The 64324-nt window shown below is 39.7% G+C and overlaps 1 protein-coding gene across 3 annotated transcripts; it reads right to left on the reverse strand.

Moving 5' to 3' along the window:
- Positions 1-29224: 29224 nt before the first annotated feature.
- Positions 29225-60375, reverse strand: msrb3 (methionine sulfoxide reductase B3). 3 transcript variants are annotated; one of them, XM_063006134.1, is made up of 7 exons: positions 60233-60340; positions 55605-55804; positions 47623-47731; positions 43371-43448; positions 40506-40534; positions 32622-32719; positions 29225-30050 (listed from the first exon to the last, which is right to left on the reverse strand). In XM_063006134.1, exons 2-7 carry the CDS (start codon positions 55711-55713, stop codon positions 29877-29879), a joined length of 597 nt encoding a protein of 198 aa, XP_062862204.1. In that variant the 5' UTR covers positions 55714-55804; positions 60233-60340; the 3' UTR covers positions 29225-29876. The 3 variants fall into 3 exon arrangements, with proteins under 3 accessions (XP_062862204.1, XP_062862213.1, XP_062862223.1); XM_063006143.1 differs by lacking the exon at positions 60233-60340 and adding an exon at positions 52119-52245 and having other exon boundaries at positions 55605-55658; XM_063006153.1 differs by lacking the exon at positions 55605-55804 and having other exon boundaries at positions 60233-60375.
- Between the last annotated feature and the right edge of the window lie 3949 nt (positions 60376-64324).

The following is a 64324-nucleotide window of genomic DNA, read 5'->3' on the forward strand; positions in this document are numbered from 1 at the left end:
GGTTTTGTAGAAAGTCTGTGTAATGAAAGCTTTACATTGCCATGAGCTTAGACACAGAAAGAAGCTTTCATGCCAGTGTTTGTTGGTTTGTTTATTAGGATTTTAACGTCATGTTTTACACTGATTACATTCATGACAGGAACGGTAGTTACTCATTACACAAGGTTTATAAGTTCACAAGGTTATATTGAACACAGTCTTGGACAATTTCATATCTTCAATTCACCTCACTTGCATGTCTTGGGACTGTGGGAGGAAACCAGAGCCCCCGGAGGAAACCCACACGGACACGGGGAGAACATGCAAACTCCACATAGAAAGGACCCGGACCGCCCCACCTTGGGATCAAACCCAGGACCTTCTTTCATGCCAGTGTAAAGCTTGGTTGACTATGCACAGAATCATCCATGTTCCAGCACCTTTTAGTTAACAGCAGCCATGATATTTGGTGGTTCTTGGATTATCATATGGCTATCAAGAAAAAATGCTCTCAGGTTGACCAACAGTTTGTGTTATATTTTTTTAGGCTTGTTAAAAAAAAAAAAACACTGTTCCATGTACAGTACAAACCCCATGTACAGAAAAGTTAGGACATTTTGTAAAAAAATTAAAAAAATAGAATCTGATTTACAATGTTTCCACTGATATTAACTTCATTATAGTTTGTAAACGCATTTGGGATTTGATGCCTGCAACACACTCCAGAAAGTTGGGACAGAGGCAAAATAAGAGTAAAAGGTCAGTCAACTGGTAACAGGTGAGAGAATCATGATTGGGTATGAAAGGAGGAACCACCAAAGTCTCAGTTTGTGTCTATTGAAAATGAACATTTCCTCAATGTCCGTCCGTTTTACCATCTAACTTACATAATATCGTGAAAGGATATAGAGAAGAGTGACTTCATAGACCCAGAGTACATGTGCTTGTCTGGTCCAGATCTATTTCTTCTCTTGAGCAGCTGAAGTTGTGTATCAAGCAAAAATAAAAGAAAAATTCCACTTGCAAAACTGTAACAATTAGTGTCCACAGTTCCCAAACCATTAAAAAGTGTCAATAAAAGGAAAGCTGATGGAACACAGTGCTAACACATGCCTCCATCCCAACATGTTTTTTGAGTGTGTTGCAGGCATTAAAATCTAAATGTGTTAACATTTTCAAAATACTATGAAGTTGATTCTGTTGGTCTTCCTTTTGCTGTCCCATACGCAACAAACTGCGATTCACTGTGTATTCTGACATCTTTCTATCCAAACCAGCATTAACTTCTTCAGCAATCTGAGCTTCAGTAGCTCATCTGTTGGATCGGACCACATGCGCCAGCCTTCGCTCCCCACGTACATCAATGAGCCTTGGCCGCCCATGACCCTGTCGCCGGTTTACCACTGTTCCTTACTTGGACCATTTTTGGTAGATACTGACCACTGCAGACTGGGAACACCCCACAAGAGCTGCAGTTTTGGAGATGCTCTGACCCAGTCGTCTAGCTATCACAATTTGGCCCTTGTCAGACTCGCTCAAATCCTTACACTTGCCCATTTTTCCTGCTTGTAACACATCAACTTACCCATATCCCACCCACTATCAGGTGCCGTGATGACGAGATAATCAGTGTTATTCACTTCACCTGTCAGTGGTCATAATATTATGCCTGGTCGGTGTAGATCAAGAGAAGTAACAAATCAGATGTTTTTACTTTATTTTACACAAAGTACCAGCTTTTCTTGAATATGGACACAGAAATCACCAGCTATAATCAAGCATAATCACTGAAAAAGCTGTAGTTGCAGAAATCATTGAAGAACTAATACTTTAATTGGCTAAAACAAATCTCACAAAAGCTTCTTTGACAGAATGGACATAAATAACAACAGACACATTGTTTGCACATGGCTTTGTAAAGGGATGTCCAACAAGCTGTTGGCTTTTCCACCATGCCGCTCTGACTGATTATACTTCTTCACCTGTTTGATTTTGTTAAAAGTCAACATTAGAAAAGTCTTCCAGAGTACCACCAAGAAGATCCTTTTTGTTCTTTAAGTCTACTTTTGCACACAGGTACGGTTTATAATTCCTACAGCCCATGCTTGTCTTTATCAAAAGATGTTTACATTTACACTAATGCACATTAACAGCACAGGGGTCAGCACTATCACTCACTTCAGTCTATTCACTATTACCTCTTCAGTCACTATTGTTACCAATGTATGTTTTGTCCTGTATGTCCTTACAGTGCAAGCACAGCAGAATGTGTGTCTTATGTAACTTTGTTAAGTACATTTACTTTAGCAGTCATCTGATTATTTATTTTAGCAGTAATCTGATTATTCAATGCCTCATGAAAAAAACAAGCTACAGCAAATATTTAACCTGTTTATTTCAGAGCATGTGTAACCTTCTCATGTAATCACAACAGAAGGAAATTGTTTTTACATTACTCACTAAGATTCCAGGAAAATAATGCACAAAATAATGAAGAATATACTCAAATACATAATCAATGCTCACTTGCATAAATTAAAGCCAACTTATAAGCAGAAATACCTGATAGATTAAAAATGTTTGTTTAATAAATGCAGGTCTATATAGTGTGTGTGTTAAAGAAATGTACCAAAACTCCATCAGCACTGCTGTGTCTTATTCACTCATACCAGCACAACACACACTAACACACCACCACCATGTTAGTGTTACTGCAGTGCTGAGAATGATCCACCACCCAAATAATACCTACTCTGTAGTGATCCTGGGAGAGTCCTGACCATTGAAGAACAGCATGAAAGGGGGCTAACAAAAGCATGCAGAGAAACAGATGGACTACAGTCAGTAAATGTAGAACTATAAAGTGCTACTATATGGTAAGTGGAGCTGATAAAATGGACAGTGTGTGTAGAAACAAGGAGGTGGTTTTAATATTATGGCTGATCAGTCTATATGGGACATTTTCTGCAGTTATCAGCATTGCACCACTACACGGTTAATACAAAGATAAAGTAATTATTAGCTACCTAATTGATATGTTATTGCCATGAAAGATAATAAAAACTCCACTTGTCACCACTTGTTGCCACACTATGGAATGAAAGTCTGATTACTTATAAGATCTTGTCTGATAAATTAGATACGATTTGGATTAAACATGTTGTTTTGCCTGTTTAAGGCAGTTATCTGATTCACACAATGGCTGTTCAAGGTTAAGAACAACAGACATAAGCAGACCAATAACAAGGTCTCTGATGGCTTCAAATGTAAATTTGACAAATGGTACTTTAACTAAATCTTGAAGTCAGGACTTTTGACTGAACGTTCTGTGCAGTTTGACTTGACATAACATTAAAACCACCTCCTTGTTTCTACACTCACTGTCCATTTTATTAGCTCCACTTACCATATAGAAGCACTTTGTAGTTCTACAATTACTGACTGTAGTCCATCTGTTTCTCTACATACTTTTTTAACCCTGCATTCACCCTCTTCTTCAATGGTCAGGACCCCCACAGGACCACCACAGAGCAGGTATTATTTAGGTGGTGGATGATTCTCAGCACTGCAGTGACAATGACATGGTGGTGGTGTGTTAGTGTGTGTTGTGCTGGTATGAGTGGATAAGACACAGCAATGCTGCTGGAGTTTTTAAATACCGTGTCCACTCACTGTCCACTCTATTAGACACTCCTACCTAGTTGGTCCACCTTGTAGATATAAAGTCGGAGATGATCGCTCATCTATTGCTGCTGTTTGAGTTGTTCATCTTCTAGACCTTCATCGGTGTTCACAGGACACTGCCCACGGGCCGCTGTTGACTAAAAGATGTTGCTCAATATTTTTGTACTTTATTTATGTGTTTTCCCTCAGCACAAATGCACTTAAAGAATAGATTTTACTTAAAAGGTCAGTGTAGAATTATGTGTCAATTTACCACATACATTTTACATTTCATGCTTCCAATGATGTATTGAATCAGTACTATGTATCATCTGACATCCAAACCGTCTACATGTGTGTTTTTGTGTTTGCCTTTCTATGTGCTATAATTATCATTTTTTGCATGTTTAAAAGGTAAAAATAAAAATGTTATTACCATAATTAATATTTTGCACTGTTAAAAGTATTAAGCAAGCAACAATTAATACAGTGAGTCTCATCAAGGTGGTAATTAAAGACCCTGTATTATATTGTTTATTTTATTTCCATAAAGTTTACTTCATTCACTATATTCACTAGTCACTGTTCCATCACATGGAAACAGCAAATCCCATCTTGCTAAGTCTACACACGTCGAATTTATGAATGGAGCGAGTTATGGTCAGAACAAAATGGCTGTTATTCTGGTGGCTGGGTCGAATGTAACAGTGTGCAGCAAACCACTGCTAGTTTTTCCTTAAAGCCAAACGGTTCTCCAGAACAGGAAGGCTTTTCAGAAGCACGGCATCTCTATCACCCTCACACACAAACAAACACACATGCACACATTTGCCCCATCTCTTTAACATGCACAGTCACATACCACACAGACACAGTAAAAAACGCCTCAGTGTAGTCCTGGTGAAATCTGTTCTGTTCTTCATTTAACTCACTCTCACTGACAAATTTATGGAACCTTGGCCTCAGAGACAGGAAGTGTTCAAAAGAGAGTGAATAGCCCACTAAACATTCCTGACCACCCCAAAACATCTTAAGTGAGTCCACCACTGTGAACTGCCACCGCGGTGAACTGACCCCAATCACAGAGAGAAAGAGGAATACCAGCAACAAACAGCGAGGTGTTTAATTTATCAAATTTAAATAAATTTTTAATCATTATAATATGCAAAGCACAGACACCCTATTCATAATACTATACTAACCCTATTCCAATAGATACAATGTAAATTGTAAATGAAAAAAATTTAAATAAATGAGCAAATCTTAAGGACAAATTATTTAATGTTATAATTATTTAACTTTATTGTCAATACATATTTTGGAAACGTTGAAAAAAAAACAGACTTTAACTTGATCCACTGAGAATTTGATACAATCAAAGGGATTTGGGACAGAAGCAGGTTGACCACTGTGTTACCTCACCTTTCTTAATAATTACATTTTTTATTTGTTGCAGTTTTGCAAGCTGAATCTTTGCCCATTTTTGTTTGGTACAGGACTTCAACTGCTCAACAGTCTGTGGTCACCACTGTCTGATTCTCCTTTCCATGATCCGCAATACTATTTCAATAGCAAACAGATATGGACTGCAAGCAGGTCAGTCAAGCACATGCACTCTCTGTCTACAAAGCCATAAAGAATAAGGCCTGGCATTTTTTTGCTAAAATAACCATGGATTTTTCTGGGAAAAAATGTCAGCTCTAAAATCTCAATATGGTACTTTCACTTTATGACATTATGATGGCATTTAAGGGTCAATGAATTTAAAATTTTTATATTTCACTTTAAAAAAAGTCTAAATAATTTGATAATAAAGTCAAAATATTATGGCCAAATGTGTTTTTTCCCATAAGGATGTATGGGAAACCTGTTAATGCATTCCATGTTTTTTATACACAGAAAATAATATAATAATAATACAAATATAATATAAAAACTCTGAAATAAAAGCTGTTTTTTGTTTTTTTTACAATTTTTTTAGAACCCTGAGCTATAACACAAGCTTAAAAGTCAAACTGGAAAATCCAGTTAAACACAGATACATGTGGAGCTTTCAGAGTGGATTTGATGGTTATTCCACACTAATGCAGATTTGTCTCATATGCACACTTTGATGACGTATTACCGCACCGCTCAAGCAGAGCGCTGAACAAAGCAACTGTTCGTTGTTAATTTGACATTCAATAAATACATTTTTTTTAAACAAACTGAACACATTGAGTTTAAGGGAAAGGTTGAGTTTAAGGGTACCAATTTCTCGACGAAGGGCGTTGAGTTTTAAAGATTTTGAGTTTAGGGGATGTTGAGTTACCAAGGTACCACTGTATCTGGTTGTGTCCCTCATATTTAACATCTGTCACCTCACAGCAAGAAGGTCCTGGGTTCGATCCCCAGGTGGGGCATGTTTGTACGTTCTCCCCGTGTCTGCGTGGGTTTCCTCCGGGTGCTACGGTTTCCTCCCACAGTCCAAAGACATGCAGGTGAGGTGAGTTGGAAAAGCTAAATTGTCCATGACTGTGTTCAATATTACCTTGTGAACTGATGAATCTTGTGTAACGAGTAACTACAGTTTCTGTCATGAATGTAATCAAAGAGTAAAACATGACGTTAAAATCCTAATAAACAAACAAAACAAACATATTTAACATCACAGTTTCCAATTTCAACTGTGTATTATTAGCAGACCAGGCTGCAGTCTTGCAGTAGATGAGACCAGGGACACTTTTTCAATGTTTATAGCAAAGCAGAACTAAGACATGCAAGTCAATAGCTCAAGGTATTGATTCCAAATAGTATTAGAGTTGCTTTAAACTTCTAAAATTACAACATCTTCATCAAGATGACATCTTTATCAGATGGCACAGATAAATACAGACATTAGTGCTCAGGACTGACAGCTTATGCTGATAAAACTGTTGCACATCTGTAATGTGCCGTCATCTGTATCTGTGTGATCTAGAAATGTCAGGTTCAAAGGTCAAACGCTGGGTCTTTGTTTAGTTGGTGGAAGGACAGAAGAGAGTTAAGACATGTCTCAATGAGGTTAACACTGGCAAATCCAGATGGAATGCCTGGAATGTGACAGGGTATTAAAGAACTGAAAGAAGGCATGGTCGGGTGCAGTGGGGTCACTACCTGCACGGCACCATAACTCACTTCAACCGCACACCTTGACAAATCAATAACTTTGTGTTTATGTGGAGCTGAGAATTTCCCTCAGTACATTAATGAGCAAGCTCAGGAAAGGGCAAAACAAGTAAACAAAATTTCTCTACAAAATTAGGTACTACTGTCATCCAGAGTTTTTTTTATTATTATTATTTAAATTATTTTTATCTTTGTAATTTTTGTGTAAATCAATTTAATTAATCTTGCAAAATCTGCATAATTTTTTTTAAATGAAATGTCAATCAACTCTTTTGTTGTCTCTTTACAAATGTTTAAAACTGGTTGGGTGATTTCATTAATTGTCTGATCCTGTATAATGTAAAATAAACTCCCTGTAAATGTCCTGGAAACATTATTTTTTCATTTCTAGGCTATTAGAAATGAACATTTTGGTAATAACCACATAATAACATAATATAGCTATAACATAGATGAGCTGATGATAAAAAGGATGCTTAAAATGGTAATAGTGCACCAGCATCTTGTGAAATGGTGGCTAGATTGTAGTCATGACAAGTTGTTACATGCCTAATTTTACATTTTATGCCAAATGTGGCCTAAAATTTTACATTTTATGCCAAATGTGCCTGTGTTGTGTCAGTACTAGGTGATGCTGTGTGTTCCACCCTGGTGGGAATCAGACGAGGCTGTGTGATACCGTCTGGCCCATAGTACCTGTGTTGTATCAGTACTAGGTGATGCTGTGTGTTCCACCTCGGTGGGAATCAGACGAGGCTGTGTGATACCGTCTGCCCCATAGTACTAGAAAAGGTGACGCTTTGTGTTCCACCTGACCCGTAGTTTAAGGATTAACAGTAAAGACGTCTGGGACGCCTGTCTATGTAAGACAGAGATATCACCATGGACGCTATATGAGCATCATTGTGTGGAAGTAGAACTGGAACACTGTACTATTGGTGACGACCGGTAGTATAAGTTACTTTGTCTGCTGTCAGTCTGTGGGATAGTCTTAGTATTTAGTACTGTAATTTCCCCATTAATATGTATAATTAATCCCTTATAATAACGTGTATCTCTCGTTTTAATTTCATATTCTCTAAATTGTAGGGTATATTTTACTATATTTTCTTTTAGTTTTTCATGTTCTTAATTTTTTATCGCTCTTGTTTAAATTTCATATTCTCTTAATTGTAACTAAATGTTTGCAAGAAGTCTTTTTGAGGTTCTAGATCTCAGGAATGTTTTAAGGCTTTTAATTAATTTTCCTTATGTGAAGCATTTGAATTGCCACTGTGTATGAAAGGTGCTATACAAATAAACTTGCCTTGCCTTGCCTTGCCTTGCCTTGCCTTGCCTTACTTGACAGCTCCAGCCACAGTGGGCGAGTCACTGAATTTAAAACGCCATCATGTGTACTGTGTGTTTCATGTGTGTAAGGGTGTAACCTGTTAAACTGCTGTGTAAAGACCACAAATTCGGGTGATTATTGTTAAGAGTAATTCGGTTTTTTACAGGGGGTTTTGGGTGCCAAAGGGGCTCAAGTTGGTAAAATAAATCCTACTGTATAGTTGCCTTCACTGGCTTGCAATAGAAACCAGTCATATGATTTGAAATGAGTCTTGATTGCATTACTAGCAACCAAATAGATACAAAATGCTGACTTTTAACATGACGTTTAATTAATTTTAAATTTAACATAATTGTAATAATTCCTGTCTTATTTGACATTTGTAGCATGTAATTAATAACTACTAATAAACTACTACTATTACACACATTAGTAGAATGGAAAAGTGCTACTCTAATAGTGCTAATACCAATGGTATTATAAAAAGTGTGCCCTTCCACCAAAGTAAGCACCTACTTACAGTACCACGGTGGCTCAGTGGGTAGAACTGTCACCTCACAGCAAAAAGGTCCTGGGTTCGATTCCCAGGTGGGGCGGTCTGGGTCCTTTCTGTGTGAAGTTTGCATGTTCTTTTCGTGTATGTGTGGGTTTCCTCTGGGAGCTCCGGTTTCCTCCCGCAGTCCAAAGACATGCAGTCATGGACAATGAATCTTGTGTAATGAGTAACTACCGTTTCTATCATGAATGTAACCAAAGTGTGTAAAACACGACGAAAATCCTAATAAATAAATAAAAACACCTACTTACAGTAGACTGGGTCTACACTCATGGTGCACAGTGTCTGGATACATTAGTTCAGTACTGAAGCTAAAACAAGATTAAAACTACATACATTGGTTGGAAAGTACAGAACACATTAATTCCCACACTTAGACATTTGTCTATTAGGCAAGTACAACATGAAACCTAGTAGTACACCATCTTGTCTCTGGTGCCCTGGCTAGTCATTTCAATCCTAAACTGCAAAACAAGTTCAAAATATCTGTTTAAAATTTCTTGTTTAAATGTTAGGAAAGTGCCCTGCAAGTGCATGTTTTATTCCAATTTAGAATCAGCATTTTATTTCCATTATTTATCTGTATTTGCTTTTAGCAAATAATTTTTGAAGTGGCTGCTAATCTATCCAACAAAATTACTGATGTATTTAATATAGGAGGAATACTCACTCTTTCAAAAATACTTTGACAAGGTTTTAAGTGTCATTGTCATGTCATGTCAACTGCACCGTCATCGCTTTGCAATGGTTGGCTGTCTAGTCCCTGATAATGCAATCTACCTCATTATGTTGTCAATCCAGCTTATTCTTGGTCTTCCTCAACAAGTCCTGTCATTAGACTGCCTCAGTGTTGTCATGTGGGTGCCTCATCACCTCCTTAAATTAACATAACTTGCAGGACTAATCACCCCGAAGACTTGTGTGATGATATTCTGTGTACTGATGAGTCAAAGGTGGAACCTTGTGGAAGACAAGGGTCCTGTTACATCTGGCATAAAGCTAACAATGCATTCCACCATAAGAATCATACCAACAGTCAAACATGGTGGTGTTGGTAGTGTGATCTGCTGGTCTGGGACTGCTTTGCTTCTGCAGCGCTATCAGAAAATCCTGAAGGAGAACGTCCGCCCAACCTAACCTGGTGATCCGAAGTACAAAAGCAAGACCACATCTAGATGGCTCAAAAGAAACAAAAAGGTTTTGTAGTGGCTGAGTCAAATACTGATTTGAATCCCACTGATGTGCTGTGGCAAGATGTTAAACAAGCAGTTTATGCTTGAAAACCTTGACTGCAGTTTTTACTTCCAAGGGTGCCACAACCAGTTAATATGTTTTTCTCGTGGGTGATATAGGTTTTGAATATATCTTTATTTTTAGTAAACGGAATGATCATTTAAAAGCTGCACTTGCGCTAAGGTGGCGCAGCTAGCACCCCAGTGCTGACATTTCGTCAGTTTGAAACTCAGCTCTGCCATCCGGCTGGGCTGGGCGGCTACATAAACAGCGATTGGCTTGTTGTTCATACAGGGGGGGAAGCCGGAGATGGAACTCGTAACTGATGCAATTTCGACCTCTGCTGGCTGATTGATCGCACCTGCACAGAGGCCACATGAACAACAATTGGCCTGTTGTTCGGATAGGGATGGGATATTAAAGCCGGATAGGGACTCTCTCATAACTAATGCAATTACGACCTCTGCTGGCTGATTTATCGTACCTGCACACAGTCGGTAAAAAATGCATTGATCAGGGTGCGGCTCTTCGTACACAAAGCTGATCTTCACACGTGTCGGAGGGGGCATGTAACAGTCCCTCTCTCTTCAATCTGTAGTGTTGATCAGCATCAGTAAAGAGGAAGCGTAATGCAATCGGGTAATTGGATACGAAAAATTCAAAAAATAAGAGCTGCACTTTGTGTTTACTTGTGTTGTCTTTATTTTTGATGTCTTAATTATTTGGAAAATCTGGAACATTGCAAATATGACAAATCATTAAAAATAGAATAAATCAGCTGAGGGGAGAATACTTTTTCAGAGTACTGTATCTGTATTTTGGCTGCTAGCATCTTAATTATTTATATAATATAATCTATTTATAAACAATCATTTTAGAAAGGGATAAATACATCTTTTTAAAAAAATATTTAGATATTGTTCTGCAATTTAAAGGGTTTTATTAAACAACATTGTTGCTATTTTTTCAACCACTTTAGGTACAAGATCACCCACTTTGTCACTCTATTTAATATTTAAATTAATTATTAAAATCAAAAATGAAAATTGATCTACTATTGCTTCTTCACATGTAATGCCATAGTATCCATATGCAAATGTGTACTTTTATTTGGTTTTATAATAAACTAATGACCTTTGTATATTTGAAGTTGCGTGTAGTGTGCTTTTCTGAGCAACCTTTGGCAGTAGTATATAGTGCTGGATTGCAGTATGCAGGGAGACCTAAAGAATGCTCTTTCTGTGGGATCGCTCCAAGGTTTGTTTTGAAAAGAAACCAGAGGAAAGTCTGGAAGGTTAAGTGGAAGCAACTGAGCAGCAGTGACATCCTCTCTTGTATAAATACGTATGTTTCTGATAGTCATTGAGTGATAGCATGTTTGTGCATGGCGTGTATCGAACAGATTGGAAACGTGATAGTAACGTGGCCACTTAAAACAGGGAAGTTGTACAGTGCTTTCACAGTGTGTCCACTGCCAAATGGTTTTTACTAATTACTTGATGAATGTACGTGGGTGCTTCAAAAAGTTTCTGCACTTTTTTAACTCTATTTATTAAGAATTTCAAAAACAAATGACATTACTTTTCTACACAGTCACCTTCTGATGCATTTTTCCCAGCGTTGTAACAACTTTTAAATGCCATCAGCATTTTTTTGTTTTTTGGTTGAGCGAGTAGCCACTGATGCACCGCTGCTTTCACATCATCACATGAAAATCTTCTTCCCCTTAAAGCTTCTTTGAGCATCCAAAAAGGTGAAAATCAGATGGAGCTAAATCTAGACTATAAGCTCCCTCTCACACTCTCAGACATGACCAATTACTACTCTTCCCGCCCTCATCGTTTCTAACCAAAATATAAAAGTACAGAAACGTTTTGAAGATCCCTCGTAGTTACCTTAACATGGTACTAAGACATTTACATTTCCATTTTCGACATTTAGCAGACGCTCTTATCCAGAGCGACTTACAGATGTGTTTCCATAGTAAACATTTAATTACTCTAGATTAAGTAAACAACATTCCAAGAACACAAATCTGCTAAAACCTGTTAGAACCAGAAGTTAGAATTTTTTTTTTTTTAAGAAATGGAAAAGTGTGTTAGTAAGTAAGTACAAGTCAGCTTAAGTGTTTAATAAAAAGGTAGGTTTTTAATCATTTTTTAAAGATAGCAAGAGACTCAGATGTTCAGACAGACAGGTGACGCTCGTTCCACCACTTGGGTGCCAGTACAGAGAAGAGCCTTGATGCTTGTCTTCCTTTAGTTTTGGGTGGAGGATCAAGTTGAGCAAGACGAGTGGCTCGGAGGTTGCGTGGTACAGAGCGGGGGTTTGATTAGACCACGAAGGTAGCTTGGGGCTGGTCCATTTTTGGCTTTGTAGGCAAGCATCAGTGTTTTAAACTGAATGCGCGCAGCTACAGGAAGCCAGTGAAGAGAACTAAGAGCACCAAACAGTGATTTATGGGTGGGTTTAGAAATACTGCAGATTATTTATTGGTATTAAACCGGTTTTGGAACTTGGTGGCTGAGGAAAAATATCCAAACATAAGAAAATGTGCCACATATTTGATAGCATTTTTGGATCAACCGACTTTAGATCAACCCTTACTGATGAACACTTGAAAACTTGCTTGAGAATTGGTATCAGCAGCTACTGTCCAGACTACATAAACCTGGCTGGCTCAGTGCAAATCATTAGAATAAGGTTAGTGTGATTGTTCAGTCGCTTGCCCTGTAATGCTGAATATCAATATAGGAAACTGAAGCGCATTTAAAAGAAAAAAAAGCTTTAAATCTTTTTAAAAAAATTATGAGGCAAATCTTTTTAAAAAGTAGATCACGATGACCTGTCGACTGAAATAGTAGATCTCAAGCCACAAGTGTGGGCACCCCTGCTCTAGGAAGAGAATTTTGCTGCTATGCACACTAAAAATGCTGGTGTAATTTTTTAAAGTATTTTTAAAAGGGCTTAAAAACCAAAAATTAATTTTGTACAATTTAATTTTCCTTAAGCTTTCCTGACTTGGGCGAGCGACAGGGGAAATTCCCATGGTTTCCACTGCAAACTCACTAAGCCATTCCAGAACAGAACCTTTTTATTCCCAGGTATGCAAACAGTGAGTGTTTGGTAACTGTTCTAAATTTAACTCCGTGCTCAGAGATATTCTATTTCCTCCCAGGAGCTGTGAGCAAAAGGGGGCCAACCCATAAACTTGATCTAGTCTTTTCCTCCAGATGTGGGTCTTGAGACTACAAAGGCAGAAATTCTCATGTCAGTTTTGTAGTGGCTGCACTTAAAAGCATCTTTATAAAACTAATCAGTCGGTGCAATTTGCTGAACTGAGTTGCTGGTTGCTGGTGACTACAACTCTTCTTTTTGTCTGTAGCTCCCCCAAATATAATAGTTCCCAGAAATTACTGTTCTAGTGTTTTAACACTTATTACACACACACACACACACACATACACACACCTCGCCTTTTAACTGATCAGCAGGAACTTGAATAGGTAACATTCTCTGCTGAAAGAATAGATGGCCATTCAGTTCTTTGCCAATCTGTTTCCACTCAGTTGCTCCCCCTGCCCTACACTTCCTCTAGTCTACAACCTTTGGTGCTGCTCCCATGCTGCTCAGCTTTGGGCAAAGCACTGTAATGAGTGAAAGGCTCTAGACCTAATCATTATCCAGCTGTGGCCAATTCTTCTCTGATTCATAGCTGCTTTCTTGGACCAACAAGTAAGCTTCAGCACTGTTACAGGTGCTCTTTAATTAAGAGCTAATTCAGCTCGGAACAGGGCTCTCATAAGTTGTCACCAATAAAACAGTCTTTGCAATTCCAGACTTTATTACTAGCTGGATAGGTTTGAAGAAACTTGTAAGAGATTCTGGCTTAAATTTTAGGTCAAAACCAAAACCTAAATACATTTTTATTAAGCTCCAATTTATGCCTCCATAGAATATTGAACAATTTGTGTCATTAGTGCACTAGCAAGAGTATAGGTTCAAACATACTTGCAGTTTGGGAAGCAGCCAGGCAATCACTCATGTGCTGTGTAAATAATGTCTGCCTGTCACAGCCATTACCGATGAGAAGGTCCGGAAAAAGCACACCAGTGCATTGAAACACCTCTGAGAGAACTAAATCAGATCGTCATTTTCCAAAACATCTACAACCCCAAATCAGAAAAAGTTGGGACAGTATGGAAAATGCAAATAAATAAAAACACAGTGTTCCTTACATTTACTGTGACTTTTATTTCATTGCAGACAGGATGATCCTGAGATATTTCATGTTTTGTCTAGTCAACTTCATGTATTTATTAATAAACATCCATTCCTGCATTTCAGGCCTGCAACACATTCCAAAAAAAGCTGGGACAGTAAAGCATTTAACACTTTGTAATGTTGCCATTCCTTTTCACCACACTTAAAAGATGTTTCGGCATTGAGGATACCAAGTGATTTAGTGTTTCAGCTTTTATTTTGTCCCATTCTTCCTGCAAACACGTCTTAAGATGTGCAACAGTACGGGGTCGTCGTTGTCGCATTTTTCATTTCAAAATTCTCCACACATTCTCTATTGGGGACAGGTCAGGACTGCAGGCAAGCCAGTCCAGTACCTGTACCCTCTTCCTCCACAGCCATGTCTTTGTAATGTGTGCAGCATGTGGTTTTGCATTGTCTTGTTGAAAAATGCATGGTCGTCCCTGGAAAAGATGACATCTTGAAGGCAGCATATGTAAGATCTCAATGTACTTTTCTGCATTAATGCTGCCATCACAGAAGTGTAAATGACCTTTACCAGGGGCACTGACAAAGTCCCATACCATGACAGACCCTGGCTTTTGGACTTGTTGCTGATAATGGATGGGGTCCTTTTCATCTTTAGTCTAGAGCACACAGTGTCCATTTTTTTTCCAAAAAAGAGCTGTAATGCTGATTCATCTGACCACAATACACGTTTCCACTGTGTGATGGTCCACCCTAGATGCCTCCGAGCCCAGAGAAGTCGACGCCGCTTCTGGACATGGTTAACATAAGGCTTCTTTTTTGCACAGTAAAGTTTTAAGTGGCATTTGTGCATGTAACTCTGTATTGTTGTGCTTGGCAAAGGTTTGTCAAAGTAATCCCTCACCCATGTGGTTATATCAGCTATTGTTGAGTGGCAATTCTTGATGCAGTGGTGTCTGAGGGATCGAAGATCATGGGCGTTCAGCTTAAGCTTGCACCCTTGGCCTTTACGCCCTTGGCTTTTTGAGGTTCATTGTTTTTAAACATTCCAATCATTTTCTCATGCATTTGTTGACAAACTGGAGATCCTCTGATCATCTTTGCTCATCAAAGACTCAGCCTTTCCTGGATGCTGCTTTTGTACCAAACTGTGATTACAATCACCTGTTGACATCAACTGTTTGAAATCACATCATTATTTAGTTTCACCTCATTACTAGCCCTAAATTGCCCCTGTCCCAACTTTTTTTGGAATGTGTTGCAGGCCTGAAATGCAGGAATGAATGTTTATTAATAAATGAAATAAAGTTGAGCAGACAAAACATGAAATATCTCAGGTTTAAACTGTCGGCAATCAAATAAAAGTCAGAGTAAATGTAAGGAACACTGCATTTTTATTTTATTAGCATTTTCCATTCTGTCCAAACTTTTTCTGATTTGGGGTTGTATTATAAAGGTTTACGTTGTTAACTAAGTTTCAGATGTGTTTTGCTTGTGTTATGGATAAAACTCTTGCAACAATGTGTCCCAATTGCAAGACTACAGCTTGAGAATTACGCACGAGAATATCCCAACAGTCTACCATCCTAAGCTGCAGTTATATTCAATGATGAGCCAAAACATTACGAACAACCCCCAAAAAATGTGCACCACAATGTCTATTCCTTAACATTTGTGCATGTTCCGGTCAAAAATATATTAGTTGTTGGGCTGATGGTGGTAACTCATAATACGCGTGGGCCACATATTTGACCTAAATGGCTTTGATAGGGGCCAACAGTTATGGTTAGACTGGGTTAGAGTATCTCCAAAACAGCAAGAAGCTATGGTGAGTACCCCCTGACAGTGGTCAGAAGAGGGACAAGCCACAAACTGCTGACAAGTTGGGTGGCCAAGATTCATTAATGCTTCATAGGCCCAGCCAGACTAGGTGCCCATGCTAACTCCTGTCCACCATCAAAAGCACCCACAATGGGCAAGCAGGCAACAGGACTGAACAAAGGTTGACTGGTCCAATGAATCCTGTTTTCTCTGAGAACTGCAAGGCTTTGTGCATTATTTACCCATAGAAGGGATGGCAGTATGATGCACTGAAAGACAATCTACCTGCTGCTACTAGAATTCTCACCTACTTTAAGAAGGCTGGCCCCATCACTTCCATCCCTCAGAGCCTATTACATTTCGTATTCAGTACAAGGTTCTTAATTTACATATAAAGTTCTGCATGGCCTGACTCCTCAATACCTGCTTGAAGTACATCTACCATTTGAGCTACATTGGACCTTAAGATCACACACATTAGGCTTTTTTGATGTTCCAAAGTTTGTTTGGTCGGTCATAGTCTATTCATGATGCCTCTTCTGTATCTTCCTATCTGTAATGACCTTCACTTTTGATTGTACTGATTACAGTGATGATGATGACCGGCTATCTACATTGCCCTTAGGTGTGTGTAAGTGTAAATGTGATGCCCAATGGTGAATTGCCATCTGGTCCAAGGTGTAAATTCAAATAAAGGCTTAGAGCATGCAGGTACTGTACCCAGGATAGGGAAGTTAGTGAGATTGAATTAAAAAAAATACCTAATTCCTTAATTATTTGAGGTAGCACGTAAACAAAGCACCAAATTTATACAGATAATGTAGCGAATACACATACACTATACAGTATGTATGTGGACAGCCCACCCAAGTATAATAAGTTTTAGCCAAACGTATATGCTTTTTGGCAACAGTGAAAAGGTGCTTTCCTGTTCCAGCATGTCTGTGCCCCTGTGACCAAAATGAGATCTATGAAGACATGGGTTGACGAGTTTGGTGTGGAGGAACTTCAGTGAACTGCACAAAGCCCTGATCCCATCCTCATTGAATACACTTGGGATTAATGGAACAGCAATTGGGAGCCACGCCTTTTTTGTACATCAGTGCCTGGCTTTACAAATACTCTTGACCGAAAGGGTCCAAATTGCCAAAAACATGCAAGCTGCATTAATTCCAATGTATTTAAATGAAATGTCCAACACACGCATAATCAGGTGTCCACATACTTTTAACCAGATGGTGTACATTCCCTGTCTCACAGCTGTAGGGTCACATGCAGGTTGCAGTCACTAGGTTTATCAGTCCATGTGCGCTGGATGCAAACACAACTGGTCAAAACAAATCTTCCAGATTCAAAACAAACAGCTTCAAAAATGACTCTCCACAGCCGAGAGGATGGCGGGGTGAGAAAGGTGCACTTGGACTCACATTCCCACACGGTCCATCCATTACTTTCCTGTAACTGCTCAAAAGTACACACTTCCTCAAAAACACACGTGCTCCTAACCCAAACAGAAGGTCGTACCATGCCTCATCCCCTTAACCAACTTCAAAACATTGAACAAGCTTTTAATTTCCAGCCCTGGGAAAGGAATTTCTTATTGAGGCTGCATTTGAACTATGTGAGGAACATAGATCACTCCCTGACACTTCCTGATAGTAAAGCTCGAAACAACAAGACAGCTGAATCCCCTGGTTTATTTGTGTTAGGCATGCCAGAGGGGTGGTGTGGTGCCTGCCAGTGGGCATTCCAAATGTTTTATTTATCACTCAGAAACACCAGCAATCATTTAACAAATTAAAACTATAGCATAAACTTGCGCCCATTGAAAAGCTGGGATAGGCTCCAGCACCCCACTGCGACCCTAATTGGATAAGCGATTAAGAAAGTGAGTGAAATTAGATGCTTCTAACTTTGTGGCAACAGTTTCTGGAAGACCCTTTCCTGTTCCAGCATTGCTTAGGTGGCACAGTCACCTCATAGCAAAAAGGTCCTGAGTTTGATTCCCAGGTGAAGCTGTCCAAGTCCTTTCTGTGTGTGCATGTTCTCCCTGTGTAGACGGTTTCCTCCCACAAGACATGTTAATTGGATACTTAATAGGTTAATTGGAGTATTAAAAATGGCCCTAGGTGTTTCTTTTTTCATTGTCTGTTTTACCACCGGCAGCACAGTGGCTCGGTGGGTAGTACTGTCGCCTCGCAGCAAGAAGGTCCTGAGTTCGATACCCAGGTGAACCCGGTCCGAGTCCTTTCTGTGTGTGCATGTTCTCCCTGTGTCTCCCTGTGTAGACGGTTTCCTCCCATAGTCACAAGACCTGTTAATTGATATTTATTAGGTTCATTGGAGTTAATAAAATTGCCCTAGGTGTGTGTGTGCCCTGTGATGGACTGGCAACCTGTCCAAGGTTTTCTACCTTTCGCCCAGTGAATCGTACCCACCATGACCCTGAGTAAGACAGTGGTGGTAAATTTCTTATTTCATTGTCTGTTTTACCACCGGTAGCACTGTCGCCTCACAGCAAGAAGGTCCTGGGTTTGATCCCCAGGCGGGGCGGTCCAGGTCCTTTCTGTGCGGAGTTTGCATGTTCTCCCCGTGTCTGCGTGGGTTTCCTCCGGGAGCTCCGGTTTCCTCCCATAGTCCAAAAACATGCAGCCAGGTTAATTAGAGACACTGAATTGCCCTATACATTTGACATTTTCAGCATTTTAGCAGACGTCTTTATCCAAAGCGACTTACATTACAGTTACAGTTTACAGTCTGAGCAATTGAGGGTTAAGGGCCTTGCTCAAGGGCCCAACAGCAGCAACCTGGCAGTGGTGGGGCTTGAACCAGCGACCTTCTGATTACTAGTCCAGCACCTTAACCACTAGGCTATGGCTTGCCTATAGGTGAATGGGTGTGCGTGTGTGTATGTGTGTCTGCCCTGTGATGGACTGGCTCCTGTTATAACTGTGTGCCTTGCGCCCATTGAAAAGCTGGGATAGGCTCCAGTACCGCCCCCCTCCTTCCCCCCCGCAACCCTAATTGGATAAGCGGTTAAGAAAGTGAGTGAGTGTTTTACCACCGCTTTATCCTTCATCCTGGTGGGTCTGTTTCACCGGGTGTAAAGTAGGAAACACCCTGAACAGGTCACCAGTGTGCTGAAGGCCCAAAACAGTTGCTACAAAGTTGTTTTTATACACCTGTTAGCAACGGGTGTGGTTTAAAATACAGGATGGTGTCAATGTTATCCACATCACAGATCCATTCAGAGCACATATTCTATCACATCTGCTATTACAGATTAATATTGATATGCATATTGGCCAACCCCTCAGTAGTTTTAAAGCAAGCCCCAAAAGACAACAAAACATACATGCGCTGTAAAGATTAAGAAGCATTTCTGTCATTTAGTATGAGGGGGGATGTTTTTGTGTGGTCTGCTGGTTATTTTCTGATTGCTAGTGAATTCCAGTAATGCAGTCAGACTCAGACGATGCACATTTGGAACCAATCAGGTGAAAAACATACTAGATATGGGAGAGGGCTAAATGTGTGCAGCCCTGCGAGTGTTGCCTCCACACTCCAGGCCCCTGACCACTCTGGCCCAGCACTATGCTCTTCATGTGGTTTCTGTCAAATTGCATCATTTGGAGCAAGGCCACAGGCAGACTTCATCCCGCTGCCCACGCACTGCACGCCGGGAAGAAAAAGAAAATTTTTTGGCAGGAGTTAACAGAGCCAAAATGAGATCACTGACTTTTTCTGGAGGAGAGGGGTTGCATTGCATCCATCACGTCTGCTGTTTGATAGTGCTAGCGGAGCAGCACTTCTACAAAATGTTGGGGTTTTTTTTCTTGCTTTCGAAGAAGCAGCTCATCCTCCCCTTTCCTGCATTAACTAGCCAGTTCTAGGAATTTTAAGCATCTTAATTATGGATAAGGAAGGTTGTATTGACTTTTAAGAGTCTCAAATGGTACAGCAGCTTTAGGGTGGTAATGAACATGAAACAGATGAGATAGTTTTTCAGCAAATAGTCCATTGTTTCAGAATTGTCCCATAATCTGCCACTTTGGAGGTCTTGGATATTGTGCTATAATTAAAAGCAGCAACAGGCTACACTATAAGATATTAGGTTAATTTCATTTGTATTCTACTGTATTGTACCAAAGCACAAAATCTAACCAGTTTAAAGGTGGGGCCAGCAAATGTTGTCAGAATGCATTTTGTACAATCTGGCAACATTTCCTTTTACTTTCCGGTAGCTGTCAATAAAATAGATGTTTAAAAAACCTTTGGTCTCTGTGGCACCACTGTCTCTGCAGACAATAGAAAACCGATCAGCCATAACATTAAAACCACCTCCTTGTTTCTACACTCACTGTCCATTTTATCGGCTTCACTTACGATATAGATGCACTTTGTAGTTCTACAATTACTGACTGTAGTCCATCTGTTTCTCTACAGATGGGGAGATTCACCCCCCTCCAATGTTTAGTTCATGGCTACAGCCATTAAAAAATCAGGACAAGGAGGCCTTCTACATTTATGGCATTTAGCAGATGCTTTTTATCCAAAGCGATTTACAGAACTGTGACAGTATACAGTTTAAGGTATTGAGGGTTAAGGGCCTTGCTCAAGGACCCAACAGTAGCAACCTGGCAGTGGGGCTTGAACCAGTGATCTTTCAATTACTAGTCCAGTACCTTAACCACTGGGCTACAACTGTCTGTTCTACTTGCCCATTAATTATGATCCTGGCAATTCGGAAAGCTCCCCCGTTTAGTCGGCACTCTGGCCTTTGAAGGTAACACTAAAAAAGGTAGTGTTGGTTTAAAATTTGTAATTTCCGCCACTCAGGTGGCACAGCGGTAAAACACACGCTAGCACCCCGGAGTTGGGATCTTGAATACATTGTATCGAATCTCAGCTCTGCCATCCGGACATGAACAACGATTGGCCTGTTGTTCATATAGGGGTGGGATAGTAGTAAGCAGGATAGGGTCTCCTCATAGCTGATGCAGCTGCAACCTCTGCTGGCTGACTGATGGCGCCTGCACAGTGGGGCTGGGAAGGAGTGCGTTGATCAGGGTGTGTCTCTCCGTACACAGGGCTGATCCGCATTAACACTCGCCTAGTGCAGGTGAAAAAAAATGCATACGGCTGCTGCCCACTGTCGGAGGGGGCATGGGTTAGCTTCATTCTTCTCAATCAGAGCGGGGATCGGCATTAGTGTAGAGAAAGCATGACACAATCGGGCAATTGGACGTGCTAAAGTCGGGAGAAAATGTATAAACAAAATCCAAAAAAACAAAATGTGTTTCCAAAATGTTAGTTGCACAACAGTCTAATATTCAAGCTCATACTAGGAGTAGATTCTCTGTGGTGCCACCAGTTCGGGCCAGTGACTTAACGGACACAACTGAGAGGAGTAACTGCAACTCCTTCCTGGCAGGTGCTCCCATGTACACGATTAAACCCTTACAGCTCATTCAAAATGCAGCTGCCCGTCTGGTTTTTAACCAACCTAAACACCGCCACATCACCACACTGCTGCGTTCTCTTCACTGGCTTCCTGTAGCTGCACGCATTCAGTTTAAAACACTGATGCTCACCTACAAAGCCAAAAATGGACCAGCCCCAAGCTACCTTTGTGGTCCAATCAAACCCCGCTCTGTACCACGCAACCTCCGAGCCACTAGTCTTGCTTGACTTGATCCTCCACCCAGGACTTGAGGAAGACAAGCATCAAGGCTCTTCTCTGTACTGGCACCCAAGTGGTGGAACGAGCTTCCCTTGTCTGTCTGAACATCTGAGTCTCTTGCCGTCTTTAAAAAACGATTAAAACAGGTTTTAGCAGATTTATATTATTGGACTGTGGTCTACTTAAACTAGAGTAAGGTAATGTTTACTATGGAAGCTTAAAATTTTTTTAAAAGATATAAACGTTAACGGATATATTTATTATTAGAACAATGGAAATAGTTCTTCATAGACAAGCTGAAAATACCTTACTGTCAAAACAGTCTTACTGTTCCACTTAGCTTGGACTAGTAGCCAGTTCCAGTTCTGAGTTTCAGACGTTTAGCTGAGTTGTGATAATGGACAGACACGCAGTGCTATTTCGGAACTGAGTTTTGAGACTTTGTGTTTTGTGACATCCATAAAACGTATTTCATGGTCGTTGCTGCTCTGTAAATTACATGCTTGTTTGCTTTCTGGGTAAAAGACGACATGATGTTGAAAGTTGGCTTGAGACACTCCATATGCCCACCCCCAAAACCTATACCATCAGCCATAGGCCTTCTTCTTCACCATCATCCCCCAGTCTAAACACACCTGACTTGTAAATATTCTTTACTGCATTGGTAACGTAAACACTATGAGCAAGGGACCTGCTGGACGACTTTTCCCACACTCGGCAAGTAAGGCTGGCCACTCTGTTCTCTAAACAGCGGCAGTGTGGAGAGCTTGGCGAGCAGACTGACATCACCTCTCAAGACTTTGGAACACTTCCAGCCACCCACCAAGAACACCACCAGCCAGACATCCTAGAGCATGTAGACTAGCTACCTGGGCCTTCTCAGCAATTTTAATTGAAGTGACATTCCCTAATCATCAGTGTATAAAAAAACTAGTGACATTAGTGTTAGCTGTCAATGTTACCTGGCCCCCATAGCTAAATCAACCAAGTTGAGCAAATTCAGTTGAGCAATACACTGATCAGCCATAACATTAAAACCACCTCCTTGTTTCTACACACACTGTCCATTTTATCAGCTCCACTTACCATATAGAAGCACTTTGTAGCTTTATAATTACTGACTGTAGTCCATCTGTTTCTCTACATACTTTTTTAGCCTGCTTTTACCTTGTTCTTCAATGGTCAGGACCCCCACAGGACCACCACAGAGCAGGTATTATTTGGGTGGTGGATCATTCTCAGCACTGCAGTGACACTGACATGGTGGTGGTGTGTCAGTGTGTATTGTGCTGGTATGAGTGAATAAGACACAGCAATGCTGATGGAGTTTTTAAACACCTCACTGTCACTGCTGGACTGAGAATAGTCCACCAACCAAAAATATCCAGCCAACAGCGCCCTGTGGGTAGCATCCTGTGACCACTGATGAAGGTCTAAAAGATGACCAACTCAAACAGCAGCAATAGATGAGCAATTGTCTCTGACTTCACATCTACATGGTGGACCAACTAGGTAGGAGTGTCTAATAGAGTGGGCAGTGAGTGGGCACGGTATTTAAAAACTCCAGCGGCACTGCTGTGTCTGATCCACTCATACCAGCACAACACACACTAATACACCACCACCATGTCATTGTCACTGCAGTGCTGAGAATGATCCACCACCTAAATAATACCTGCTCTGTAGTGGTCCTGTGGGGGTCCTGACCATTGAAGAACAGCATGAAAGGGGGCTAACAAAGCATGCAGAGAAACAGATGGATTACAGCCAGTAATTGTAGAACTACAAAGTGCTTCTATGTGGTAAGTGGAGCTGATCAAATGGAAAGTGAGTGTAGAAGAGAGGTGTAGAGGTGGTTTTTATGTTATGGCTGATCAGTGTATTTCACTAGCCACACCCATGCATTATTAGTGCCAGACTTGTGATCTAAACATCACTTACATAAAACCTGTCTGGGAATATTTCTAAAGGGTCTCACAAAGCAACACATGATGCCATGTTTTGAAGAGATTCAAATACCGATACAGGGTCATTGAAATTTACCTCTTTGGAAAGGATTACAAAGCTATTGCTAAGGCTCTGGGACTTCTGGGTGAACCAGAAGGTGTCCTATCAAAATTTTGATGAGTCATTCAGGAGGTCACAGAAGAACCCAGACAAGCACCTACAGAACTGCAGGCCTCACTTGCCTCAGTTAAGGTCAGTGTACATGATTCCACAATAAGAAAGAAGACACAAAAATGGCATCCATGGGAGAGTTGTAATGTGCAAACCACTGCTGACATAAAGAACACAAAGGCTAGTCTTACATTTGCCAAAAACACTACATCTGACTGACCACCAAGACTTCTGGGATAATATTCTGTTAAGTAGTTAGTCAAAGGTGGAACTTTTTGGAAAACATGGTTCCAGTTACATCTGGCGTAAAGCTAACACCCCATTCCACCATAAGAACATCATACCAACAGTCAAACATAGTGGTGGTAGTGTAATAGTCGAGGGCTGCTTTGTTTGAACCATGAATTCTGCTCTCTATTAGTGGTGGTGAATTCAGTTCATTTTATGGACTCGGGTTAATCTGAGTCACTCAGTAATGTGATCCGGTTCACTGGGGTCAGTTGAGTCACTTGAATACTGACATTCTGATTGCGATTGATTTACAGCATGAAAATGCATTCAAATATCACTTGTCTTACATGCACTCATCTTCTGTAAATAAATAAATGGTACCTCACACTTTTTTTAAAGTGGATCTGGATAATGCGGGAGAGGGGGATGGACTCACCTACCAATCAGATGGGTATATTAATGGGTCAAGGGTTTAAAATTACCATGGGGGCTATGATACTCCTTAAGTGGTACAGTACTAAAGTAGCCTGTAAGCATTTGCATTTTAATAATAATATAACTATATTTTGTTGTTGTTTTTCTTACAAGAAAATATGCTGCATTACTAATCTATACCTCGACTACTGATAATAATAATAATAGCATGTGCATAAAATCCGCCACATAACAAACACCAGTGAGTTTAACTGCTTGTTTATTGGAATATTTAACTTATTACTTAGATTCACGGACTGGAGTAAAGTCGGTTCAGCCAAATCATCTGAGTCTGTGGTGTTCCGGTGAGCCTGCTCACTCGCCTTGTGTACTTAGCAGGACTCATAGGATCCGGGTTAATTGAGATTTCGGACTTGTGATTCCTGATTCAGTACAAAGATTCGAATCATTAACCCGGGTGATTCAGGAACCGCCCAGCTCTACTCTCTATTAGAAATTCTAGAATAGAAGTAGAATAACCATGTGTCAATTTCTAACCTATATCACCTATGTGTGGAAGCAAAGCAGGCCCAGATCATCATACTTCTACAACCATGTCTGTATGTTGGTATGGTTTTCTTATGGTGGAATGAGATGTTAGCTTTAATCCAGATGTTAACAGGAATCATCTTTCAAAAGTTCCACCTTTGACTTATCAGTCCACAGAATATCATCCCAAAAGTCATGGGGGTCATCAAAGTGGCAAATACTAGACAAAACGTTGTGTTATTTTGGTCAGCAGTGGTTTGCAGCATTCGAAGAGATGGGGAGAGCAGCATATGTGCAGTGACTTTATGTATTTAAATTTCATGGTTGAATTTAATTAGGTTCACACAAATAAAAAAAAGATATAAATGTTAAGGTTAACATTCATTATCAGACCAACTAAAGAGCCACTAAAATAGTTCTTGATAGACAAGCTAAAAATACCCTACTGTCAAAACAGTCTGTTCCACTTAGCTTGGAGTTGGAGAAGTAGCCAGTTCCAGTTCTGTTTTTTGGCAAATACTAGACATTTGATACTAGACCATGTGTGTTATTTTGGTCAGCAGTGGTTTGCAACACTCTCATGGATGCCCAGTGTCTTAATAAGAAATCATGTACAATGACATTAATTCAATGAGTCAAGTGAGGCCGGCAGTTCTTTGGATGTCTGACTGGGTTCTTTTATGACCTCCTGAATGTTTGTTTGTTTGTTTGTTTGTTTATTAGAATTTTAACGTCATGTTTTACAATCTTTGGTTACATTCATGACGGAAACGATAGTTAATCATTACACAAGATTCATCAGTTCACAAGTGTAATGTCAAACACAGTCATGGACAATTTTGTATCTCCAATTCACCTCACCTGCATGTCTTTGGACTGTGGGAGAAACCGGAGCTCCCGGAGGAAACCCATGCAGACACCGGGAGAACATGCAAACTCCACACAGAAAGGACCTGGACTGCCCCACCTGGGGATTGAACCCAGGACCTTCTTGCTGTGAGGCGACAGTGGACCTCCTGGATGAGTGGTCAATGCATTCTTGGTTAAATTCTGGCAGGCTGGCAACTCCTGAGAAGGTTCATCACTGTTTCAAGTGGACCCCACTTATGAATAATGGCTCTCACTGTAGTCCCAGAGTCTTAGCAAGGGCTTTGTAACCCTTTCCAGATTAGTTGAATTCAATACCTTTGTTTGGCATCAGTATTTGAGTTTATTTAGAATGTCGCATCACGTGCTGTTAAGACCTAGCCTGGACATTGCCAAACAGGTTCTATTTAAGTGATGTTTAGATTCAATGTCTGGGTGTGTCTAGTGAAATTGAACCCAATTGTCAATTAAATAAGGTTAACTGGTTGATTTAGTATCTAAGGGGGCAGTTTTTGTTTACATAGGACCAGGTACAGCTGAACAGCATGTTATCTTCAAAACATAAAGTCATCATTATAAAACATACACCGATCAGCCATAACATTAAAACCACCTCCTGGTTTCTACACACACTGTCCATTTTATCAGCTCCACTTACCATATAGAAGCACTTTTTCCATCTATTTCTCTACATACCTTTTTAGCCTGCTTTCACCATGTTCTTCAATGGTCAGGACTCCCACAGGACCACCACAGAGTAAGTATTATTTAGGTGGTGGATCATTCTCAGAACTGTAGTGACACTGAGTGTGTTGTGCTGGTATGAGTGAATCAGACACAGCAGCGCTGCTGGAGTTTTTTTTAAATACCGTGTCCACTCACTGTCCACTCTATTAGACACTCCTACCTAGTTGGTCCACCTTGTAGATATAAAGTCAAAGACGATCGCTCATCTATTGCTGATGTTTGAGTTGGTCATCTTCTAGACCTTCATCAGTGGTCACAGGACGCTACCTGCAGGGTGCTGTTGGCTGGAGATTTTTGGTTGGTGGACTATTCTCAGTCCAGCAGTGACAGTGAGGTGTTTAAAAACTCCATCAGTGCTGCTGTCTTATCCGCTCATACCAGTACAACACACACTAACACACCACCACCATGTCAGTGTCACTGCAGTGCTGAGAATGATCCACCACTCAAATAACACCTACTCTGTGGTGGTCCTGACCATTGAAGAACAGAGTGAAAACAGGCTAAAAAAGTATGTAGAGAAACAGATGGACTACAGTCAGTAATTGTAGAACTACAAAGTGCTTCTATATGGTAAGTGGAGCTGATAAAATGGACAGTGAGTGTAGAAACAAAGAGGTGGTCATAATGTTATGCCTGATGTCTAATTTTAAAAATAAGTTAATGATCTGAAACATATTAAGTGTGACATATGCAAACATAGAATTAGGGAGGGAGGCAAATCCTTTTTCACAGCACGGTATAGAATGCCATCATCAGGGTTCTGTTCATTTTATCAGGCTGGTTTTGCAGCAGGCTATCTTCTAGAAGTCCTTCATTGATCTTTTTAGCACTTTAGTGGCATGGGTAAACAGTGCTTGAACAAACATTGACTTTCATTTAAGAAAGAAAAAAGTTTTCTGTTAGCTTCAAAAGAAAGTGGATCAAAAGATAAATATTGATATAGCTGAAACCTCTGATAGACTTGGGCCACTTTATTTTACTCAGTGTGAAATTCTAAATGTAGATAGCACAGGCAGCATTCAAGCACTTTAGTTTTTATTATTTAATACACTTAATACAGGGTGTATATCCATTATGCATTTACTAGTGAGCTTGTGTGGCATAATGGAATAAGCCACGTAGCTTGTAACAGCATGCTACGCTGAGCTAACAAATACAGAAGTCGCATGGCATAACAAGGACCTAGCCATTGGGGAAAAGTGCACCGAGTCCTTAACCCATATAAATAGGTGGGTTGAGTGAATTAGGGCATCCGGTGTAAAAATTGTACCAAATCAAATATGTTATATATATTCATACTGATCAGCCATAACATTAAAACCACCTCCTTGTTTCTACACTCACTGTCCATTTTATCAGCTCCACTTACCATATAGAAGCACTTTGTAGTTCTACAATTACTTGCTGTAGTCCATCTGTTTCTATGCATGCTTTGTTAGCACTCTTTCACCCTGGTCAGGACCCCCACAGAGCAGGTATTATTTAGGTGGTAGATCATTCTCAGCACTGCAGTGACACTGACATGGTGGTGGTGTGTTAGTGTGTGTTGTGCTGGTGTGAGTGGATCTGACACAGCAGCGCTGCTGGAGTTTTTAAATACCGTGTCCACTCACTGTCCACTCTATTAGACACTCCTACCTAGTTGTTCCACCTTGCAGATGTAAAGTCAGAGACGATCGCTCATCTATTGCTGCTGTTTGAGTTGGTCATCTTCTAGACCTTCATCAGTGGTCACAGGACGCTGCCCACGGGGCGCTGTTGGCTGGATATTTTTGGTTGGTGGACTATTCTTAGTCCAGCAGTGACAGTGAGGTGTTTAAAAACTCCATCAGCATTGCTGTGTCTTATTCACTCATACCAGCACAACACACACTAACACACCACCACCATGTCAGTGTCACTGCACTCTATAGTGGTCCTGGGAGAGTCCGGACCATTGAAGAACAGCATGAAAGGGGGCTTACAAAGCATGCAGAGAAACAGATGGACTACAGTCAGTAATTGTAGAACTACAAAGTGCTCCTACATGGTAAGTGGAGCTGATAAAATGGACAGTGAGTCTAGAAACAAGGAGGTGGTCATAATATTATGCCTAATCGGTGTATATCCATTATGCATTTACAAGTAAGCTTGTGTGGCATAATGAGTTAAGCCATGCTGCTTGTAACAGCATGCCAGGTTGTGCTAACAAATACAGTAGACGCATGGCGTAACGAGGACCTAGCCATTGGGGAAAAAACATACAGTATAAGTGCACCCTTAGTGCTGGGCCTAAGCCCCATTAAATAGGGGGGTTTTATCAGGAAGGGCAACTGATGTAAAAGCTGTGCCAAATGAAATGATCTCTGTACATTTCACACTACACAACTTGATCTCATGTACTCGGGAGTCTTTTAAGTCATTGTGGTTTTCACACTAAATGATTGATTAGTGATAGGGGGTCACACTACACAAACTATTCCCGGGAGGATTCTCAGTGGATGTGGGATCCAGACAAAAATGATGTTGCATATACAGGTGAAATGTTTTTTTTTTTTTTGTATAAAGTGGTTTACTTAAAAAACAATATATAACACATCATATCCATTTTTTTAAGCGCTGCTCATCCCTGTCACTCTGGGTGCATGTGAAATGAACAAAACAAACCGTCAAATTTTACTTAGTAATTGTTTAATCACACTTGTCAACACAACCCATAAATTAAATCCCACAAAAAATGTTCAACCCAAGGAGAAAAAGAGGCACTGCAAGCAGGGAGACAAAAACCCACCCTTAAAAGTCAGGCTACATTTGTGTTCAGACTAAACATTTGTCATCTGTTCCATTTTATTTGAAAGAATGCTTTGTTCTTCACTTTGTGTTTATTTTACCGCTCACATGAGCACTTTGCATAGCATTTTGCTTAAACCCATGACCTCCTGATATCAAATATCACTTCAAAAACAACACAAGGCTCTGTGAACATACACATATATCATTCATTTTCAAGCTACAGCATTCCACTATATCTGAGAATTAACCACCCAACCTGGTCCATAGTATGACTGTATCAAACCTACTGGTAGATGGTAAAAGCAGATTTCCTGAAGAGCAGTTTCAGCTAACAGGCATCTCTATTATTTAGGCAAGGGGTATTTTATGGGCAGTTGACCAGTGGGGGTATATCGGTCAAGGCCATTAATGCTGTTTACACACTACTTATTGCTAAGCTCACCTGTAATATCAGGCCTAACCTGAATCAGAATCAAGTCCAGAAGTGAATCTGAAAGGATTTGAATCAGTGTAGAAATACACGGGTATCTCCCTTAAAGCTCACTCTTACTAGAGGATGCTGACTGGCCTGTGGCATTGATTGTCTCTGCCCCTTCAGATGCAGCCATGTTTTTTGGCTGGAAGTTGAGTGAGGCGGAGTTCATACAGTAGCGTTTCCCAGTAGGTCGGGGTCCATCATCGAAGAGGTGTCCCAGGTGAGCACCACACTGAAAACACACAAAATAATAAAAAATTAAGTTTACAAGTTCACACTAGGCACACAACTCTGCATGTGGCATCCCCACAATTAGGCCTGTTGAGGAGTTAAGTTTAAGAAACAACACAACAAATTCAAGATGTTTTTATACATACACTGATCAGCCATAACATTAAACCCCCTCCTTGTTTCACTTACCATATAGAAGCACTTTGTAGTTCTACAATTACTGACTGTAGTCCATCTGTTTCTCTGCATGCTTTGTTAGCCTGCTTTCACCCTGTTCTTTAATGGTCAGGACTCCCACAGGACCACCGCAGAGCAGGTATTATTTAGGTGGTGGATCATTCTCAGCACTGCAGTGACAATGACATGGTGGTGGTGTGTTAGTGTGTGTTGTGCCGTGGATGTACAACAGGTATGAGTGGATCAGAAACAGCAATGCTGCTGGAGTTTTTAAATACAGTGTCCACTCTATTAGACACTCCTACCACCTTGTAGATGTAAGGTCAGAGACGATCGCTCATCTATTGCTGCTGTTTATGATCTTCTAGACCTTCATCAGTGGTCACAGGATGCTGCCCACGGGGTGCTGTTGGCTGGATATATTTTTGGTTGGTGGACTATTCTCAGTCCAGCAGTGACAGTGAGGTGTTTAAAAACTCCATCAGCACTGCTGTGTCTTATCCACTCATACCAGCACAACACACACATCACCACCATGTCAGTGTCACTGCAGTGCTGAGAATAATCCACCACCCAAGTAATACCAACTCTGTGGTGGTCCTGGGAGAGTCCTGACCATTGAAGAACAAAGCATGCAGAGAAACAGATGGACTACAGTCAGTAAATGTAGAACTACAAAGTGCTTCTATATGGTAAGTGGAGCTGATAAAATGGACAGTGAGTGTAGCAACAAGGAGGTGGTTTTATTGTTAGCATTGTTACATCACCATTTTTAAACAGTTCAAATTAAGCATTTGGGATATAGGGACATTAGCCTAATATTAGCCAATTGCTCAACACTCCGGAGTGTCAGTTGTCGTATAAGAGCTTCGTAACATTCCACACATTTTTAATAGGAGACAGGTCTGGACTGCAAACAGGCCAGTCTGGCACCTATACTTCCCAGAAGCCATGCTGTTCTAACATGCAGAATGTGGCTTAGCATTGTCTTGTAGAAACAAGCAGGCTTGGAAAAAGAGGTATCATCTAGATTTGAGTCTACATTGGTCCGAAATGCATACATTCACCCCAGCGATAATGGTGACTTCACAAATGTGCAAGTTTCTCAAGCAAGTGGCACTAATGTACAAACATACCATGCCAGATGCTGGCTTTTAAAGTTTGCCAACTTTAACAACTGGAATAGTGCTTTTCCTCTATTGCCTGAAGAATACAATGTCCATTATTTTTTAAAACACTACGTTTCTACTTTGCATCGGTCCATCTCTTCAGCCCAGCTTCAGCCCAGAGAAGTCAGCTGCATTTCTGGAGGTTGTTGATATATGGCTTCATCTTTGTGTCCTAACTTGCATTTACAGCAATGAACTGTGCTCACTGACAAGGAAGTATTCCCAATTTCATAACAAAAGCCTGTCAGTATTTAATGCAGTGCCGTCTGAGGGATTGAAGGTCACGGATGTTAAATATTGTTTTTTGCCTTCTCCTTTCCGCCTTCTTCTACTCCAGATTCTCTAAATCTTTCAATAATGTTATAGAACTTCTTGCAGTCATGCGTAACACAACATCGTTTTTAAACTTTTGGAATGCTTGCTCACACTTGCAGAAAATATTTAAAATCAACCCATCCTTGCTAGGTAATGACTGAGTGTTTTGTTTGTGCTTCTTTTATACACAATTATGATAGGATCACATGACAAATTTGACCACTTCCACAACTTCCCAGTCTTACACTGCTCATGTCCCAACACTGTTGAAATGTTTTACATACTTTAAATTCATTACTGAAGTTCATAAGGTTAAAAAAATAAATTTCTCAAATTACTCCTTTTGATTTTTAAATTGGTCTTTTACTTACTGTCCTAACTTTTTCCAGAATTGGAGTTGTGTTTAAGATGCTGACAACTAATTATTAAGTTTCACAATCAAAGATTTTATATGTTGTCAAGCACTGGCTTTATGATCAATGAGTTTATAAATGTAAACGAATCACTGTGCTACTATTTTAAATATTGCTGATCGTCATTTATTTTTAGTCATATTCTTCTTAGCACAGAGTAACTACATATAGGTCCTATAAATATTTACTTATATTATTGTGTAATCCCGCTGTGAATTCACAATAAAGTGGTAGTCATTGCAAAAATATGGTGCTATAAGCAATCTGGGTGAGATCAGATATGGATTGGCCTCTGTCTAGGTTCTTCTCTTGCCGTGCGCTCAGTGTTAATGGTGGCAGACCCACCATGACCCCAACCAGGTTGAAGCGTTTAATAAATACAAAAATCTTATACAAGTACTTTGCATAAGGTTTGCATAGTGTGCTATTTCATGTCTACATAATAAAGAAAACTTGATTTAATTTCTGTTTTAGGTTGCTGTAATGAAATGATCCTACCTGACTGCAGCTAGTCTCCACTCTGTGCATGCCATAAGAGAAATCATCCATCACTGTTATTGATTCCTCTTTGATCAGATCAAAAAAGGAGGGCCATCCTGTACAAAGAAAAGACCAAGATTGCAATATTGTTTGTTAGTGACAGAGCATGTATGTATTCCCCTTGTTTATTTAAAATAGGAAGCTCTGAACAGACAGAATCTCCCTGTTATTTTTTGGCTTCTCCACCTCAGTCTTACCACTTTGGGTATCTTTTTAACCTTCTCTTCCAAACCAATGCCAAGCATATATTTTATTAACTAATTCCAAACTAGGCGTTTTGGCATTTTCCTTTGGCATTCCCTGACTATGTGGCAAATATACAGTGTATCACAAAAGTGAGTACACCCCTCACATTTCTACAAATATTTCATTATATCTTTTCATGGGACAACACTATAGACATGAAACTTGGATATAACTTAGAGTAGTCAGTGTACAGCTTGTATAGCAGTGTAGATTTACTGTCTTCTGAAAATAACTCAACACACAGCCATTAATGTCTAAATAGCTGGCAACATAAGTGAGTACACCCCACAGTGAACATGTCCAAATTGTGCCCAAATGTGTCGTTGTCTCTCCCTGGTGTCATGTGTCAAGGTCCCAGGTGTAAATGGGGAGCAGGGCTGTTAAATTTTGGTGTTTTGGGTACAATTCTCTCATACTGGCCACTGGATATTCAACATGGCACCTCATGGCAAAGAACTCTCTGAGGATGTGAGAAATAGAATTGTTGCTCTCCACAAAGATGGCCTGGGCTATAAGAAGATTGCTAACACCCTGAAACTGAGCTACAGCATGGTGGCCAAGGTCATACAGCGGTTTTCCAGGACAGGTTCCACTCGGAACAGGCTTCGCCAGGGTCGACCAAAGAAGTTGAGTCCACGTGTTCGGCGTCTTATCCAGAGGTTGGCTTTAAAAAATAGACACATGAGTGCTGCCAGCATTGCTGCAGAGGTTGAAGACGTGGGAGGTCAGCCTGTCAGTGCTCAGACCATACGCCGCACACTGCATCAACTCGGTCTGCATGGTCGTCATCCCAGAAGGAAGCTGACGCACAAGAAAGCCCGCAAACAGTTTGCTGAAGACAAGCAGTCCAAGAACATGGATTACTGGAATGCCCTGTGGTCTGACGAGACCAAGATAAACTTGTTTGGCTCAGATGGTGTCCAGCATGTGTGGCGGCGCCCTGGTGAGAAGTACCAAGACAACTGTATCTTGCCTACAGTCAAGCATGGTGGTGGTAGCATCATGGTCTTGGGCTGCATGAGTGTTGCTGGCACTGGGGAGCTGCAGTTCATTGAGGGAAACATGAATTCCAACATGTACTGTGACATTCTGAAACAGAGCATGATCCCCTCCCTTCGAAAACTGGGCCTCATGGCAGTTTTCCAACAGGATAACGACCCCAAACACAACCTCCAAGATGACAACTGCCTTGCTGAGGAAGCTGAAGGTAAAGGTGATGGACTAAACCCAATTGAGCACCTGTGGCGCACCCTCAAGTGGAAGGTGGAGGAGTTCAAGGTGTCTAACATCCACCAGCTCCGTGATGTCATCATGGAGTAGTGAAAGAGGATTCCAGTAGCAACCTGTGCAGCTCTGGTGAATTCCATGCCCAGGAGGGTTAAGGCAGTGCTGGATAATAATGGTGGTCACACAAAATATTGACACTTTGGGCACAATTTGGACATGTTCACTGTGGGGTGTACTCACTTATGTTGCCAGCCATTTAGACATTAATGGCTGTGTGTTGAGTTATTTTCAGAAGACAGTAAATCTACACTGCTATACAAGTTGTACACTGACTACTCTAAGTTATATCCAAGTTTTATTTCTATAGTGTTGTCCCATGAAAAGATATAATGAAATATTTGCAGAAATGTGAGGGGTGTACTCACTTTTGTGATACACTGTACAGTTGCTTTACATTTAGAGCATGATGTGTTTTCTGTATTTAATAATATAAGAAGCACAGTGCCCTCTGTAGGTATTTAGTTCTTCAGGTTTCTAATACAGTTTGTCACTGCCAATCCCCAGCCTTTAGATTCTGCTTTGCATAAGAGCAACAAGCCTTGGAAATGCAGGTAAGCAAATGCTTTTGTTTAAATACATAAACCCAGCCACTGAATGTACAGGTCATGTAATATAATTAAGCAGCTAAACACGCTTGGAGGAAGAGCTACCTACAGCATTCCGTACTTATGCGCGAATGTAACTCTGATCTAAGTGAGACAGGTATTAAATCCTTTCCACCCTAAAAGCCAGTAAATTATGCTAAATTATGCTCACTGCCAAAATTTCCTATAAAACTGTCAAGCCTTAAATGTGCAGTTATTTAACAACAGGGCAAATGTATTTTGTTGTATCATTTGGGAGCCAATTATTTGACTAGTAGCATCAATACTTTTTTACATATAGACACCTGGTACTTCAAAATGAAAGAAAATGTAATTATCATTTGTAGTGTAAATGTCATTTGTGGCAACCAGTGCACCCCCTGCATTGGTAAGTCTTGTTAGTACTGGGATTATGCTTTATGCCTGTGCAAATGTATGTGTGTGCATGCGGCTTTAATGGGAACGCTCTCTAATGCATACCTTCTGTGTGCCTGAAGGATTAAAAGAGGCATCTACTAGGGGTCAGATAAAAAAAAACACTATAGATCAACACTATATAGCATTATTCCACTAAGATTTGTGTTACTACTATTTGAAATACACTAGACCCTTGACTTACGAATTTAACTGGTTCTTAAGTCAAAATGTTCGTTAGTTAAACCTGTTTTTCCCATAAGAAATAATGTAAATAGAATTAATCTGTGCCAGACCTCCCAAACCACCCCCTTACATAACCTTTCTAATGTCTTAAAAGGTATTTTTTGTTATAAATACAAGTATATTTTCCTTAAATCTTAAATTATAGAATAGACATTCCTGTAATAAACAACAATACACAGTAGTAGTACTGTACTGTACATAAACACACATCACATTTCAGTACAGTATGTGTGCTGTACCATACACCATAATACATTTCTTTCTTTTTTCTTCTAAAATGTATCTTTCAGAAACAACAGTAACTCTCATATTTCTGTAGGTAGCATGCCGTATGCGTCTTATCACCTACACTTTGACGAGTGCAGAGCAGCTCAGTGTTGTGTACGGAGAGACACACCCTAAGAGCACTCTTTTCTCATCTCTGTGCAGGCGCCACCAATCAGCCTGCAGAGGTCGTAATTGCACCAGTCATGAGAGAGAGACCCCATTCTGCTTAGTCCCACCCATCTGAACAACACGCCAATCTTTGTTCATGTGGCCGCTCAGACTCAGCCGACAGGCAGAGCAGAAATTCGATACAATGTATTTGAGATCCCAGCTCTGGTTCCAGAGTGTGTTTTTACCGCTGTGTCACCTGAGCGGCCACTGTAAACATATTCAATAGGTTATATGCTATCTGGGAAGTAGCACTTCATCTTTTTATTCTGGGACATGCAGCTGTCTGTAAAGAAGAATGGAGATTCATAGAAATGGCTTTAAGTTTGTCTGTAAAAATCTATTTGTCACAGTAAAGCAGGATCTAGTTGTTTTTTATTTATACTATTTAGAATACTCCAAATTTGAATACACACAAAAGTAGTATAGTAGAGTAGAGTATACTACTGTTTGTATTTTTTTTCTTTTTAACTTTAACACGGTTGACATTTCTGTCCAATTTTGGTCTAATGTCACCACTGCAATCAGGTAAACGTGCAGCCTGAGCACCATGTCACACTTTTTGTGGTGGACATGCATAAACAATGTCCCAAATAAACACAGGATATGCAGCCTGTTAAGTTCACGTGGTTAACATCAAGCATAATCCCAGCCTAAAAGGGAAGCGAATGGAAAGAGCAGCCAGGTTGTCTTATGGGTGGTCCTGCTCAGGGCTTCCTGGGTAGCCTGAGAGTCCGAGGTAGGTATAGCTGCAGAGCTCTAGCTGATCATTAAACACACTTGCACTCAGAGTCCATCTGAGCTAACCTTCTAAATGAATACCAAGAGTAATAACAGTTACTGACCTTACCCTGGGTAACGAGCCAGCTTCACTTCATATCTAGGAAATGCAGTGAATTATGACTTATGACTCTTGCAAGTTCTTGAATTACGTGGACCAGTTTGAACCAATTTGAGTATGAATTAGTCATTCAGAAAGCCCAGTGATTCAGACCATTCAAAGCAAAAAAGTTGGCAGGCAAAGAGAAAGTAAAAATGAAAAATATTTGACGCTGCGAGCATTCCCTACTTTTTTCTAGCCATCTAAAATAATTCAAAACAGTGAAATCAAAGGTTTATTTATAAAATAAAATGGTCCAGGAGAGCAAGATAAGAAGTCTGAGCTGAAAATAAACCTCCCCCAAGTTTCCAGCTCCCCAGCTTTATCCTGTTGTTCACCCCAAGTTCAATAACCAACAGCATGTTCCTTCTTAATTGCTAAGCGGTACCATACACTGGTAATTCTAGAGGCTTTTTCCTTTCAGCCAGCAAGACATGAGGCCCTGACGGTTGAGACCATATGCAGAACATCAACAGTGGCTTATTCCAGGCATCCCTGGGAACGAGAGCACTCGTCTAAACAAAGCGTGACGCTCGCCTCATCCAGTGTGAACCGTGGTTAGTACAGGTAGCATAATTAATGTGATCACAACAGATCTAAGGCTCATCATAAAGTGGCCCATTGGTGCGATTTTATCTATGGTTAAAAGCAAAAGTCTACCCCTTACTCTACTGTTTTCAATCCCAGACCCAGCACACTCCAGCCTCCCTCTCCCCCGTCCCTCCTCCTTAGCAAGGGAGGCAGTGCTTGGCCACAACTACAAAGCCACAGAATTTCACTCAGACACAGGAAGCTCTCAGGGGAATATAGAAATCCTATGAGTCAGGGCTGGAGAATCCCGACAGATCGTTACTGCGCTGATCTAATGGAGCTTTATCGGTGGGCCAGGCTGATCGCTGAATGGAGCAGTGTAGCGGCGCTCTAACAAAACAGGAAATTGAGTCTATGAGGCCGGCCTGCAGCGCGGCCTGCGTTCGACGCAGGAGGTTTGGCTCTCGTCTTCACAGCAAAGACAGAAATCATTCGGTGCGAGGAAAAATCCTATTTTTCAGTGCTGGCGCCACATGGTTCCTATTACAGGTTGTTTTCTGTGGAGAATTCATGCATGCATGTAGGTTGGACAGAGATTGAATAAAAAATAGAGTACGTAACACCGCAAGAAAAAAATGCTTTGGAGTGAAAAGCTGTAAAACATTTAACAAACTGTTCCAAGAATAGTATCCGTATTGTCAGTATCCGTATTGTCATTGTTCCAGGTTCCAACTAAAGCGCCTAGATGGGTGCACATTTGAAATAAAACATTTTGGGGAACTTGTGGCCTTTAACACCTCCCAATAACCTAACTAATCCTAAGAATGTAAGCCTCAATTAAAAGAAAATGCTACAAAGTAGTTTAGATAAACTAGACACTTTTTCACCCCATGTGATAAAAACGTACTCCCGAGTTATGCACTAATTGCTAATGTACTGGAATTGCAATCTTCAAAGTGAGAATATTAATAGCTAGGGAATTCCAAGGGATTACAAATGACAGTGGTCTAAATTTTACAGGCTATACATAAATCTTAAAGGCAGATAGCGTTCATTAAAATAACTGGCTGGATACTTTGTGAGCTTATTAAGGTTTTTTATGCGGTGGTGTAGCTCATAGATTAATAAGAACGTGAGCCTTTGTAGCTGCGCTTGGTGCCCATTAGACAGCAGACCAACTACATATTCGGCCTTGCAATCAACCACAAAGGGGGCAAGTAGGTCAACATCTCCCTTCAGAGAAATATGAGACATGGACACATTTCATTCATAAAAGTAATAAAACATTTAATACAAACACCTAAAAGCATGCAAAAGAGGATTATTTAAATAGTACTATAAATACACTGATCAGCCATAACATTAAAACCACTTACTTGTTTCTACACTCACTGTCCATTTTATCAGCTCCACTTACCATATTGAAGCACTTTGTAGTTCTACAATTACTGACTGTAGTCCATCTGTTTCCCAGCATGCTCTGTTTTATTTTGTTCCCTTTTATGCGGGTTTTCAACGGTCAGGACCCCCACAGGACCCCCACAGAGCAGGTATTATTTGGGTGGTGGGTCATTCTCAGCACTGCAGTGACACTGACATGGTGGTGGTGTGTAAGTGTGTGTTGTGCTGGTATGAGTGGATAAGACACAGCAGCGCTGCTGGAGTTTTTAAACACCTCACCGTCACTGCTGGACTGAAAATAGTCCACCAACCATAAACATCCCCCGTGGGCAGTGTCCTGTGACCATTGATGAACGTCTAGAAGATGACCAACTCAAACAGCAGCAATGGATGAGCGATCGTCTCTGACTTTACATCTACAAGGTGGACCAACTAGGTAGGAGTGTCTAATAGAGCGGACAGTGAGGGGACACGGTATTTAAAAACTCAATATCAATATCTCAGATTTACCTCACTGGCATGTGACTAAATATTGTGACTAAATACAGTGCATGCAATTAAGGGTCAAAGACCTTATTCAGGGGCTCAACAGTGACAACTTGGCTGTTGTTTTAAAACTTTTAAAAACATAGTTTCTGTATTTTAAATGACTGTAAATGTAATATTAATACAGTACATAAGGCCCTACCAAACTCACAGCGGTGAATATCACGTCATGGACCACGAAATGGGCCGTTTCTCGTGTAATATGCTGCTGTGAAATTCGAAATTTAAATTGTGTTTAGCGATTTAACATTTTTCATTCGTGTAGAGTAAAAAATATGAGGCTTATATGCAATATGAGACAGTCCAAGCAATCATGCGGCAATTAAGTTAGTGTAACAGACTTTTCAGTTTGTTTGTTTATTAGGATTTTAACGTCATGTTTTACACTTTGGTTACATTCATGACAGAAACTGTAGTTACTCGTTACACAAGATTCATCAGTTCAGAAGGTTATATCGAACACAGTCATGGACAATTTTGTATTTTCGATTCACCTGACATGCATGTCTTTGGACTGTGGGAGGAAACCGGAGCACCTGGAGGAAACTCATACGGACAAGGGGGAGGAAACTCCACACAGAAAGGACCCGGACCGCCCCACCTGGGGATTGAACCCAGGACCTTCTTGCTGTGAGGCAACAGTGCTAACCACTGAGCCACCGTGCCGCCCCAGACTTTTGTGTGGTGTAGTGTGCTGACAATGTTTGATGTGTGTTTATGTATTGAGCGCATTTTGTCCCTTCGAGAATTCCATAATCAATGGAAAAGTGTGCTTCTCTACACACGTGATCATCTCTCTGTAGTCTGTGCTGCACCTCAAAAGAACAAGCCAGTAAATTTGTCTATGTACAGTTTATTTCTTTCTTCATAAGCTCAGAAAACTCTAAAGACGCTCAGTTACATTAGCAATCGATTAGACAAAATATCCAAGATGTCGAAGTCTAAAGCAGCTAAAAACATGACTCAGGTAACTGAGTTTGGAAAACTCACAACCAATTATGTGAACGCAGAGGGGATGTGTCAAAACATGGACATCATTTAACTTATGTATGTTACTTAATGAATGCCGTGAAATGTGTCACTGTTCTTTAAAAATCTGTGAAATCTGCGATTTTTTAAAAACGAGGTCTTTGAAAATTAGCACATGTTCCCGTTAATTTAGAAGGGCCCTAATAATACAATACTAAATACGCAGTTTGTTCTTTTATGCAGGAGATATGAAGACTCCTGAAATACCTTGCATGGTTTTGTTAGTATGTATGACATACGTACCTGAGCCAGAGTCAAATTTCTTATCTGACCTGCAGAAGAAAGTCAAACGGTTAATAAAATTCAAAACAGTTTGGTATTTATAGTATTTCAAATAGATCACATCTGATTAGGGAGCATTTTTACACCAAGCTTCAAGCACATCAACTGTACACAAACCAACCTGCTGTGTCCTGTGTCCACTCTCTGCTTTTGAAATGTTCCACATAAATAAAATGTTTAATAAATGACCCCTGTAAAAATAATTGAAATGATTTACAAATATTTAGTTTTCTTAACCAAAATATACCCATTACATTTTTATGATCTAAAGTATGGGGACACCTGAACATAAGCTTGTTCCGCAACTATGGGCATTCGTATGGAGTAGCCATAACCTCTGAGCATGAGGAAAAATTTCCAAAAGATTTGAGTGCATCAGCTGACGTGCCCATTCTGTCAAAACAGTATTTGTGAGGAAAGGCACTGAAGATGGACAAAAAAAAACCTTCAATCAACAATCCAATTCAGTTCAATGAAGTTTCCCAAACTGTTGTAAAGTTGGAAAGGTATTATTTATTTTATATAATTGATTTTACACCTGTAAGCAACAAATGTGGCTGAAACACCTGAACTCAACAGATAAGGTTGTCCGCAAATCAGTGGCAGCTGTTGGTCTTTCAAAGAGGGGAAGCTCATCGACGGCTTACATCATAAAATTTGTAAATTCATTTATACATAAATTCTGCCCTCTGTTCCTTTTCAAGAAAATGGCCTGTGATCCTATCATACCAAGTAGGCGTCTTTTCCAGGGACTTGACCAGTGTCCTCTCAATGGCCAGCAAATAGCTGTCAATCAGTTGGGCAGTTGTAGCCTAGCGGTTAAGGTACTGGACTAGTAACCGAAAGGTTGCCGGTTCAAGCCCCACCACTGCCAGGTTGCCACTGTTGGGCCCTTGAGCAAGGCTCTTAACCCTCAATTGCTCAGACTGTATACTGTCACAATACTGTAAGTCGCTTTGGATAAAAGCGTCTGCTAAATGCCAAAAATGTAAATGTAAATCAAAATGGGATTCAGCTTTTTGACTGATTCTCCAATCATCTTGCAGAAGCTCCGCGTCCAGACCCGCCCACAGCTCCATTCATCCCCAGAGACACTCAGCGTCCGGGGGCGGTACAAAATCGTGGCATTTATCCAATGACCGGCGAGTGTCGAAGCAATGAAAAAAAACGTTCCATGCAGTCCCATTGAAGTGAAGAGACGCTCAGCTTCTGCGGGCAAATGCATTGACGCTCCGGGAATGTATGAGAAGTTCGAGTCAGTCGATTTGTGATAAGTAGCTGATTCTGAACGAACTCGTCTTCGAGATGAACGTGTTCTAACGCATTTGTAGTCAATGAAATGTTAACACAACTGTACATATTTGACCATTTAATTTTTGACATTTTAGGGGAAGCTGAGTCTTAGAGAAATCGCCACTGCCGCATATGTATATCATCTATGCCAGTGGTCGCCAACCACCGGGGTCATTTATTACCGGGCCGCACAGACGCTTACTGTTCCTCTTGACGCAGTTGACACGTACCTATTTCAGTCATGTCAGATAATTATATTTAAAAAATCTTTTCGCCCCCACCGATCTGTGAAAGCATATCTTATATGAAAACGGTCCATGAAGCAAAAAAGGTTGGGGACCGCTGATCTATGCGATATTTCACTATCTACTGATAAAATGGTATTTGACTCATATGAAATTGTGAATTTTAATTTTCAAAAATAAACTGTGTCTTTGTATATTGGTATAACTATTTGTTAAATAGTTGTGGGTCTATTTTTTTCTAAAACAAAAGATTTATATAAGCCCTCACTTCTCTGCACAAATTCAATTAGAACTTGACCATCCACTAAATCACCTGCATATATACTATACATTATTTCTGGGTTTCGACTGACACTGTCACTGACACATACCATGTATGATTTTACAGTGTTTGCACAACAAATATAGGTGCAAATATAAAGTATACACATAAATAAAAACATCTGTGTGTTAAAGACAAAACTCTACCATTAAGGCTGTGTTTGTGCTTGAAGTTTGGCTCTCTTGATCCAGACCAAACAAGACAATGATACATTGTTACACTGAAGTCCTGGTCTGCTTATAGGTCACACTTAGAAATTTACACTTAAACTAAAATAAAAAAGTGATGTATGCAGCACATATGCACCATGCTGTGCTTTAATGCTCTCATCGGGGTTGTGTATACCTGCTGGTGTTTTAACCAACTGGAAACACAGCAAGAGGTGATACAATGAATAAAGGAGCCTAACAGCACCGCAAATTTCTCCACTGAACACACCAAGAAAGTACTCTGTTCTCTCGCAGCTCGTTTAGTTTCACATCTTGTGACATCATGTCATGTGTTTGGTTTATTTAGATGCCTTTGATTTGTATTGTGTTCATATCTGAAACTAATTGTACCAGAATGTGTTTAGAAATGGACCAAGACCCCCCCAGACAAGCGCTCTCTGTCCACTTATTTGGTGCGCACCACAGTTCACAAGGAAGTGTTCACACTTACTGTAACAAACCGCACTAACAGAGCAATCATACCAGGGTTTGTTTACATCTAACTAAAGCTAAATGTTCAAAAGGATTCATTCACTAGGCAGAGCTAACTAAAAAAACATAATGACACTCACATCACAGAATGTCATCCTGTCATTCACAAATGTCTATCCTGCCCCTCATCAGCATTGTCATGACTACAAATTTAACCTTAACCTCTCTTACATGATTCTTGACTAATAAAAACCCTGATGTGAACTTGGGATGGCATGGAAAACTAAGAATGAACCAGTATAAACATAGTACATAAAAGACTTACGTAAAAAGAGGTGCACCGCAGACGACACAGGTGTATGTTCCTTCTTCTTTGTTCTCTGTATACTCTCCTCTGAAGGCACTAACAATTTTAAATACAAAAAAGTACATTAATTGTTATATTTTATATGGATGTATTTAACATTGTGTTGCTTCAAAATATTACTTATACATAAATACACTGATCAGCCATAACATTAAAACCACCTCCTTGTTTCTACACTCACTGTCCATTTGATCAGCTCCACTTACCATATAGAAGCACTTTGTAGTTCTACAATTACTGACTGTAGTCCATCTATTTCTCTACATGCTTTGTTAACCTGCTTTCACACTGTTCTTCAATGGTCAGGACCCCCACAGGACCACCACAGAGCAGGTATTATTTAAATGGTGGATGATTCTCAGCACTGCAGTGACACTGGCATGGTGGTGGTGTGTTAGTGTGTGTTGTGCTTGTATGAGTGGATCAGACAAAGCAGCGCTGCTGGAGTTTTTCAATACCGTGTCCACTCACTGTCCACTCTATTAGACACTCCTACCCAGTTGGTCCACCTTGTAGATGTTAAGTCAGAGACGATCTCTCATCTGTTGCTGATGTTTGAGTTGGTCCACCTTCATCAGTGGTCACAGGACGCTGCCCACGGGGTGCTGTTGGCTGGATGTTTTTGGTTGGTGGACTATTCTCAGTCCAGCAGTGACAGAGAGGTGTTTGAAAACTCCAGCAGCACTGCTGTGTCTGATCCACTCATACCACCACCATGTCAGTGTCACTGCAGTGCTGAGAATGATCCACCACCCAAATAATACCTGCTCTGTGGTGGTCCCGTGACAGTCCTGATCATTGAAGAACAGCATGAAAGGGGGCTAACAAAGCATGCAGAGAAACAGATGGACTACAGTCAGTAATTGTAGAACTACAAAGTGCTTCTATATGGTAAGTGGAGCTGATAAAATGGACAGTAAGTGTAGAAACAAGGAGGTGTTTTTATTTATTTATTTTTTTTTATTATTTTTTTTTTTTACCCCTTTTTCTCCCCTTTTAGCGCATCCAATTGTTCAATTAGCATCGTGCTTCCTCTCTGTCTATGCCGAACCCTGCCCTGACGGAGGTGATTGAAGCTAACCCGTATCCCCTCCGAAACACGAGCAGCAGCCAGATGCATCTTTGCCACCCACACATTGACGAGTTTGGCGCCACCTAGCGTTGCATGCGGAGAGACACACCCTAAGGGCACCCCCTCCCATCTCTGTGTAAGCGCCTCCAAGCAGCCGGCAGAGAACGCAATCGCATTCTGACAGAGAGAGACCCACATCCGGTTCTTTGTCCCACCCCCCACATGAGCACAAGGAGGTGGTTTTAACATTATGGCTGATTGGTGTATATTTCAGTTTGATAATTTTGTAATCTTATTGAACTTTCACTTTTACTTTATTAATCCACAGCAAAGTTTCCTCAAACTGCCACTGGTTTATCTTGAGTTGTTTTTTTAGACAATACTTTAGATGTTAACTTTTTTTTCCTTTTGATTAATTTTTCAAGCAGAACATATTGTGCAAACAGCGCTGCACAGTGCACCACCACTTCTATCAGCTAAACTTTTGCTCTCACACTCGTTTGTATTTCCAAAATGCAATCAAGCTGGTCAGCCAGTACATTACAATAAAGATTTTCTGTCATTTTGTCACTTAAATAAAGATTTAAGAGAACTAACAGATCACAAAATCCTGTTTTATGGCATTTTACAAAATGTTCCAACTTTTCTGGAAGTGAGGTTTGTTAATAAAACATTAGCTGTGTTAAATCAGTCTGTTTTAAGCGCGACACAGAGCAACAGCGTATCTAAAAGTGGAGCAGTTTGGTTTTGTAACTGATGATGGTCTGAAAGCCGCAGGCCTCAAAAAACTCAACACCCTCACCCACATGCAGGCTCAGAGCCTGGGGCATTTTTCACATTCCTCCTGCCAATGGGCCGATAAATACTTTCCCCACGTGTGCTTTGCTGTGACTGAGCCTGGCCAGTGAGGGGAAAAAGTCACAGAGTTCTGGCTTCTTCTCTGCAAACATGACAGGGTCAACATGAGGCTCGAGCGCGCTTCTGTCACCTCGACCCATCCAACCCAAACAGACAGCAACAAGCTCAGAACTGTGAGGAGGCAGCCATCCATACAGCACTGCAAAAAGTTCATGTGACACGTCTGTGATATATTTCACATCCATAAATCACTGGGGTGAGTCTCTAAATTTAACATAGAAAAGCATTTAAAGGGTTTAAATATGAAGTAATTCATGAAAACTAACGTGTTTTAATTTTAATAGTTGTTTAACTCAGGGCTGCAAAGTACACTGATCAGGCATAACATTATGACCACCTTCCTAATATTGTGTTGGTCCTCGTTTTGCTGCCCCATATGCAACAAACTGCGATGCACTGTGTATTGTGACACCTTTCTATCAGAACCAGCATTAACTTCTTCAGCAATCTGAGCTACAGTAGCTCGTCTGTTGGATCGGACCACATGGGCCAGCCTTCGCTCCCCATGTGCATCAATGAGTCTTGGCCGCCCATGACCCTGTTGCCGGTTCACCACTGTTCCTTACTTGGACAACTTTTGATAGATACTGACCACTGCAGATCGGGAACACCCCACAAGAGCTGCAGTTTTGGAGATGCTCTGACCCAGTCGTCTAGCCATCACAATTTGGCCCTCGTCTAACTCGCTCAAATCCTTACGCTTGTCCATTTTTCCTGCTTCTAACATAATCAGTGTTATTTACTTCACCTGTCAGTGGTCATAATCTTATGCCTGGTCGGTGTATACTCTTTAGTAATAGTAACATCAATGTTCTGGTCATTTGCACATGCAGACATTGGTCACATACCTAGTCAACATTTCTGTTTATGATGTACGGAGATCATAAATTACAACTTTAACTCAAGCCAAGACAAGTTTACATTTAACAAGTTTTTTATTTAACTAGCTGTATTAAAATGCTCACTACGTATATTACAATTTGGCATAAATATGATTACGAACAGTGCTGTAAACAGGACCCACCTAACCTTTGGTTTTATTTTTCACCCAGATTTCCAGATTTGATGTTAGATTTCCAGAAATATCTAAATATATGAATATAAAAAACTCAGTTTTTTTAAACATTAAAGTATGTGTTCCAAACATTTTTTCAAGGAAGAAAAAAATTGAAATTAAAACATTTGTTTAAAGACATAGCCATGTACTGTTTGGCTGCCAATAGTGAAGATTAAAGAAATGCGACGCCTGCTAAAGAACATGAAACAGATTTGTACCCATTCAGTCAAAAGAGTATTTGCTATTCTAGTAAACAACACTGGACAGGAACTCCTGGGCTATTGTTAACCTTAATTCATTAAAAAGTTCTAAACCATGACCTCATGTACTCTGCATTGTACACAAGGACACTTACACTGACCAGGCTTAACATTATGACCACTGACAGGTGAAGTGAATAACACTGATTATCTCTTCATCACGGCACCTGTTAGTGGGTGGGATATATTAGGCAGCAAATGAACATTTTATCCTCAAAGTTGATGTTAGAAGCAGGAAAAATGGGCAAGCGTAAGGATTTGAGCGAGTTTGACATGGGCCAAATTGTGATGGCTAGACGACTGGGTCAGAGCATCTCCAAAATTGCAGCTCTTGTGGGGTGTTCCCGATCTGCAGTGGTCAGTATCTATCAAAAGTGGTCCATGGAAGGAACAGTGGTAAACCAGCGACAGGGTCATGGGCGACCAAGGCTCATTGATGCACGTGAGGAGCGAAGACTGGCCCATGTGGTCCGATCCAACAGACGAGCTACTGTAGCTCAGATTGCTGAAGAAGTTAATGCTGGTTCTTATAGAAAGGTGTCACAATACACAGTGCATCACAGTTTGCTGTGTATGGGGAAGCAAAAGGGGACAAACACAATATTAGGAAGGTGGTCATAATGTTATGCCTGATCGGTGTATGCTGAACGAGAAAATGACCTTGGCCAAACTGTCCTCAAATGCATTTCATTTATTTTGTATAACTGTATAATAATTTCATGCGAATGGGTGTGGCTGAAACACAGAACTTTAGTGTATCTAAATCTGTATCATCATCTTAATGTAAAGACATTAACACACAAATTCACTGTGCACATCTTTTAGATTATGATCACATTTCTGTGTATCGTGGGTATCCTCACAGTACGCACACCGACTCCCTTTCACTGTATAGATTCTCACCTCTCTGTGCCCTTCTCTTGGGTGACATGGTACTGCATAGGCGTCAAACGCTTCCTCAGCTCCTCCTGAGAGAAGCTTTTGGGCCAGGTCTTCTTGGCGCGACATGTCCCTGCAGTAATTAGGGATAAAAAATGCAAGTCAGTGTCTCTACAGCTAACACTGTATCAGAACATTCTGAGTCAGACTGCCAAAACAACCTGCACTGCAAATAAATGTGCAACCAAATCAAGCCAGCCTAAACCACTTTCTGTTCAGCAAGAGTCAGTGTTTGGTGTGCCAGTGTGGGTGACATTTATGCACACTGTCATACATTTACACACCCATGCATGCACCCAGTCAAGTCTGAAGATACGCAAGCTTATCAATAGGGCAAGCATGCAGAAAAAAACTCCAGATTCCAAAGATTAATTAATATAATAACTTATTGTAGTTTATAAATATTGATTCTTGACTGAAATAAAATCCAAGAGCAGTATATTATCCAGCACATGCCAGTAGGTCTGTGCAAAATAATGTGCTACAGCCAAAGTAGTGCACTATACAATATTTAAAGTAGAAGTCAGCCTGGTATATAAAGACTAAGGTTGATTTATCTGTGTTTAAAGGGTTATTTCTATCACTAGGAAAAAAATGCTTACAAAGTATGTACCATTGCAACAATGGTGACCTCTGCAGGTTAAATTAAGAGTTACCTGAACAGTAAAAGGAATGTACTGTACAGTATGTTCTATTCTCACAGCCATATCAAACACACATTTAAAAAATATAACATCAGTTACATAAATAGTTTTATCCATATATGCATTAATTAAATAATCATGACACCACATTTTTAAAGTATTTAAACAACCCCCTCTTTGTTCCATTGGCGACAAACCAACTGCCAAAACCCATAAAATATAACAGCCACTGTTAATATTTTCTGCTAATACTATTTAGCAACCCCAATTAAAATGTGCATGTGGGGGCCGCGGTGGTTTAACACTGCCGTGTTATTTTCAGTGCTTGTGCTTTGGTGAAGGCTGTGTGCTGGGAGACTGGGTCTCCTGTCACTTGTGCTATTTGGAGAATTCATCCCCACAAGATTGAAACCATGTGAACTGAGAAAATAATGGGGTCTTTAAAGGATCCCATTGGTGAATGGGCTCCATTGATGGGCCCCTCTGTCCACTGAGTACAAAGTTATTTCTAACTCAAAACTAGGTGGGAGGGGGCACAAGGGACTCCCCCATATTCAACTTACTGACAGAGAGAGAGAGAGGGAGCGTGCAAGAACTTCTGGATTCTATTAAATTCGACAAACTGACAGAAAAATTAAAAAAAGACAAAGAAAAAAGTACGACACTAAAAAAAATTTAAAGGAAAAAATTATTAGAAAATAAAACACAATAAACAGAGAAATCAACAATTTAAAAATAAGAGTAATAGCAAAAAAACAGCAAAAGATATGTAAAAAGAAAAACAGTTTATATTGAAAGGAAACAATAAAAAGGGGAAAAAAACAAGACTAAAGGGCAACATAAAACACAATGAATAAACCTAGATTTTTATCATTTATTCAGCTTTAGTTACTGCTGTATCCTGATCCTGAGAGTCAGGATGGATAACGGGAGGCACAAGGCAAAACTATACATTAAGCAGGGCATCACTGACACCATTTTCTCACTTACACCTACAGACAATTTGAAATTGCCAGTCCTCCTTTTGAGATGGGAGAAAGCCCGAATACCCAAAGGAAGGCAAGAACATGTCGAATATACTACAGAAAAGGAAGCAAAAGTGAGGTTTGAACCTATGTCCCCAGAGCCCTGGTGGTGTATAATGTGGTGGTGGTGATAATTCCTTGGTAATTCTTTGACACTTTTATCTCTTATATTTATAATTACATATATATATTGGTTATAATCCATACTACTGCCTCTACTACATATATTCATTTATATATATGTATATATCTTGATTATCATAATGTGTATGAGTAATACAGAATTTTTGTATATATTGTTAATAAAAATATATAGACTACTGCTGCTATTTTTAGTTATATTTCAAGTCAAAGTATCACACACAATTGCACATCTCTTGCATTTTCTTGTATTTGTATACTGTATACATGCACATTGTACAATTGTATTAGTTCTTCTTTTTTCTTTTGTTCTTGTTCAGCTACTAGAGAGAAATAATAAATAATGTGCCCTATCATTCTAGGAAGGTAAATAAATACATTTGCCTTGTGCTATCTAATGTATGAAGAATAAGGATGTGATTTAATGTATCACTGTATTCAAAGGCCAATGCTTTATTCCAGCATTAACCAAATATTTTTCCCCGTTTTAGATGATTAAACAATGATTAAGATAGACATACTGTTAAGAACGGCATACTGATACATACAAGTGGCATCAATTCTGTCATATGGAAGATGTATTTAGTTACCAAGTAATTAGTAAAAATAAAACCAAACATTTGAAGCTTAGATATGCATGCAAGCTTAAACGGGAGTTAGATGTTAATCCCAAGAGCAACTGAGGTAAGAAGACAAGAGGAAAAAGATAAAAAAAAATCTAGCAACAAGGGGTCGTCAAATACAGGAAAAACAACCCTTCAGTCCAAACTGATGTACTATGTGTGTGTGTGTTCACTTTGCTGTGTAATGATCACATCATGTATAAAAATCTAGTTAAGCTGGGGTTAAAAATTAAAGGAAAAAAATTTAATTAGATTAGTTATTGGCTGTTATTACTGCTCCTGCCACTAGGCGGACAACATAGGTTAGACACTACTTAATACGTACAGTATTTACATTTACATTTACGACATTTAGCAGACGCTTTTAACCAAAGCGACTTACAGTTATGACTGAACACAATTTTTGTTTGTTAAGGGCCTTGCTCAGGGGCCCAACAGTGGCAACTTGGCGGTGGTGGGGCTTGAACCGGCAACCTTTTAATTACTAGTCCAGTACCTTAACCACTGAGCTATCACTGCCCGTATGAAAATCTAAAGTAGAACAGCAGACAATCAAGTATGTATGCTCAACGACTTCTTAATTTCTTAGGTGGGTAGCACTGTCGCCTCACAGCAAGAAGGTCCTGGGTTCGATCCCCAGGTGGGGTGGTCCAGGTCTTTTCTGTGTGGAGTTTGCATGGGTTTTCTCCGGGTTTCCTCCCACAGTCCAAAGACATGCAAGTGAGGTGAATTGGAGACACCAAATTGTTCAAAACTGTGTTCAATATAAACGTGTGAACTGATGAACCTTGTGTAATGAGTAACTACCGTTTCTGTCATGAATGTAACCAAAAGTGTAAAACATGACATTAAAGTTCTAATAAATAAACAAACAAACAAACAAACATGTTAATAGTATCTGTGTAAATAGTAATAGTAAATAGTGATATTTTTACCTGTCTTCACTGTTTAATCTAGAATGGATTTGAGTTAACCAGACTCCTGGAGCTGTGTGATTTGTATTGTGACATGAAAATTGTAGTGTCTCTTCACCTCCACTTTAGTTCCCTGTCAAATATGTATTGACAAATAACTTCCAGTATTTCATTTGTGTCCTTTTTGCCACGCCATATACTTCTTAAAGGTTCATATTTATATGGATACTATATATTTTTTTCATCTCTGGGAATTATTTATTTATTAGGATTTTAACGTCATGTTTTACACACTTTGGTTACATTCATGACAGAAACGGTAGTTATTTGTTACCCCAAATTGCATCAGTTCGGAAGTTTGATGTCAAACACAATGATGAACAATTTTGTAACTCCAATTCACCTCACTTGCATGCCTTTGGACTGTGGGAGGTAACCCGGAGCTCCTGGAGGAAACCCACTCAGACACAGGGAGAACATGCAAACTCCACACAGAAAGGACCTGGACCTGAGAATCGAACCCAGGACCTTCTTGCTGTGAGGTGACAGTGCCTCTGGGAATTAACATACTTCATACTTTGCTACTTGGGAATACATTGATGTATAAAAGTAAATTGAGAGGGTGGGGGTAATTAGGTGGGGTTTTTTGATTGGTCAACTAGTGGGTAGGAATTCAACTAATCTGAATTTAAGTGTGCTTAAATCACTCATGTTGCCATGCAACAGTTTTGTGAACGGTACTTAAAACAGGAACCATTGCCAAATATGAATTACAGATACTCCTCATGACTTATTTATTTATTATTTTTTTACCTCTGATTGTGTAAATATTATGTACATTTGAACAATGGAGCTTGTTTCAACAGCCCTAGTGGTTATCCAAGTAATACATGTTAAATCTTTCTCTTTATATACTACTAAACTGCTCTGTCAATACCAAGATTTTGTTGCCAGATCCAATCATTCACAATGTCTTCCTGCAAGTGACCACATGACATACCCCTTGCAAACAGCCAGGCGTGCACACACAGAGGAAAGCATGTGTTAGAGCTCAGAGAGGCAGAGCGCACTACACACTGCACACACTGTAAACACACACAGCGTCCAGTGGACCTGAGGGAAGCCCGCAGGCCTTGAGTTTAACAGGCTGGCTTTTGGTCACCAGATGCAGCAGATTGAACCCAGACATGGCTGACGCTACCACGGTCGATGTTGCTGCTGGAAGCACAGTAGGCTCAGACTAGAAAACAAAACAAAGGCGGGGCACAGGAAGGACAGAAAATAACACTTGTCAACATGATCGTCAGTCACAAAGATGGACACACATAGCAGAGAGGTCAAGCCAGAATGACCGATATCTTTAATGCAGCAGAAAGATCCTTTTTTTGATAAACCTGAGCAAGAGAATGGTGAGTACAAATCAAGATGTTAACATGAAGCACCCCAGTGGGGATTTAACAAGTAAAGACCTTTGAACTTTGTGTTCTTTAATACATTCCATGCTAGAAAAAATATGTGAATCTTTTAGAAACTTCTTTAGAAGCGTTACCATTTACTGTAGCTGCTAATCAAACTTACACAACAGTATGAGAAATCCTAGACTATTCTGGTATTTTTTACGATCAGCAATGTTGAAGTCAGTTGAGGTTGAATATGAGTTTTTAATTATTCTGATGTTGATTGTCTATTCAGTCATTGTCTTGATCCAACTTCTGTTAAGCTTTGGAGTTTTATTTAAACACTTCAAATTATTTATTTTTGTTGGGTTTTTGACAGCATAGTTACACTGGGGTTAAATTCATGGCATAGTCTTTTAGTCTTTATGATTCAAAAGTAAATCAATTTGAGAACTCTATATATACTATTATTTATTTATAACTATATTTATATATATATATATATATATATATATATATATATATATATATATATATATATATATATAAACATTCCAGGTCTTTAGAAATTCTTTTGTTGCATTTCCCCCTCCATGCATCCTTCACTTTGTTTCTTCTATGGTGCATCTAAAAGGTTTTTGATATAGGGATGCTCCACAAGAACAGTTCCTTGTTTGAAGAGCAGACTAAGACTTTATGTAACATTTTATAGAACATCTAAAACCTGTTCTTAACTGGAACACTTCATATTTCTAGTCACTTTTTCCAGCCAAAAAAATGTAAATGATTTATCAGCGTGTTAAAATCTGAATTTGCATTAGTGTAAGTATTCTTAATTAATGCAGAATATGTAAGTAATTTTTTTTTTAATAATCATACACAAACGTATATTAAAATTTTGTGGGCTGTGAGCCAGTAAGCCTTGTTAATAATTTTCTTTCATTTAAAATTTCTCCTTCATTTCAAATGTTACACACACATACAATGACTTATTGTACAAATTAGTGGTTAAGGTACTGGACTAGTAATCGGATAGACACTGGTTCAAGCACATCACTGCCAGGTTGGCCCTATCGGCCAACCCTCAATTGCTTAGACTGTATACTGTATCAATACTAGGGATGTAACAATACACTCTACCCACGATGCAATACGATTCACAATACTGGGTTCACAATGCGATTTTTTCCGGATTTTTTAAAAAAAAAAATGAAATGAGACAAATTATGACAAAGTTTCCTTTTATTATTTCTCTTTAAAAAAAATTTTTAATAAAATACTGTATTTGTGATTATCTTTTATTTATCTAAATAATGAATGCCCTTTCATTTCTGAGGTAGGTACAAACTATGCCTAAAAAAACATACAAATAACGAAAGTATCCTCACATAAATACATTTGGCTGGAAAATCCCCCTACCTGGCAACTTTGTAAAGTGCTGTACACCAGGCGAGGTGATAGAGCCAGTGCCCTCTGCTGTTTAAAGTGAATATTGATTCATCTTAAATGAATAACCGATTCAAATCGTGGCACACGTGCACCGATTTTTAACTGTCTTGTGGTGCATCGTTACATCCCTAATCAATACAGTCAAATGTCACTTTAAATAAAAGCATCTGCTAAGTGCCCTAAATGTATAAACTTGTGCAAGTTTTTATTGTCTTAAAAAATCTGCTACTGAAAGTCTAACTGTAATTTAATCAAACATGCTTACGAATGATCTGCTGTGGTGACCCCTAATATGAGCAACTGAAATTAGTAATTAATTCAATTCTTAAATGTAAGATTGTTGCATCTCTAGTACCAACAATAAAAATGTACCTCAATGCATTACGTTTATAAAGAAGATTTAACATTCCAACTGTTTAGGAAAGATCACTGTGAAGTGCTCAGCTCACATAGTAAGAACTGATGTTCCTTGGACATGCTTAGAAAGGACACATCAGTTTGGCAATATTTACCAGCCATGACAATGGACATTGTGTTTACAAGTGTGCTAATAATTTAATTGTGTAACTTGAACGATTTACAGCCAATCTGTTGATCAACAAAAATAAAATTGCCTATTACAATTAAGCTAATGCAAAAATAATAACAGTGCATCACTTTACATTATATGTCTCGATTTTGCCATATAAAAAAGGTGTTTTTGTAGTTCAGTTAAAATGTTATTTATAGCTATAAGTATCAAGCTGCAAATGAAGCTGTTAGAGCAAACAAACACACATTCTTAAGAAGAGCTAAATAAATTATAAGAAGCAGTTTGTAATTTGAAGAGCCATCTTCTTTCTGCCTGCAAGGTGAACTGAAATGAAAACACTGCCAAGCTTTTCAAACGTCTCCCTTTCAGGGGAAAATTTAAACAATTGCATGAATCAAACTAGTAAGTCTATCTTTAATGTATTTGTATAATTTCATTAATTAAGTGGTCATTGCAGCTGGAGAAACACTCAAACAATTAGTAACTGCACTTTTGAATAAAATTCTCAGAATTTTTCACCCATTATTGTAGACACAAGTATCAGTGGCTATAGCATATGACAAACCTTTTATCTGAATGTGTGCATTACAAGACTATCCTAATAGTTTTTTTGTTTAAAAAGAAAGTTACACATGTACAACATTTATTAGAATTACTAGATGTGCTCTGTTTTTTGGTCAGAACAGCAGCTGTGTACTGATTCATAGCTCAATGCATGATCATTTCTGGTTTTTATTAGTTAAATGTGTAGTAATAGTTTTATCGTTCAATATCTCTGATTGCAGGGGTGCAGAATCTGGCAAAACACCTGTATGTGCACTAAACATGCTGTGTTTAACTGCTGCATGCACCCTGAGGGGTCAAATTAAAATAACTGTCCAGAACAATGGTTTTCAATGGTTTTAACAGTGAAATGAGCTGAAAAGGGTTCGACACTGGCTACAAATGTGAACTAAACATTGTGTACGTTTACTTAGTGCTGCAGGTACATACTGATTAAGCCAAGTTGGCTAAATGGCTAAATAAAGTAGCCAAATACACAGCATCATATTTTTGACAGCTCATTAAAATAGCAGCTGGTTTGTCTTTAATAAACCCAAAGAAAAAAATAAATCCCCACCACCTTTTTAGTCATTAAACCTAAATGAAATAGTCACCTCATTAGCTAGTATGAAAAACAATCTCTCTGGCCATGGAAGCAGATGTCTTAGGTTACAGTACCTAGTGAAAGAGGTGATGTGACATTTATGAGTCTCCCAACGCTCACAGCGGATCTTGTGTACTGAAGAGTGACCACTGGGACCAAACTGCGAAGAAGACGGCATGCCATTCCGCCTAGTGAGCTCAAGCTGTGACAGTGCAGCTACAAGGTTGGTAGTCGGAAGAAGTTGGTCAGGGTCGCTCGGCACAGAGGCGTGAAACTACAGAATCAAAGAGGTGCAGTTTTGAAGACTAGAAAGTGCTATGGCAATCCTGACTAACAGCGCTAAGCATTAAACCAGTGCAAAATGTATTTGCAGCTGAGGGGCACGAACACAATGGCTGAGGCTGAAAATATGTACAGCTGGAATTTATGTGAAAGGAGGTCCATCTAGTGGTCATGCTGGTGAGACTAAAAAACAGGGAGACATACGTGCGTGACTTGTGGAAGGTCTGTGTGTGGCATATAAGGTAGTGGGACTAGTTGCTTTCTAAGTTAAATACACATGCAGTTGCCAATATTAATAGCAATATACTGTAATTTCATTCAGCTTTTAAGACATATTTTTGCACTTTTTACATAATAAACAGTGGATTCAGAAGGTATATTGACCTTTTGCACACTTTGTTTTTTAGATTAGATTTTGAATTGATATAATTGCCACTTTGCCCTGTTATGGATCAGCATCCTGTCCGGGGTGTTTCCTGCCTTTTACCCAGTGAATCATACCCACTGTGACGCCGTTTAGGACAAAGCCATGGTAAAACAAACAATGAATGAAGGAATAATTGTCATTTTAACCCATCAATCTACACGTAATCACCCATAATGATGAAGTGACATGCTTTTAGAGTTAAAAATCTAAAGAAAGGCTCCCCACTCCTGCTTGGTGTTTGATAAACAGCATGTAATGGACTTTGGCAACATACGGGAAAAGGTCTGAAAATACTAAAATTGAACTATTTGAGCAGAACAGAAAGCACTATGTCTGGCAGAAACCATGTACTGTACATTAACTAGCTTATAACATCCCCACAGTGAAACACTGTGTGGCAGAGTCATGCTACTGTGGTGCGTCTCAGCAGCAAGGATGCCGACACACGTAGGAATTGCTGGTTCAACATGACAATGACCCAAAGCATTCAGCCAAAACAACACTAACTGAATTTCTGTGAGTGGCCAAGACCAAAGCCCAGACTCTACAAAGCTTGTGGACACCTATTTAAGAAGGCTTACGACTGTAATTGCTGCCAAAGAAGCCTTTTGTGAATAAGAAAGAAAAGAAAAACTTCTGTTTCATTTTGCCATACTGACTGATTAACTGTACACATAAATTGTAAAAATGGCAAATATATCTATTCAAAATCAAATCCAGATGACAATAATTGTGCAAAAAGACTGGGGGGTCTGATACTTTCTGAATCAACTTGAATCAATCCCTGAGCTTTTAGCTGTTAAAGGGTATTATTAGAAATGCATGCTTATTTTAGGGCTTGACATTATACCTTAACTCTTCAAACTAGAGGCTTATACAATTAAGATTTTGGAAACCTTTCACCATTGTTTCTGAAATTGATAGAGCTGTTAGTGTATTTAAAAGTTGATAAAGATAAAATATTTTATAATAGCAGTATCTTGTTGTATACAAAGTCATCATGCATTAGTAGTAGGGTATATAGTAAAACTACTGTCACTATTAGCAGATACATTCATCATTCCAAATATAAATATATATTTTTTAATTTTATTTATAGTGCCTATAGAAAATCATCATACCCAATTGAAATCTTTGCCTTTTGTCACATTATAACATAAAAATCCAGCTGAATTTACACAATATAGTATATCCTGATAGTAAAATACCTCTTTAGTCAAATGCCTGGTTGGATAAGTAACCAACCTCATAGAGTAACTATTATAAACTTGCTTAGGTGCAACCAATCACCTTCCAAATCACACACCAAACTAATTGGCCCACACTTGACATCAGCTGTAGTGTTTTTTTGGAGTGCTTTTTTCCTGAGGGTGAATGTCTGCTCATCAGTTTGTAAACTAAAGCTGAACTGCAGTTGGGTTATACAGCAGGACAGTGATTCAAAGCACACATGCCGATCCACCACTGCAACAAAATTCAGGTTTTTAAGTGGCAGAGTCCTGACTTGAATCTTTTTAAGATGCTAAGGCCAAACTGTAAACAAGCAGTTCAAACTTAAAAACCCTTAAAAAAAAAGACTGGGCCAAAATTCCTCCATGGTGATGTAAAAGTCTCACTGCAAGTTATCAAAAACGTTTGATTGCAGCGGTTACGACCAAGAGTGGCACCACCAGTTAATAGATTTATGGGGGCCATTTTTATTTTACATGTACATATTACATATACATATATAGGTTCTAAATAACTCTTTATCCTAAATAAAAGGAATTATCTTTTAAAAGCTGTACTTTGTGTTTAGTTGTGTTGTCTTTACATTACAAATTAGTTGGAAGATCTGAACCATTTAAATGTGACAAATTATCAAAAAAGAAGGAAACGTGGGGGTAAAAACTTTTTCACAGCACTGTATAAACCTAATCAAATTGATAAGAAGCATCACATGCACATATCAGCATGACATTCATTGTTTTAGGCAGCACGTAGAGCAGAAGAGAGCTGCTGTGTCCCAAATAGCATGCTATACGCAAAATAGTCTACTACTGCTGTTTCAAGCACGCTATCGAATTTTCTAGCTCTTCAGCTAGCCAACTAAACAGTGATCTTTTTGCTACTTGTGCAGCCTGACACAACGAGTTTTGTATGTTATAAATATTTAATGTTGAGTTATCCTATGCCTTCTGTTTGACGAACCTTCACAAAGCAGCGCCAATCATGCATAGTATTAAAGATCCTGTATATTCTACTCCCTACATATCGAACACATCTATTATTTTTTTGTTTGTATTAATACTTTTATTTTGTCTTACTGGCAGGTATTTCTATTCTGTATTAATTAAATGTACATTAAGAAAGCACATCATTTGAACAGCAGATTGACCAATCAAAATTGTGCTTAAAATAACCCAAAGGTAGCCAGATTTCTGACAGTGTTGTATCCACAAGCCACATTTTGCTGTGCTGTTTACAGACGTCATACTGCAACTTCAAAGCACTATAATGCAAAAGAAGTCACATTAACTGTATTGAAAAATTCTGCACAAATTGGATGCAGTATTTCTTTTTGAAAGCTTTATCACTGCAGATCATCGAAATGCAGGTGGGACATAAGATTACTGGTTATGTTCCTGTCCAGAAGTGAAGGTTCGATAATTTAGCACCTGTAACAGCAGCTAGAAATTAAAAAAAAAATTTTTTTGCTTGTTTGGGCTATTTAATACAGTTTATTTAATATAATAGGAATTTATCATTTTTTTTAAAAAGCAACTAGTTCACTCAGGTCTTCGATTCGAATCTCAGCTCTGCTACCGACAGGCTGAGCGCCTACACGAACGACGATTGGCTTGTTGTTCAAGGTGAAGGGTGCCGGAGGGGAATCCTCATAACTGATGCAATTATGACCTCTGCTGGCTGATTGATGCCGCCTGCACAGAGACGGGGGACGATGTGATCAGGGTGTGTCTCTCCATACGCAAAGGCGATTCGCATATGAACCTGCCTCATGCAGGTAAAAAGATGCAGTCGATACTGCACACGTGTCAGAGGGGACGTGCATTAGGGGTCAACATCAGTAGAGAGGAAGCATAATGCAATTGGGCAATTGAATACGACTAGATTGGGGGGGGGGATTTGGGGGAAAAACAACTACATTATTTACAAATAAACAACTTATATAATTGCTAGTTGCAGCCTCCAAATGAAATAATGTTTGAACATTTTTAAAAACCAATTATTAAATACATTTGTGACCCTGTAAGCAGCCATAATATGTGTTTATTTTAATTGTATTAAGGTATTTAAAAAGAAAATAACAAAACTGGTTAGGAAAAACAAAAGCTGGTACAGGGACTGTCCTGACAGTCTGATTATACTGCATTGCAAGTCAGGCAGGAGTGACTAGCATTAAGTACCAACTATTATTATAATTAAAATACTTTATGCTGGCATGTAAGCACATTTTCTGTTATTACAAAAGAAATGTGACACCTGTCGAGTTAGGCTAGACTGTGTTAAGTCATTTAAGTTCGAACATGCAGCAACAAATGGTTCATGTCTGCACCTTGTTTACTTATTTGAGGTCGAGTTAGCTGGACGACATGTAAACAAAACAGCCCAGTCACTGTGTGCGTAGTTAGCCTGTTAGCTTTCAATACTTAGTTGCAATGTACTGTACGTTATGTGTAGTTTTGTCTTTAACGGTTCATATTTAGTGTTAAATAGTTATAATACTGTACGAATATCGGGTAGCGACATGAATAACAACAGTACTGTAACAACAGTAACAACCCACCTACTGAGGAAAAAAACGTAAACACGGGAGGCTTCGGGCATCAAACGACGTAGTACAATAAATAAATACACCGTCACTACTGTCGCTGCACATATTTAGTACGATAGTACGCTGACTAGACCCAGTCATAATAACAATACTTAGTCTTTTGTTTACAAAAATAAAACAATAGCTAGAAATACGACACAAAAGTTAAGAAAACATACCTGTTAAAAGACAGCCGGTCAGAGTCAGATATAAAATAAAAAGTGAACCCTCAGGCCGGGAGAGACGGACCTGCATGTGTGTGACAGCAGAACTGAACCGCACACTCACTGCTGGACTTGTTAGGTAATGGCAGATGCATTGTGGGAAATTCCTTTTGCGCTCCCGTTTCATCTCCAAATATGAGCAATAAACGCTATTTAAACGCGCACGCGCAACTAACAGCCGCCTTCACCAAATATTACATATCAGAGCCGTAACATTAATATAGATCAGACCTGGGCATTGTACGGCCCGCGGGCCACATCCGGCCCGCAAGACATCCCCAACCGGCCCGCATGAGGTTCGAGGCAATTAAAAATTAAATGTAAATAAATGTACATCAAACATGCAATATAACAGAATTGATTTTGACGGGAGCGCTGTGTTTTTACATATCTGGAAGTTTCGATTTACGTATGCGCATGTGTGCGCGAGTGTATGGGGCTTCACTGTAATGCGAACAGAGCTGAGTGTGACTAATTGTGAAGTTTTTAACATTACATGAACTTCTGAAGTATTTATTAAGTCAGGTGTAACGCTGGTTAAGGATCCCAATTTAGGCATTAAATCGCGGTACTAAACTGAGAAATACAAGAACATGAATGATGCAGAGCGTCACACCTGAAGCTTCACTAACTAAACTGCAAAAGCAACAAGGACTTTTTATAAAGTTTAACACATCCAGATCTGAAGCAGTCAGGACCAGCTTAGTGATTTTAAAAAGAATATCCAACAATAACAACGGACTGAAAAACAAATGAGGTAATTAGACTCAAAACAAAATAGTTTAAAAACCTGCACATTTTGTTCACATTTGTTTTTTTGTTTTATTTCTTTGTTTAAATAGTGAAATAATGGTGATGGTAAAGGTTTTTACTCTGCTTCTAATTTTCTGATTGTAACATCTAAACATTAACAGCTTATCAGAACTGTACAATTTACTGCTTTTCATAAAGAGTGGGCAGTCGTCTAGTGGTTAAGGTACTGGACTAGTAATTACAAGGTCACTGGTTCAAGCCCCTCCACTGCCAGGTTGCTGCTGTTGGGCCCTTGAGCAAGGCCCATAACCCTCAATTGCTCAGACTGTAAACTGTAACTGTAATGTAAGTCACTTTGGATTAAGGCGTCTGCTAAATGCTGAAAATGTAATGTAAATGTAAATAAAGAGATAAGATTAATATTGAGCAGAATTAAGTTCACCTTACTGGTCCGGCCCTCCACAACAGTCTCAGTTTCTTATGTGGCCCCTTGGAAAATTTAATTGCCCACCCCTGATATAGATTCTATTAACCTGTATGTTCTTTATTTGTTCATATTTGTTTTCAATGGAGGTAGAGAAATCTAATTTAGAAGCAACAAAAGAGCAAAACTGTAAATTAAGTTGACAGTATAATTTCGAATGGTAACAGAAATGGTCGCTTTGATTAATCTAGGCCATTGCTTTACTGTGCAAATTTGTACCCATATCTTATAAGTACTTTAAATAATTCGTTACCAGCTTCCAGCCTTCAATTAGATTAGACTGACATTTTGAAATTCATTTAGTCACTGTGTATGGTAATAGTGACACTCTAATATTTCGTTGGACCGCCTTTAGCTTTGATTACGGCACACATTCGCTGTGGCATCGTTTCCACAAGCTTCTGCAATGTCACAACATTTCATTCTTTCCAGAGTTGCATTAATTTTTCCCCAAGATCTTGTATTGATGATGGGAGATTTGGACCACTGTGCAAAGTCTTCTCCAGCACATCCCAAAGATTCTCAATGGGGTTCAGGTCTGGACTCTGTGGTGGCCAATCCATGTGTGAAAATGATGTCTCATGCTCCCTGAACCACTCTTTCACAATTTGAGCCCGATGAATCCTGGCATTGTCATCTTGGAATATGCCCGTGCCATCAGGGAAGAAAAAAATCCATTGATGGAATAACCTGGTCGTTCAGTATGTTCAGGTAGTCAGCTGACCTCATTCTTTGGGCACGTAACTGCTGAACCTAGACCTGACCAACTGCAGCAACCCCAGATCATAGCACTGCCCCCACAGGTTTGTACGGTAGACACTAGGCTGATGGGTGCATCACTTCAGCCGCCTCTCTTCTTACCCTGATGCGCCCATCACTCTGGAACAGGGTAAATCTGGACTCATCAGACCGCATGACCTTCTTCCATTGCTCCAGAGTCCAATCTCTATGCTTCCTTGCAAATTGAAGCCGTTTTTGCTGGTTAGCCTCACTGACAAGTGGTTTTCTTAAGGCTACACAGCTGTTTAGTCCCAATCCCTTGAGTTCCCTTCATATTGTGCGTGTGGAAATGCTCTTACTTTCACTATTAAACATATCCCTGAGTTCTACTGTAGTTTTTCTAAAATTTGATTTCACCAAACGTTCATTCTGGATTTTTTTCAGACCACTTTCCTTGCTCGAAGATAATGTTTCCCCACTGTCCTTCAACTTTTTAATAATGGTAGTTTCAGCTTCTCCTTAGATGTTTTCTTTGCTTGATGCATGCCAATATTTTTGACCCTTTTGAAACAGATTAACATCTTTTCCACGACCACAGGATGTGTCTTTCGACATGGTTATTTAACAAATAAGAAGCTACTCACTGCATCAGTTAGGGTTAAATAACTTGTTGCCAGCTGAAACAATCACCCATGCAGTAATTTAATTATCCAATGGGAGGCTCTTACCTATTTGCTTAGTGAAATCCAGGTGGTGACCTTTTTTTGGCCAGGCAGTGTGTGTGTGTGTGTGTGCGTGTGCGTATGTATGTATATACAGTGTATCACAAAAGTGAGTACACCCCTCACATTTCTGCAAATATTTTATTATATCTTTTCATGGGACAACACTATAGAAATAAAACTTGGATATAACTTAGAGTAGTCAGTGTACAACTTGTATAGCAGTGTAGATTTACTGTCTTCTGAAAATAACTCAACACACAGCCATTAATGTCTAAATGGCTGGCAACATAAGTGAGTACACCCCACAGTGAACATGTCCAAATTGTGCCCAAAGTGTCAATATTTTGTGTGACCACCATTATTATCCAGCACTGCCTTCTATTATCCATGCCTGGCATGGAATTCACCAGAGCTGCACAGGTTGCTACTGGAATCCATTTCCACTCCTCCATGATGACATCACGGAGCTGGTGCATGTTAGACACCTTGAACTCCTCCACCTTCCACTTGAGGATGCACCACAGGTGCTCAATTGGGTTTAGTCCATCACCTTTACCTTCAGCTTCCTCAGCAAGGCAGTTGTCATCTTGGAGGTTGTGTTTGGGGTCGTTATCCTGTTGGAAAACTGCCATGAGGCCCAGTTTTCGAAGGGAGGGGATCATGCTCTGTTTCAGAATGTCACAGTACATGTTGGAATTCATGTTTCCCTCAATGAACTGCAGCTCCCCAGTGCCGGCAGCAGTCATTCAGCCCAAGACCATGATGCTACCACCACCATGCTTGACTGTAGGCAAGATACAGTTGTCTTGGTACTTCTCACCAGGGCGCCGCCACACATGCTGGACACCATCTGAGCCAAACAAGTTTATCTTGGTCTCGTCAGACCACAGGGCATTCCAGTAATCCATGTTCTTGGACTGCTTGTCTTCAGCAAACTGTTTGCGGGCTTTCTTGTGCGTCAGCTTCCTTCTGGGATGACGACCATGCAGACCGAGTTGATGCAGTGTGCGGCGTATGGTCTGAGCACTGACAGGCTGACCTCCCACGTCTTCAACCTCTGCAGCAATGCTGGCAGCACTCATGTGTCTATTTTTTAAAGCCAACCTCTGGATATGACGCCGAACACGTGTACTCAACTTCTTTGGTCGACCCTGGCGAAGCCTGTTCCGAGTGGAACCTGTCCTGGAAAACCGCTGTATGACCTTGGCCACCATGCTGTAGCTCAGTTTCAGGGTGTTAGCAATCTTCTTATAGCCTAGGCCATCTTTGTGGAGAGCAACAATTCTATTTCTCACATCCTCAGAGAGTTCTTTGCCATGAGGTGCCATGTTGAATATCCAGTGGCCAGTATGAGAGAATTGTACC

Source organism: Trichomycterus rosablanca, chromosome 1 (genome assembly GCF_030014385.1).
Source record: "Trichomycterus rosablanca isolate fTriRos1 chromosome 1, fTriRos1.hap1, whole genome shotgun sequence".
In the NCBI taxonomy this organism is placed as follows: domain Eukaryota; kingdom Metazoa; phylum Chordata; class Actinopteri; order Siluriformes; family Trichomycteridae; genus Trichomycterus; species Trichomycterus rosablanca.

Excerpts from the sequence above, each read along its gene's own strand:
- msrb3 (XM_063006134.1), bottom strand. The coding sequence starts at position 55,713 with ATGGCATGCCGTCTTCTTCGCAGTTTGGTCCCAGTGGTCACTCTTCAG. Across the intron at positions 40,535-43,370 it reads TGCGGTGCACCTCTTTTTAC|GTCAGATAAGAAATTTGACT; the intron begins GTAAGTCTTTTA and ends TTTCTTCTGCAG. Across the intron at positions 32,720-40,505 it reads GAAATTTGACTCTGGCTCAG|GATGGCCCTCCTTTTTTGAT; the intron begins GTACGTATGTCA and ends TTCTTTGTACAG.